This window comes from Harpia harpyja, chromosome 7 (genome assembly GCF_026419915.1).
Source record: "Harpia harpyja isolate bHarHar1 chromosome 7, bHarHar1 primary haplotype, whole genome shotgun sequence".
NCBI classification, from domain to species: domain Eukaryota; kingdom Metazoa; phylum Chordata; class Aves; order Accipitriformes; family Accipitridae; genus Harpia; species Harpia harpyja.
Window position 1 is genome coordinate 1,134,067 of NC_068946.1, and position 70,405 is coordinate 1,204,471.

Below are 70,405 nucleotides of genomic sequence, written 5' to 3' on the forward strand. Positions count from 1 at the left end.
CTCCCCAGCCCCGGCACAACCTGCTGCACCGCACCGCGGGCTTCCAGCTGAAGCTTCTTTTTCTGAAATGAAATGTGTCGTGGGTGCTGGTGGTCCCCAGCCCCTGCCAGGCGGCACCTGGACTTGGGCTGCCGAGAGCCGCTGCTTTAGAGAGCCCTGCTTTGGCCGAGACGCATCCAGCCGGGGTTGTGTTTGGCTGCTGCAGCCGGTTTTCTTTGCAGGGATTGTCTTGCTTCATGGGCCGAACGGTGTTTCAAGTCCCGGTAGCCATGGCAAAGCCCTTCTTGCTAGCGAGCGTGATGGATAGGCTCTCCGTCCAGCCCCGCCGCGGTTTCCACCCCACCGCACGTGGTTGCTCCGTCCAGCTCCCACGGCTGTGCTCAGCCTCTGGCGTGTTACGTGCGTTGCTCCCTTTTCCTCCCACAGCCCGTGTGAGCAGGGGAAAGGGTCTGCAGCAGCTTTCTGTGTTAACATCCACGCTCCATGCGCGCTTGCATTTGACGTGAGAGTGCTGATAGAGGGGATAAGCCCCCGTTAGGCTTTAGGATTTACTCCACGTACACTTCACAGTGGGACGGGGAGCGCTGACACGGAGATCGTGTAACCACGGGGAACCCCCCCCCAAGCAGCGATGGGCTTTCAAACGCTCGCCGAGCCCTCGAGCGCGGGGCACCGAGCGCTCGCTAAGCCCGGGCTGCGTGCTGGCTCCGGGACCCGCTGCCACTGGAAAAGCCCTGGCCTGGAGCGGCTGCACCGCCCCGGTGAAAGTGCTGGTGGGAGAGGGATGCCGGCCACACTAACTGCTTCTGGCAGCGAAAGCGCGGGGCGATGAGCGTGTCCGACTCCACTCCAAATCCTCTTTAGATCAAAGGCATTTGGCTCTGACTAATTTTGAAGAATCTTCCTGCCTCCCTAGCCCTGTCGCTTGGCTTCCCAGACAGAGCCCTAATCCCCGCTGCAGTGCTGAGCGCGGTGCCCGGCCGCGGGTCCCCACCGGCCCCATCTCCTCCGGCAGAGTCGTGGCAAGGGGGGCAGAGTCCAGAGAGCCTCGGGCGGCCAAGGTGGCTCCTGCTGCTTTTTTTGGAAAGGGCTGCAGAAATCAGTTCCCTCAGCTCTCACCACTGCTGCTTTGCCCACACATCTCCAGCCCCTTCTTTGTCTCCGGGTTTTATCCTGCTATCTATAGCACCGATTGGTAACGCTGGGGAGCGGCGGCAGGAACTCGTGACCCCAGGGCAGCCGTGCCTGTCACGCTGCTGCTTCGGGGATTTTGCTCGCCGGGCAGCTGGATACAGAGATGATCTCCCATGGGAGCGTTTTACAGCTCTTCGCCACAAATTATTGGAGGGTGGTTTAAACCCTAGTGCTATCGTGCCATTATCTGTGCCTAATTTTCCATTCCAGCCCCTAACATTTCAATTTACCCCTTCACTGATCTCCTGCTTTAATAGCTCTTCCAAACTTTGCCTAAGTTGAGAAGTGCCCATTTGGTACCATTCCTGCCGCATCCTACCGATGCCTCGCCTCCTTTCTTTCTCCTACTCGTTTCCCTTTTCTCATCTTTTTCTCCTTGAAAACCCAGCCTCTATCTCCTCGCTCCCTTGGGAATCACGGCGCTGGCCCTGCCGCTGCTGGGGATGCTGCATTTTCCCCACTCAGCAGCCTCGCAGGGAGCCTCAGCTGGACTCTGGGAAGGACTTTCATGGAGCTTGTGAACCTTCACTGTTCCTTTTCTTTTCTTTCTTTGCAGCCCTCAAACCTAGCTCTAGCTGACACTCCACTTGTATAGCCCCAGCGTGACTCGAGGGCTGTGCTTGGCCAGAAAACCGTTCCAAATCAATTCAGCGGGTTAGAACCACGCTCGGATGGTCTCCAGCGAGCACTGCATCTTTTGGGCCTCTCATCCCGCCACTTTGCTCATTCAATGTGCCCAGCACTTTTGGCTGGCTGCCACCAGAGAGGCTGCGCTGTCCGGTCTCTTCCCAGCCCCCTGGAGAAAGGATGCTCCTAAAGCTCCGGTGGCCGCTGCTCAGTGTCACTCAGCTGTCACCGGGCTTTGTCCCTGCCAGCACGCCGTCTCCCCAGACGGGTCCGCTCCGAAGGGCTCGCTCGACTTGCTCCCAGTCTCCCTGGCATAAGCGACCCGCAGGCTGGCACCGAGCAGGGACGCGGGCTCAGGAGAGGGTTTTGGGGGCTCTCGGCTGCTTCTTCCCCCATATCCCACCGAGTCGCTCCGAGGGCAGCGGAGACTGTGGGAGGTGTAAGCAGCTCCGTACAGGCGGTCGCTGCTCTGCCCTACCCTCTGCCCAAGAAGAGGCAGCCTCAGCGGCTTTGGGAGTCAATTGTTTGAAGCCAGACAGCGCTAAAACCTGCCAACCCTGAGGGAGAAGGTTTTATTTGCATTTTAAATATTAGCCCTGGCTCCTGTTTTTCAGCCACACGCTCCACCTGACTCGCACGAGACATCGGTGGGATTAGGGTGGCGTGTCTGAGCACGCACAAACCAGCTCCTGCCCCTGCGACGTGCGGCTGCAGAAAAGCCCCAGCGTCCCCATTTCTCTGCCCAGGAGGGCCACATTTGGAGGGCTCCTGCCTTCCCAAACCCTGGGAGAATAACAGTGCAAATATACCAGCCCAAAGCATTAGCGGCGGCGATGGATGTTGCCGGCCACCAGCTGACTCCCAGCTGAGTGGCTCTCTGGGCTGATTGAAAGCAAATTGGTGAACGTGGGCCCTTTCTTTACCAGGGACTGTGCTCACGGCTAATTGTTTTGATGTACAGGTTTATGGACTGTTACATGGATATTGCTCTTCTCCTGGCTTCACAAAACCATTTTATAAATGGTGCTGGCTGTGATCCACTGCTCTGTGTATAGCTGTCGGTCTGGATGTCGGCGCGGAGTCTGAAGCAAGAAGGAAAACACGAATGAGAAATAGATAGGGAAAAATAAATGTCAAGCTGTGCTTTTTATAGACCGAGGGCAAAGTGCCGGCCAGCCTTTTAAAGACGGAGAAGTAGAGAAAGATGTGCTGGTAATTGGAAACACGCGCCCGGGGAGGAGGACAGTCTGGCTCCTGTACCACTGGGCAATCAGGACACCTGGCCGGCCAGCCCCGGACTGGGATGCTGCGCTCCGACTCCCCGCATGGGGCTCCACTCCACTGGACCCATGGGGGCTGTGTCCCTCGCGGCACAGCCCGGGGACGGGGCCGTCCAGATCTGCCCCGGTCGCGGAGCCGGCGAGGTCGGAGAGAGGAGACTCGGAGGAAAGCACTGAGCTGTCACGGAGTGGATCCCACTTCTCAGGCAAAAATGGGATGAGGGTTGGCCTCCCTGTTACCATCATGAACACTGCAGTCTCCTGGGTTAGTGGAAAACTTGGAAATACTCAGTGGCAACCAGAGGCCGAATTAGCGCTGCTTAACGATGGCTTTTTCTGGGAAATTAAAGCCCCAAGGACGTACTTGGGCCACAGGTGTTAGCGTTGCCCCCTGGAAACATCAGGCGATGCTCTCCAGCCAGTGAAACCAGGTGAGAATTTCTAAACACGCTATTGATGGCCAGAGTGAGTATCAGGCAAAGACATCAACTGTTCCCTGATCTAAGCCAAGTGAAATCAATTGCTGCAGGGGGGAGCGCGGTCAGCCATGTCTAAGCCCTTTGACAGGTCAATAAATACCGCTCCCGAGAGGACACGGCTCGCCCACGGAGGCGGACGTGCTTCCCCAGCATCGCTGCTTGAGCGACAGCCTGCTCGGGCAGGCACGAGCTTCACGCACAGCTTTGCACGAGCCTTCGCACGGGGCTGCGCAGAGGGACGGTGCCTCGCCGAGGCCCCGAGGTCCCACCGGGGCTTTTGCTAACGCATCTCCCGCGCTGGTCCTCTGCTGCGGCAGAGGCGAGGAGCGGGCTCCCAGGACGCTCGTCACCGGCTCCTGCCGCCCGTCCTCTGCTCCAGTCACAGCACTTATTCACGTTTGAAAATCTGCAAGGGAAAGATAGTAACAACCCCGAAGAAACTCGGTCCCTGTTTTGGCCTGACAAGGAGCTGAGATAAATGTGAGGTTTCAGTTAATATCACGCTCGGAGGATGAACAAGACATGTCAATCCTGGCAGAGCTGAACAGGTCCTGGAGTCTCGGGGCTCGGGTCGTATCAGCGGCAATAAAACCCGAGGTTAGATCTAACACCAGCCTGGCATTTGAATCCTGCGAATCGCAACTCGTGCTTCCCGAGTCTTCAGGAGAAGATGCTCCCCACCCCAGGTGGGCAGATGGAGAAGACCCACGGGCTGACCCCAACCACAGGCTGACCCCAACCACGGGCTGACCCCAACCACGGGCTGACCCCAACCATGGGCTGACCCCACCGCTGGCCGATCCCACCACGGACCGACCCCGCTGCTTTCCGTGCAGGTATCCTCCGCTGCTGCATCCTTGGGGCTCTCGCCTTCCAACGCCCTCCTGCCATAATTCATCTCTCTGCTGAGAGGCTGTGCTGCTCCAAACTGCTTATTAGCACAAATTGCCTGGCAGTAATAAAATGCTCTCTCAGCGCTCGTCATTTACTTGGGCATGCACATCCGTGGCCAAATGCTGAGATGCAAGCCCCGCCGCCTCGGCAGCACGCCCTGCCACGGGGCCGCTGCCGGGGGCTCGGCGCGAGGCCGGGTGGACGTGACCCGTGGCCTGCTTCAGCGCCTGACAGCAGTAATAAACCCTCCATTTTGCGACGGAACTTTTCGATGACTCGAATAATTCCGAGTTGAAGAAAAGGTTGCGTTCAGCCCAAAGTCCAGGCATGTTTGGGCCACGCCACCCGCCGGGAGCTGGATTTGTGCCGGGGTCTGGTACCCGTCCAGTTAGGGGGAGGCTGTGGGTAGGGATGAGCTGCCGGCCGAGCTCAGCCGGCAGAGTCCCGTCCACCCTGCGTGGAGCCACCCTGCCTCCTGCCGCGGACACCCACGCACGGCCCCATCCCTGTCCCCCAGCCCCACGGGGAACTGATGGCACTTGGAAGGAGTGCGAAGCATGGAGATCTTGGCATTGAGACCCATCAGCTCGGATGATGTACTTAAACTTTTAATAAGAAATAGCACTCAATATAGCACATTTCCAGCATTTATTGAACTGAAGTGCCTTCTACTGCTTCAGTGCTGAGCCCTGAAGCCTGTCCTGGATGATTTAAGAACGATCCATCTGGAAAATGATGCAGACAATTCGTTACATCCAGCCAGAGAGCCATAGAAACCACAATAACAAGCTTAAATGATTTCAGCATCGCTAAATCATCCAGCCCCAGCCAATCTTCCTCAAAGCCACCACCGAGGTGGGGTCATCGCACCACGCATGGCTCCTCTTCCCGAAGCTGGTGCTCCTCCTGCAGCCCAGCCTGGCGCCGGGACCCCGGCTCCTAGCGCACGTCTCGCAGGACACGGGGACACCGGCACGACCGGTTCCCCACGGCGAGGGGACCCCTTTCCGCCTCCCCCCTTCTCATCTCTCCCCCCCCAATCCTTATTTGCAAGTAAGAAAACAGGACCGGCTTAAAAAACCTTCCTTGGTGGGCTCCTCCTTCTGCAGGCAGCATTGTTGCATGTTGATAGTTACTACCTAGCCCTGGAAAAATCAGGGCTTCGTTTTTCAAAATAGCATGTTGATTGATGCTTAAAATATCTGCAGCAATTACTTCGCCCCGGTATAATTATAATAATTAAACTTGGATAATGCTTAGTCCTACTTTTTAACAGAACTGTGTGCTGCGGCATCAGCGCGCTCGTGTTTTTGTTTCCAGCCTCCTTTTCCAGTCTCGCCCCGCTGCCGGGCGGAGGCAGCCCCGAAGGGATGCAGAGATCGCAGCCTCCAGCGCTGGAAAGGGGACGGTGAGCCAGCCACGGCCCCGCCAGCCCCCGGGGACCGCTCGGGGCATCGCTTACCCCGGGGCACGGTGCCCGGTGGCTGCGCCCTGGTCCACGCTGCGCGGCGGGGGCGAGCGGCAGGAGGGGATGCTCCTGGCTCCGTGCCGGCAGCGATCGGCGCTGGAGGGGGCAGGGATGGCCGGCTCTGCGGGGCTGGCTCTGCGGGGATGCCGATTTGGCCGGTACTCCCCTTCGGCTGCAATGCAGAAAGCTGAGCTCGCCGGGCTGGGCAGGAGCTCCTGCAGCAACGGTCTTTCACGGCGCACCAAAGTCACCCAAGGAGCAGAGCGGCGACGAGCTGCCGCCTGCTCCTGCAGCCGCGCCGGCTGCCCGCCGCCGTCGCAATCCGTGCGAGCGAAGCGCACAAATCCGGGCGAGACTGTGCAGCACCCACCCGCCCGAGCCGTTCGGCTCCTCCTCGTCCCCCACGTCCCCTCTCCCACGCTGCACGGCTCAGCGCAATATTTCTCCCCTGCGCTCCCAGCAGCGACGCTTGCAACAATTCAAGCTGGCGAGTACGTTTCCGGCTGTGACAAATAGCAGGGAAAGGAATGAGATCCCAACACTGTATTTCATGCCCTGAAATCCCACTTGTATCTGGAAACAAACAGAGCTCTCCGGCTGATATACGCAGCTTCAGAGCCGCTCGCATCCTGTTAGCTTGTACACATTGTCACGGTGATTTAAGCTGGCAATTTGGCCCTAAAATGAAGAGCGTCTCACTTTCTCCCTCCCTATTTTCCTACATATTTTCCCACAGCAGAGAGGTTTTGGGGAGGATTTGGCCAGGCTGGGGAGGGGCGGCATCTCTGGTCCCCATTTCGGCGTGCCGTCAGGTGGCTGGCCTGGCACGGAGAGCTGCAAAGGGTCCTGGAAACGAAAGCAGCAGGCGGCTGTGCCGAGCTCCGTCTTCTCAGGTCATCCCTCTTCCAAGCCAATGCAGACACTGAAAAAGGCTTTTCCCCCTTTCCAGGTCAGACAGCATTTCGAAGGATCGCAGCCACGCCGTCCCGCGGTGTCCTGGGGAAGGGGAGGAGGCCAGCAAGCAAGCAGGGGGGCTCTGGGAGCTGCCCCCGCTGCCCAGCAAGCTCTGCGAAAGCCCCCTCCGCGCGGCACCCCGCTCCCCACGGCCGTCTGTCTGTCCGGCGAGCTCCCGCCTGGGAGCACGACAGCCTGAGCGTGAACCATCATCACCCATTTCAACCCAAATTTGCGAGCAAGAAATCCCGTTTTAATACGCATCTGCTCAGGGCGGAATTTCTCTTTATGTAAAACATGCATCTAGGTTAAGCAGTTCTGTAACGCCTGCTTACCTCATTGCGTAGCTGTTTATTTAAAACATCGTTAGTGATGTTTAATTCGCCCTCCAACTGTCCTATTAAAGGGCTTCCCTCTTCCAAGCGCTCGGTCCCAACGCGCGTGCGCGGGTCGTCCCCCCCCCGAGCCCTGGGGGACGCTGGGTGAGCCTGGGGACCCGGTGCCCTCCCGCCTCTGCCGCGGGGTCCGGAGGCGGCTGTTGCCGCGGTGGGGACCTCGAGGGGACGCGCGAGACCCTCCTCCCGGGACGAAGGCTGAGCCGTTTCTTGGCCGCTCGCCCGAGGGATGCGCAGCCGGGGAGCCAGGGAGACTTCTCCAGGGAAGACCCCGGGCTCCTTCTTGCGGAGCGGTTGCCCCCCCCCCCCCGGCCCCCGAAACGACCCCGTCCCCTCCCCAGGGTCCACGACCGCCACGCAGAGGAACCCAGTCACCACCCGGCTGCGCGGTTCTCATATCAGTTTTAATAGCAACATCAGAGTACTAAATATACACAGGGAAATCGGTATAGGGTGGCATTTACAGTGCTTCCAAATACACAGCTTCGAAGTACAGAGACAAATTAAAAACCACTCGGGAAGAAAACAGTTCTCGCCTGCCCGGGCCCCCCCCGGGGCAGCCAGCTCCCCGCTGCCATCGCCCCGGCTCGCACCGTGGGTGCGCCGGGGGCGACCGCGATGCCGAAAGGCGACGGCCGCTTCTGCCGGCGACGGCCTCAAGCGCATCGCCCACGTACGGGCGGGATGTCTCGCGGTGCAGGATTTTCCCAGGAAAAGAAAGAAGTACTCAGTGATGTCAAACCGGTTACAAAGTAAAAGCTGTCTCATGTTAGAAAACGGGTTTTGGCAAAATAAAAATAAAGTGTAAACTTCACTGTACATGTCCTATCAAACAAAAAAATAAACCCCTCGGAACCTAAAATAGAAGAATCTGGGTCAGAAATCTGTGCCCTTAGTGTACATTTTTGTGCAACATAGACTTTTTCTCAAAGGAAATATTATCTCCACTCGCGACACTATTAAAAATGTACCTACAAACGCTGAGAATAATTCTTAAAAATGCGTGAGAAGCGTTACATGAGATCGGGAGACCAAACCCACGGACTTCTGAAATGGTGAGGGATTTCTTGCTGGTTTTGAAAAAATCGCTTACAGATTTTAAACCTGGTTGAACCAAAATTCCAACCACATTCATCCTGAAATGGGTGGGCTGAGATAGTATATATATATTTTTGTTCTATTTTTTTTTTTTTTTTTTTTTACAAAATATATAATATGTGTAGAATATCTACTATTTAACTACCATTTGAGCTGAACTACCTTCCTTCACAACAAGCTGCCAATGGAGAAGAGGTAACCTGAAATCCGCCCCCGCGCACTCTCCCCGCGCTGGTTTTGCCATCGCTGCTCCGACCTGCCGGCCGGCGAAGGGCGCGGAGGCTGGAGAGCGCGGCGGAGCGCGCTTCCCGCACAGCCCCTCCACCGCCGCCACGGCGGGCTGCCCTTTATCTCTAGCTGGGAAGACAGAGTGAAGGTAAACGATCAGACGCGGAGAGATGGGCAGCCGCCCGGGACCCGCTCTGCCCCGCGCGCCCGCGGATGCTACGGGACGACGCTGCCCTCGGGACACCCCGGTTTGCAAAAATCAGGGGCTTGGGTACCGAACCCTACCAATCTGCCCGCCGTACCCCGAGGCGCCGCGACACGGTAGCTGGGACCGGTAGCCCCAAACCAGCTGAGTTTGGCGCAGCAAAGAGCCCACCGGCGCCGGCCGCAGCGGGCAGCCCTCGCCCAAGCAGTCGCGCCAACTCCGCGGCTCGGCAGGAGCAGAAAGTCCTGCAGCTCCTGCTCGGCGCCTGCAAGGGACTTTGACGGAGGAAAGGTCCCGCACAGCCCCGGGAGGTCTGGGCTTGCTGCAGAGCCCGAGGGAGAGCCAGCCTCTCCTCTGCCGGGGGGAGCAGAGCAGCCGCCGTCCCGGCACAGGAGCAGCCGGCTTTGCCGGCTCCCTGCAGAGGTTGGCGGTGAGAAGGGCTCGCCCCAAGCCGTTTTCTCTCTAAGACAGAGCCACAACCAACACGCAGACACACCACCACACATCTGGGGGATTTGGCAGCCTTTCGGCAGCCGTGACGCATTTCTTAGTAACTACCAAGGGGCTAAGAAATCCATAAAATGAACCGAAAAGCAACACGAAGCAGCTAGCTGGAAGTTTACGGCAAAGCAAGGAGCAAACCTTTTTTTTTCAAGCTGCCAGATTCACAATGAAACAAAACACCGTAAAAAGCTCTGGTTTTCCAAAGAAAGGGCACACCGGCAACATAGTTTTCCTAGGCGGTGGCGGACGCCCGATGCCGCGTCCGGGCTGCACCCCGCACCCGCTGCGGCTGCTCCCCTGGATTTACTGTCCATCCATCGAGTCCCACCACACGCGTGCCCAGGGCTCCCCAGCACGGCACCGCAGCGAGATGACCTCCCCAGGCACAACGGGGACGTTCACAAGGGACGTTCACCGCCTCGCTGCTCGCAAGCCGTGGCTCAATCCATTGCAATGCAAACGATGCCGTCCAGCGCACAGGGCTGTGTTTCACGGTGGAATTTCATGGTTTCCTGCTACCTGCGCAACGCTATCGGGCTGGAAAACGGGCTCAGCTTCTGAATGAGAACAGAAAAAACCCTAATTCTCCAAACGCGCGCAAGTCCCTTCTGTCCTTGCACAGGAGCAAGACCCCGCTGCTCAGGCGAGCGGCTCCAGCCGATTCAAAGTACCTGGTGGCACGAGCATTAGCAAAACTGCCCCCGTTATTGCTGAATAAGCTTTGGGCTGGCTCAAGCCGATGAACCCTGGCACAATTCCCGCCAGCTGAAGACAAAACTTTGTGTCCGGCAAAGGGCAGCGATGGAAGGAGCCCATCTAGAGCCATTGCCTGTGGCTGCGGCAGCCAAAAGACCTTGGGGCCAGACAATGTCGCCGAAACATGTCACAGGTCATGAAGGAACGTGCCTGTGAACACCCCGCTTGCCTGCTTTTTCCCTGGTGTGAAGGATCTCCTCGACCGGTCTATTCCATGAAAATGTGACTTTCTGTTTTCACTTCTTTCTTTTTTTTTGGCTTTCATCAATAGTAGGGAATGAAATAACCACGGTTCATTTCTCTTGACTACGAAAGACATTGGGATGCTAGGATCCTGCCTCGTAAATCACCGCATTTGCAGCTCCGGCCCTTCCCTTCTTCCTCCCCTCCTTTCCTTCCTCCTGGCAGTTGTCCCTTGTTGGTGTGCTTGGCATGCATAGGGATGGGAGGGTTTCTCTGATAAAGTGCAAGTGCTGTTGGTCCTTATAAATAAGGGAAGATTGTGCATCTACTTTTGTTCCCTGGTTCACCGCTCATCTCTTGGTGACCAGGACGTGTCCTTCTGCAGACTATGTGGAAAGCTCACGCAAGTCCTGCTGTCAGAAACCTGCTCCCGTCACCTGGGGTCAAAGTTATTTGCCTTCGTTCTCTCTCCCTGACACACACACAGACACACACAGACACGCTTCCCCCTCCTTGCCCCCAGCTCCGCAGGGAATTTCCCGGGAGCCAGGTGCCGGGCTCGGGGCAGGGCACCTCTCCATCACCGGCACCGGCGCTGCCCGCGCCGCCCTGCCAAGCCCCCAGCTCCGCCTGACGACTCCCCTTCAGGCAGCAGGTTCCATACACACAGAAATACAGAACGATGCTTCAAACGCTCGGGAACGAGGGAGTTGAGATATATTTTATGATGTCAAATTGCTGTCGAGATTACACTGGAATACCCGCAAGAACTACTGGGTGCAGCCAGCACATACAAATAAATAGGAAGATCAACGGGTGAAGCACAACAGATGTGGCTCCCAAGCTGGAGTGGATTGATGCCAGCAAAGTCAAACAAAGAAGGAGAATTCAAAAACCGTGCCAGCAAGGGTAACTTGCGGGGGCTGCACCGTTTACATCAGTGAAGCACAAAAGCCCCGGTATACCGAGATGACGGATCACCCTGGAGTAGTGGCTCGGAACCCGCGCTCCCCGCATGGGTTTTGGCTGACCCCCGCTGCCACGAAGCCTCACTCCAGTGCAGCCCTGGGGGCGAGCAGCACCCGGGGTGCTCCCCTGCGCGGCCGCTGAGCAGGGGCATCGGTAACCCAAGCGAGGCAACGCTCTGCGCTTCTAATCGCACCCCGCTGCATGCCCAAGCCCCCCTCGGCGTGCACGTGAGACTGTCGGCGACGCGGACAGGACCCCACGCAGCACCGACGTGCCTCCCCGTTTCGGGGCAGACCCCCTGGGACGCCCCGAGGACAAACACTCCCTGCGTTTCTCAGGGAAGGCTAAAGCTTTGGGGGGTCGCTCCTCTAGCGAGACACCGTCGTGTCCCCCCTGCTCCTGGAGGCATCCCGGGGAGGCATCCCACCCAACGGCCCAGAGAGCCGGACATGAGAGCCCCCCAGCAGACCCCCCCTGCCCCGTGCCCAGCCCTATGATGGAAAGGTTCGCTCTCAGGAAACACAAAAAAAAAGAGCAGATCTCCGCTCCGCTGCAGAAGTCTAAGGGGACCCAGCCCTGTCAAATACCCAACACCAAGACCCAGCCCCAGGGACACGCGTGTCTGCTGCCGCCCATGCCCGCCCAGCTCAGCGCTCATGAGAAACCACCTCCGCAGAAGGAACGGGTTCGGTCAAGGACTAAAACCTGGCCAGGAGCAACAGTAACTCCCCCTCCTCCTCTCCAGCTGCCGGTCGGCAGCGACCCCGGTGCAGAATTAGCCCGAGGCGATGCTCGAGGCTCGTCGGAGTCACGGGGAATGTTGCCAACGCAACATTTGGTTGCATTTGGTGCGAGTCCACAGGTAATCGCCAGGTCCGGCAAGGAAGACTTCTTTCTGGGGCAGCTTCCAAAAATTCAGGAAAAATAATCCAGACTGTGCGACTCCATCAGAAAAGGACAGAAAAGGGTACGGAAACAAGAGACCGCACACGTGGCTATGCACAATACCAGAAGTTTCTGAGCTTGTTTTTTTTTTTTAAACTGCACGTTCGTTATAATAAAGAAATGGTGCTGAATAATTAGCGGATGAGTAGAAACGTGTATCTGGACAATTCTAAAAAATAGCTAGTGTTTACGAAGGGCAGTTTACAAAAAGAACTGGAGGACTTTGGTCTGAACTCTGCTGTCGTTCCCACCCACGTAATGTCGAAGCAACCCAACCGAGACCCATCTCGGTGTCTGACGTGAAGCAGACCCTCACACGAATCGTACAGTGCAGTTACCCGGGAGCCCTCTGCAAGCTTTGCCTTGGCACGGTCTATATGGGCAAGCCCAAGCTTGGAGCAGGGCACGTGTTAAAGAGCACAAGCAAACCGTGGCGAGACACCAGGCAGGTTGGGAGACCCCAGCCTGCGGCCGCCATCCCCCCCTCCTGCCTGGCTCTCCCACCCGCACCGGTTTGGAGGGGCACGGCATGGCCGGCCACACCGACGGCAGCACCCGACTCCGTGGAAAGACTTGGACGGGGGGGGCTTGCGGGTAGGCTGGCAAGCTCGTCGGCACCCACCAAAAACACCCATCCCAGCAGGAGGTGGATGGACGGCAGGACGTGTTCCTAGAGCAACACACCAAACCAGAGCCAGCAGAACAGTACTTCACTGGCAAACCATTGGGCAAAATTCCCTTTTTAACGCTATCAAATGATCCCCATGACTGTGGACTGTGCATCTTCTCCTGCCGCAGCAGACCCAGCCAAGACCAGGAGAGAAAAGGAAGAGGCTCCCGGGAGCTCGCTGGTCTTGGGCTGGGTCAGGAGGCAACGGGCTCGCTCCTCTCTCGTTTCTCACAAAGGGCTGAGCAAGCTTTGGTGTCGTGGCCAACGGAGAAGCCGTTTTCCAAAAAAACTCCCACATCCCGCTCCTGAAACTTGTCTTCTGTGCCAAGAGAGGCCCTTCCATTGAAAGCCCATGCCTAAAACCCATCCCCGGCCAGCCTCGAGGCATCACACCGAATACAGCTCCGCGAAACAAAGGGCAGACACAGGCTTTTGGGCTTCTTCCTATCTCCCCTGATGATGTATCGGGCTGCAGAAGTCTGGAAATACCCTTTGCCACCACCTCGAGGTGCTTCAAGCTGCCAGGAGCTGGAGGACCTGCTTGCTGCGAGCTCCCTGCTCGCTCCTGCTCGCCCTGCCCCTGGGAACGCAATGGTGCGGGAGCACCGTCTCGGACACGGGGGTCCGTGGGGAGCGGGAGCAGGATCCGCCCCGTGCAGGTGGCATCCCGCATCGGGGAAAGGGGGCTTGCAACGGCCAAGTGGCCGGGCGAGAGGGGAGCTCCTCTGCTGCCCGCTCCTCTCGCCGCGGCGTCACGCTTCCTCCGGCCTCCGACAGCAGGAATGCACTTTGTGAATTTGGCCCAGAGGCATCCTTCTAGCTAGAACCCCAGCCCGTTCCCATTCTCCTTGCGTTCCAGACCAGCCTCCAGAGCGCTCCGCCATCCCTTCCGGAGCCGGAGGAACCACGGGGCAGTGCAGCCGCGCTCCGGCTGTTTTTTGGGAAGCCTCTCCCCAGCTCCCCGCCGGCAGCCTGCCGTGCCGGCAGCGTGGCCCCGGCCGTCCCCCGCCGCTCGCCGCTGCGGTCACTTCGCCACCACTGGAAAAGCATTTCCAAAAAGAACCAAAACTATATATATCTCTCTCTCTATATGTATACATACATATATATGTTTATACATACACACACATACGTATATATATGTATATATGTCTACCTATATATACACATATAGGTTCGAAAGGCAAGCTGCCAAAGTAGAAAACATCGGTTCACCTAGTTTGTATTATGCGTGTTAAAGAAATGAGACTTTTAGCCCATGACATCTTCTTTAAAAATGAGTATTTAAGATCTCCAAAAATTGCTACAGTACAAAAAGTGTTTGTGTGTGTATATATATATTTTCTCTCTACATATATCGTATGTATGTATGCGTATGGACCGGAATGAATGACCCCACCAGAAGAGACGCCCCACTCGTCCTCCACAACGTTTCTAGGCGTTATCGACTGAGCTTCGGCTTCTCGCGAAGTCTTTGCATCGGTACGTGGCACATAATGGTATTATTGGCACAGGTTCAGAGTCACAGTCCGCGTCCAGGCTCCAGGCGCCCAGTCCTTCCCTCTCAGTCCCTCGCCGGTTCCTCTTCCTCCACAGGATTCTTTGCTCGCACATTTGTCTTTCTCTTCTCCAAAAAACGCGCTCTTTGAAAAACGCAGTTACCTATAGGCGTGTTCATTTTTATAAAAATATATTTGGCCCATAGAACGCTGCTCTTTGAGTCTCCTACTGGTAAACGGAAATGGTAGGTACAGGTAACCCATTATTTTTTTTATATTTTTTACAGGTTCACCAATGGAATCCTGTTAAGGACAAGAAGAAAAACAAAGGTTAAATCACGACAGGGCAACGCACCACGACTCGCATCGCTTCTCCGATGCCCCCCAGGAGCCCGGAGGCTTCCCCCTCCTCCCAGCAGCGGCACCGCGGGGCTCAGGGGAGCAAATGTCGATGGCAGTGGGCGAGCATCCCGGGGGAGCGGGGTACGGAGGAAGCGGGATGTCAGTCACCTCCCCCTGCCGAGTTGCCAGTCTGCATTTGGGACTGGGACCACTACTTCTGCCTCCCTGGAGAAGGCCCAGCCTTGCCCAGCTCGCTCTCCGCCGCGTTTCGCGGGGCGGCCTTCCGAACGGGGATGCGCGCGCTGGGGCAGGGACGCTTTTGGCGAGCAGTGGGAGCGACTAAGAGCCTTCGGTGTGCCCTACTGCGCGCTTCTATCTCCTCGGGGCCTTTTCCAAAGCGTGATTTATTTCTGAGCATCCTTGCATTCTGGAGCTTTTCATGCTCGGGCTAGGAGCGGCGAGTGCTCTGGCAGATGAGAAGATGATGATGAGTACTAACAAGATTTTCTAAAGTTAAATGCCCTAAAGAAATCAATAGAGAATTGGTTAAGCATCAAACCCAGAGATCCTATTGAAGTTCCTCTTATGCTACTTACTTGCCGTCTTCCGAAAGACCTCTCCCTACGTAATCTTTCAACCTCTGTGTGAAGACAATTACTCCCCATCATTAGTGTGCGGCCCCTTGCTTTACCTGTATGCGACTGGCTTTATGTATAGCGATACATGCTGTGCCTGAGACCGAGCTACCCACGTGCGGGCTTTATATGCAGCAGATATATAGTCAGCATATGCAGAAGTGCTGCCCGGAGTGTGCTCATGACATATATGCCCTCATCTACGCTACGGCCTCTGACTAGCTGGCCATTAGCATTTAGAAATGCAATACGCTTTCTGTTCGAGGGTTCTTTCTTCAACGTTATTTTGAAGCAAGATGCCCAATATATACCATCTCCAAGAACAACGCTGAAGTCTTAATTAGCGAGACAGATTTTACAGAGTCCTTAATCTCCTGCACGGGGGCTGTGTTGGGACTGCTGTTATTCCTCTGAAGGCAAGCCGGGCTTTTTTATGATGACTCATTATCTGTTAATGTTAATACAAACCATTTGCTGTTGTTAGGCAGAACGGGGCCATCACAGCAGCTGCTTGCCGTGTTCAAAGCACGGAATTACCATACAATACTGTCAATTTTAACTGCCTTGTGCAAAAGCTAGGGTCAGATCAACGTTACCGTACCACTACGATTTTCAGGTCTCAAATCGCCACTTCCCTAACAGCGATGCCGAACATTTGCATAGTTCTGGATGAATACTATTTAATGCATGCATTGCAGGATGTAAAATTTATATTGTATTCCAAATAGCCTCTTTGTGCAAAGTAGGTCAGTGCTTGATCAACCTTACCGATTTTTGTATAATCTCATTCCATGGGGTTTTTCAGTCAAAGAGAGCGGGATTAAGGACAAGAATAATGCGAAATCTCAAACTTCATTTCAGGAAGCCCCAAAGCCAGTATGAAATCAAACCAAAACAGCCACAGTTTGCTGCGGTGCCCGGCCAAAAGCCACTCAAGTCTTCAGCAAATTTCACCTTGCGGTTTGCAAAACCAGCGGCCGTTCCTGCCTCTGCCTTGGCGCTGCGTCTCCTCTGTCATCTGCCGTGATCGGGGCGCAGATAGTTTCACTTCTTACACCCCCCCGCAGATAGTTCCTCAGTGAGTTGCCTGGCACGAATGCTTTAATTGACCGCTTTACTCTCCACCTAAGCCAGCCTTGGGCCGCGCCGCCGCAGCTGTACGCCGGGCTGCCGCGGAGGGGCCACGTCCTCCTAGGTGCGACATCCATCTACAAGCCGGCGTTCCCGCGGGACCTGACCGCCGGCCGAGGCAATCTGCTGGAAAGCTCCAACAGCTGCTCACCGCGGGCGACATCGCCCGCTCCTGGGAGCGCCAGCGCCCCGGCAGCGACCGTGCCGGCGGCACGGGAACCCGCCCCATCGCTCCTGTTGGCACGGGATGAACATGACCCCGGGAAATAACTTCTGACATCTGCTTGCCATGTAACTCGATGAGTTTCACCGGGTTTCCTCACACCACCTCGGCGCTGCCTGCAGCTCTCCAGGCTGGAGACCGTTCCGCGGCACCGTCCCTTACATCTGCTCCCTGCAGCCGCTCAGCCCAGCCTTTCGTTGCCATCAGCGTCGTCAAATGCCACGCTGCCATTTAGGCAGCACGATGTTCGGTACTCGCACAGTGCTGATGGACTGTCATATGTAAAGTCCCCATTAAACTCCAACCAGCCTCCCAGTGCTCATCTAGTCGAAATGTCTGCACCCCCTCTCCACCCTGCCATCCCTGTCCCCGGCCACATCATCCGTCTTCTGTCTCCAGCTCTGACTCTACACGTTCCGTAGTACTGATTTCCTTGTTAGACAGCTATGAGCTGTGAAGTGCCATCAATTAAAACTTGTAAAGTGCTTTGAGCCTTTCCAAGGAGAGAGGTCTCCGTCGCGGAGACCGGTGCAGCGTCTGACCCCTCCGGGTGCGTGGCTGTGTGGCTGCAGAGTGGGGAGAGCCCCCCACGCCCTGCTCGCCTCGACTGGGGGTTGCTCCTCTCATGCCCCCCTCCATCCTCTGCTCACACTGAGAGAAAGGGGCTGGGAAGGTAAAGCTGCACGTAACCCCTCCAGCCAAGAAGCTCCGCGTGCTCTAGAGCATCCCTCCACCTCTGCCGAGATGCAGCGCATCAACATCGGCTCAGGTCACCTTCAGGCGACGTTGCTGCTACCGTAAAAGCCAGCCAGGAGAACAGCCATCCCTCCAGAAGAGGTGCAGCCCAAAGCAGCTGCGTCTCCTTTTCCACCAGCCTCTCCTCTAGAAACAAGAGCTGGAAAGGCTTCCTCAGTCCCACCGCTCCTCCTGTGCTCAGCAGCATCTGTCCGGTGACAGTACAAGGCAACCGCGACAACAGGGGACAGACTACCAGAGAGCTTATCTCAACACCATCTGCTCTTGGAAGCTTTTACCTTACACAGGGACAGGTGAAACTTGAAATACTCATTTTGTCTGTGGGATGTCCCAGCTGGCACATACGCGTTGATGCAAAATGCTGTTTGCATGGGGTTGCAAAGCATCTTTCGACCGCAGGCTTCTGGGAAGCCACGGGGAGCCGTGCTGACTGCCATGGGCCGCGGGGCAAACACCGGGCTGCAGGAACAGCCGTGCAGCACCGCCACTCGGAAAACATACACGCCGCGACCTTGGCAGGTCCTCGCTCTAACAACCGTGCCCCGGCAGAAGATGTAGGCAACCATGCACGGGAAGTAGCACGGTGCAGAAAAAATATTAAGTGACCTTGTTGAACTTCTAAAGGATTTGGGTTGACCCCATTTTGGGACGAGGGCAATTTCTCCTGTTATCTGTGCCACGGTGACATTCTCGAGGTTACTCCCCACAGACGGTAGGGTTCTATGGCAGTCACCTGGTTTTTACCGTGACATAGCACTTAGGCGTGTGTATGCCAGAAATACCCCGGTGCAAATACACACATGCACGTGTACACATGCAGAGAACAGTTTTTGGATTCATCTCACTTTGTTAACATTAATGAAACCAAACATCAGCTTCCAGAACCGTATAAATAATTGAAAGACTGTTACGGAGCTTATGCTCAAGGTACGACTCGGATAGATTTTTCCAGAGCATGTCAATATGCCTTTTATGGATTCCATGAAAACAGGTCAATGAGAATTTCAAGGATTTAATGAGGCATAATGAACCAGCTTTGAACTATTTAAAGAAATGTATGGAGATGACCAAGGTGCGGTCTTTGGCACAGAGTTTCACAGGACCTTGGGCAGGAGCGGTGGGAATTGCACCGGCTTCCCATAGTGGGCAACAGCCCGGAGCTGCTCATTCTCCTTCCCTCTACGCTTCAGGCACAAGAGCTCCTGATGGCATCCAACTATGACTGGCTTGGGTTTTGCGTTGTTTTTTTTTAAAAATAATTTTAAGCCAACGGACAGACATCACAAACTACAAAGCTCACGGTGGAAGAGGTACAGCAGGTTATTGCTGTTTGCTTTCAGCAGCTAGCGTCCGCACGTGCTGTTGAGGAAGACCCTGCAGAACCTCCCTGTTCATCCTCCCGCTGCCCTTGCTCACTAACGCCAGCTCTCTGGCCAGGTACCTTGGCACTCTATCCCCCCGAGACAGCAGCCGCAACAAAAGTCAGAGTAATAATGGGAGAACACTAATAGATGGGGAGTGAGAGCCTTTTAAATTCCCTAGCAAAGCCCCTCCAGCCAGGAGAGGCTCTCGGGGGGCAGAGCCGCCCCGGCTGAGCAGCGGGGTCACGCCAGCGAGACCCTGCGGGCAAAGACGCCGGTGGGCAGACGGCCGAACCCTCGCTTTCTGCTTTCTGCTTTCTGCCCTCCGCCACGCAGGCAGGCAGGCACACACCTCACCTGGCCTGCCCAGACACAGCCAGCCCCGGGCACAGCCGAGACCATTAACTTTTTATTCCCTTCCATTCTAATCTAATTATATTTCTGTGTTCAATAGCTGAGCATAATGTTAAACAGGCTATTCCGAGCAAGCTGCAGTCAGGGAAGGCTGGAAATTTCATTTACACTGAATATATGATTCATTACAGCAGGGACTTGGGACAGACCAATTAATTCACCTGAGCGCGCGGCTCGAACGGGCACCGCTGCCCCATGGTGAGCTGGCACGCAGTGAACCCTAATTGCTTTTCCTGCCACCGCTATCGGCCGTGCCACCTTCAAAAGCAATACAAGGAGGCGAAAACGGCTCAAGCCAACTCAAAAAAAAAAATCCCCAAACAATGTACTGTTGAAACCAGTACAACATCGTTGTACTCCTTTGGTTGCAGCAGTACCCGAGGCGTGAACCCGGCTGCTGGGGACCGCGCACACAGGCTTGCAGGCTCGGCTTCCCACAGAGCAAGAAGGGGCATGGGAGCAGGAGGAGGAGGAGGAGGAGGAGGAAGAGGAGGACCCCGGCACCCTCGCAGCGGGAGCATGGAAATGTTTATGACAGCAAACATCATCAAATGAGCTTTCGGGTACCAATGGAGAGTGCATGTCGGATGCGTGACTCTTGAATGAGACAGACCGTTCCTCATGCAGCAAGAGGTTAATTACAGATCAGGCCATTTCACAGCCCGGCAATTACGATCGCTTGTCGAGGTTTTAGAGGTGGGCTGGAACCTCAAGATCAGGCTGAAGCTCAAGGCTGCCCCAGGAACCCTTCGCTCGCAAGTCCACATCCATCCCAGTCCCTGCCTTTTAGCTCAGGCCCGTCTGTAATTCACCTCCGTGGAAAAGCCATTTTGGCACCCAACGTCCCGTCCACGGCGGGAGATGTCTCCAGCCATCCCGGCCGGGTGAGCCGCCCTGCTTGAGTCCGACGTCCCAAAAGAAGGGCGAGCGGAGGATGGCACCAGGCAGGGAAGAGAGCGGCTGCTCACGGGCAGGGGACGATGGGCACGGGGGGGACACACGTGATGGACGCGGGGGGGAGCGCGGTACGTACCAGGAAACAGCCCGATGGCGTCTGCCCTGCCCCCAGAAGTCAAACAGGCTTCGGCCAGTCAGCAGGAGATTTCAAACCATTTCTCAGACACAAAGGCCACGGGAATAAGATGCCGGTCAGAAGAAGAGGGTCTGCAGCGAGCAGAAAAAGGGGCTTGCACGTGGCAGTATGTAACACACAAGGAGCAAGCCGAGATGGCCTGCTGCAAAAATCAGCTTTTTTAGAGGGGGGAAAAAAAAAATAATCTCTGAAGTAATGCTTTGAATGGGCTTATTGGCCTCGGAAACCAGGGTGGTGCAAAGCAGAGAGAGAAGAAGAGAAGGACGGACTGCAATATTGAATGTTTTGGCCCCTGTGCACGAGCACCTTTTGACGCAGCCAATTGCTGCAGGGATAGCTGACCCCAAATGGCAGCATCTCCTATCTGCCACCTCCCCATCTCCCGGGTCCCACACGGGTCTGCCGTGCCCATCGCCTGCAGGGGGTCCGCCAGGCTGCCTGGAAACGCACCGAGGCCAACAGGGTCCCAGAAAGCATCACTTGACGGCAGAAAAGCGACGACCCCCTTCCAGCCAGAACAAGGGCACCCCTGGACTGCTTGGCTGGGGTTCGCATCAAAATCAACGCACGTGTACGTTCAACGAAATGGTTTGAAAATCCCTGCCAATTCTCTGCCTTCCAAGATCTGAGGAAACCCTGAAAAACGTGAACTAGCAAAACCCCATGCGCACGCAGAAGATGATGGTTAAGAAGATGCCCATCAAGCTGTTGGCTTCCAGGCTTCTGTCCTTCATGCAGGTAGACGTCAGCTGCGGGTGGCACGCACGCCACGGTCCAGCCAGGCTGCGTGGAGCACCAGTGGCTCGTTTTCTCCCTCAAAACTCCCCTCCTGATTTTCCCTCTAGCTTTGGTGGGGGGCAAGTGTTTATGGCGTGGTGAAACTGCACCAGCACCCAGTGAAAGGGCTCTGGGAGCCAGCCCGGGGCGCGGGGAGAGGTCACTCCTGACCACCTCCCACCCGTGCAGGCAAGGGACACGCAGAGCGAGGGCTCGCATCTTTTATGCCGTGCTGCCAGCCGCTACGAAGCCTCCTCGTTAACGCATCGTTATTTCACATCAGACAAACGGTTCATTTGGCTCTCCCCGCCCGCTCCTCCATTAATCACGCCGCTCATTCGCAACCCAGCAGCTCTTTCGATGCCACTTAGGAGACAGCACGAACGCTGGAAGATGGATCCAGCAGCATTTACGTGCTGGCAGCAGCAGCGGGCGGGAACTGAAAAACGTGCGGTGCCGAACGCTGCCGGGGCTGGCTGAGCCGTGGGGGGGGGGGGGTACGGCCGGCCAACACCGCAAGGATGGGGGCTGCCGAGCCGCCCGCCCACCCTCATCAGTGGGATGAGAAGTCCAGCGGCCGTGCCTACGCTGAGCTACGGGGCAGGCGAGCATCGCGGCTCAGAGAGCCAGAGGAAGGCAGCTCCGCCGCGCGCTCCCGGGGCATCTCCCCGGGGAAGAGAGGGGGCGGCGGACCCCAACCCGCAGGGAAACCGCGCCGGCCGCCTCACCTGTTTCCATTGAAGGTCGTTTTATAATCCCCGGGCGAGCGCAACACCTCCTCCGCGTAGACGGGCACGGGGGTCCGGACGCACTCGTGGGAGCACTGCAGCGTCTCGTTGTAGGCGGTGAAGATGTCGAGGGCGCTGGGCACGCGGGCGGGGGCGAAGTCGGTCAGGTTCTGGCAGCTCTCCTCCTGCTGGTCCAGCTTGCGCTGGTGGCTGTTGCGCCGCGGGCGCCCGCTCTGCGCGCAGCTGGGGCGGCGGGGGAGAGAAGAAGGGACACGACGCACCGCGCGTCGCTGACGCTCGGCAGGGGAACGCGCGCTACCGGCCGTTAATTGTACATCGCTCGATATTAGATTAGAATTCAGGCACGTGGGAAAGATCAGCCGCAATCGAGCAGTCGTTTGGCTCACTTTTTTTTTTTTTTTTTGGAGGATCGAATTTAAATTTTAGATATAAGCTTTTTACCATCAGAGGAATGACTTGACAAGTCATACGTTTATACCTGCAGGGAATGAAAGCCTTTTTTTAAGTGAAAAGACAGGTGAAAACAATGTAAGTGAAACCTTTTCCGCTTGGGAGGCACCAAAAGGGTTTAACTTATGGGGATAAATAAGCTCAGAAACCGGTCTGACATGGCAGACACGCTCCCCCTCGGCCGAGGGACGGCTGGCAGGGCAGCCCTGCTCCCCGGTGACTCCACCGGCTCCGGAGGCTCCAACGGGATCTCGTGGCCGTGCAATGCTTGCGGTTCGGTACGAAGGAAACAAGGGAGAACACCAGCTAGCAGGAACCTGCCCTCGATCAGGCTGGTCCTATTTAAGGGTCTAGACGCTGATTTAAGTGAGATGTCACTTTTTTCTGAACAGGACTGACAGCGCCTATCCTAATACTGGAGTTTCGGAAGACCGCAACTCCGAGGGCTGCGGGAGCTGGGGATGCTGGTGCTGCCTGCCGGGAGCGCAGGGCTCCCCCAGGAGTGGTGCTGGCCACGCTGGCAGCATCTGCCAGCAGCGGGGCACAGCCTGCTCTGCACCGGCTGATGCAGCCGAAAGAGACAGCCACTAAAATAACCATCAGCTCCCCCACGGCACGTTTGCAGAAGGAGTAACGACAAGAAGGACACCAGCGTGGCACGCGGCCATCACTCACCCGTCCTGCCCGAGGGGCACAAGCGCCAGCCTAAGGGACGGGGGTCGGGACCGCATCCCGTTTGGGGCCGGGGACTAAGCGTGTGATTTGGGTCAGCTCTGCCACGGAGCTCGCAGCCAGCACGCGGCCGGCCCTCGCCTGCGCGAGCAGCGCCGGAGGTAGCCTAAAAACCGCGTCAAAACCCAAAGCGGTTTGGCAAATGTTAGAGCTGAGCAAACTCATCAGGGTGCTGCTTTCCCGCCTGGGGCACCTCTGACTGCTGACCGCGCTCGCCTGCAGGTATCCTCTGGGGATTTCCCAACATCACTTACTGTAAACAATTTCTATGCTACAATAATCACTGTATTCATTTTTTTTTCCCTTTTTGGCTTCAGCATTAGGTTACTCGAGCTGTTCTGGCAAGCTGCGGTCGGCCGGATCAATGATATGGACTGCTCATGACCACTACTAGAGAAAAATCCCAGAAGTGTTTTATAAAGTATTTTCCACGCTCTCACTGAAATACTGCTATGATTAGGGAAGTTTGGTAAAGTAACTCCTGCCTGAGATACAAACCGGAGCATCACTGGCTGCACTCCTGATGCCTCCCCGTGGGCCCGCTCCCACCAAAGCAAACTCGTCTGCGGGGTGAGCGACTCGGCGCTTTCGGCCAGCCGCAACGCTTCGCTACAACTCTGCCGAGATGAAAATGCCTCCGGAGCCCTGCAAATAGGTTTTCCTCTAATCCCGGGGAGCGAGCAAGCTTCTTCATCAACCGGGTTTTCTAATTTCCTCCTGCGTGCAGGAATCGATTTGCTGCAGCGCCTTGGGAGAGCTTGGGCGGGCAGAGCGGGCAGGAGCCGGCCGGGCTGGAGGACACTGCCGGAGGAGAGAACCGCCGCCGCCGAGCGCGGCAGCACCGCACGGCAGCTCTCCCACCGGCCCAGAGCTGCAGCCATATCCCTACACCAGCGACGCTGACCTCAAAGTAGGCCAGTTTCCCTGGGAAAATAGGTAAAGCCACGAGCGCCTGAAGCGAAAAGCTAACCTATTTTGCCATACGCCCAGCCGTGCTGAGAGAATAAACGGGAGCAAATTAAGCTGGAGGAGCGCACGAGCGCTCCGGGGGATGGGGCACGCTTCAAACCGGCGGCATCCGAGGGGCTCCGAAGGTGCCCTTCGGTCCCTGGAGTGGGAGGGAAGGTCAGAAAACGCGATTGTTGCTTGCTGAGCCAGGCCGGTGATTTAAGGAGCAGCAGCAAAGCTGCTTAAGCAAGGCGGCAGAGGAGATGCCACCCAGAGCAGCGATGCGCACGCGTCCCGCGTGGGACTCGGCCGCCCGCCCTTGGCCACGTGCCGGTCCCCAAAGCCGCCCACCACGCGGTGAGAGGCGGGGGAGCCGCAGGGGCACGGCGAAGCCAGCTGCTTCGACCTCCTCTGGAGGTTTCGGTATAAAACAACCCGCTCTCTCCCGCGATGCCTTTCGGAAGCCATCCTGGCAGACACCACGAGCTTCGGCGCTCACGGCTGGAAAGGCATCCCCCGTCCCCACCCTGTCCCCGTCCCCGCGCCACCCCCCCACGCCAAACAGACCCAGGAGAGTACCTTACCAATTTTTTAAGACAAGAGTTGTTATCAGGGCAGCTATGACCATGATGAGGGACACGGTAATAGTGATTATCTGATGAACCGCCAGACCTGCAGAGAAAAGAAACGAGAGAGAGTGGGGACAGGAGCCAAGGGGGATCCCGGGCAGCGGCGAGCGAAGCCCCCTGCCGCGCACAGACCCCCCCGCTGCCTCCTCCCGAGCCCTTTCCCAGCGCGGGGCCGTACGCAGCCCCCGGCGGCGGCAACGCAATCCTCTCTCCTGCCTTACATAAAATAATCTTTAAGCCAGGCTTCTCATTTCCTATCCTCTCAAGTATGTTCCTTGTCAGCCCGAATTAGGCACGAAGAACGGAAGAGATGTGAAGACGTATCCCCTCCGGGACGGAAAGGGAAACTTGAGCGCAGCCTTGCAGTGGGTGCAGGATTAACCAGAGATAATAATTACTGCACTAACTGCTGCTCACTTAGAAGGTCGGATGGGCTCATTTTCTCCTAATTCACCTTACACAGGGTATAATTTTGGCTCGTGTATCATTCCTAATGAGCAGTTTGGAAACAAAAGCATCTCAATGTACAGTATGTTTGTGATTTTGTGCTGCTTTACAGTTGCAATTTCGTAATGAAATGATTTTCCTGGCTGCAGCCCAAGGATGTGCTATTTTTCACAAACAGATGTTGCAACTCCTGATGGATGAGATTTTTAATAAATAAGTAAGTGTTAGTATGACAGGAAAACAAGCAGTTATATATATATACATACACACACACACATATATATATACGTGCATCTGTGCAATACATGCGTAGCGCTCCCAGCTCGTGCGCGTGCACGTGGCGAGGAAATCGCTGCTTCTTCCCACACAAGAGCGCACGGGTTCCAGCGCCGGCAGCCGTACGCACGCACATCCCTTCCCCGGCAAAAGCGGCTCAGAAGGCGGAAAACCCTCCCGGGAGAGACAGGTCGGGGGCGGCGTGCCCCCGCTGCATCCCGGAGCGCCGCTCTCCACAGGACCATCCCCCCTGCTCCCACGGGAACGCCGCCCAGGGCTCTCCCGCTCTCCTGAGCAGCGGATTTGGGGCCACGCCGCAGCTCCCCTGCTTTCGGCACAGCGCACCCCGCTCTCGCGGCAGGCTTGTGTGAGACTCCGAGCAGTAGCCCAAACGCCAGGCTGGGTAATTAGGCCAGACGAGATTTATCAGTGGTATTTTAAACCATGGCTCACGCTTGCTGCTCTGCTGCCTTCTCTCGAAGGACAAAAGTTTTGACTCCCTTGAAATTCGTTATCTCGTCTCCCCCTGCTCATCCCCGCACTCCGGGGGTTTCGGGTCCCTGCCCGCGCACCCACGCTGCCGACAGCACTCATCAAGGGCGAAAAGGAAAAGCTGCTTGAGTTTAGCCTGACCCCCAGGGCAAAGCCGCCACCTCCCAAGGCACGCAGGTGTTGGATGCCTCCCCAGCCCACGCACCTCCAAAGAACCGCTAATCGCCCAGGAACACGACGGAAAACGCATCTGGCCTGGGGAAGAGCGGGAGAAAAGCCGTGCAAGGCTGCCGAGACCCACGGTGACGCCCGGGGGGAGATGGAAACTCCTCAGCGTGGGTGCACAAAGAGTTACGCTCACCTTTCGAAGGCCAGCTCCAGCGCGCAGCGCAGCAGCTTCCCAGCTTTCGGGAGCACAAGCGCGCATCACGCCTCGACCTCCCCTGGCTTTCGGTAGCCCTGCCCACGGGCGCACGTGCCTCAGCACCGCACCTCGCCACCTGAGCATCCTTGCTCAGGATCTACCATCATCTCGCCCTTGTTGGTGCTCCTGTGCTGCCCAGGCTGCAGGACCCAGGCTTCACCGCTGGCTGCCTCGGGAAGGAGGCACGGATCCCCGATCGGTATGCGGAGACCCATAAAATCCCCGATTTTGAGCAATGAGGCCAGCCAACGGCGACACCTTTTTAGCGCTGCGGACTTTGCTGCCAGGATGCATCCTGGGCATAAATCAAATGCTCAGAGAAATGTGAGTCTTGACAGTTTAATATAATAAAACCAAGGTCACCTTCGGCGAGTCTGATTCACTACAACACGCCCAGTGCCAAGCACTGGGGTAGCAATCGCTTGCGGGAAAGGCTTCGCTCCCAGCCCCAGAGCTGGCGTGCCGGCAGGGCGGGCAGCAGCCAGCGACCGACGGCAGGCTGCCGGCGAGGGACCTGCTCGGCAAGGACGGTTGCGAAGGGGACGGGCGCGATGGGCTGGCACCCGCCCTGGCGACCACAAAGCTCTGGCATCTGGCAGAGCAAAAGCACGCACCTCCAGAATGAAAGCAGCAGGGTTTCTAGAAGGAAGCACGCACCCGGCACCTTCTAGCGCTTATTCCGCTTTGCCGGCAGATATGCTATGGAGGACATCTGGGAGAAGAGCTGGAGGGAAGAGCAGGGACCCCGACTGGTTTTAAGGACGGGACGTGGTCCGGAGCGGGAGGCGGCAGCGGACGTCAGCCACGCCACGGACATTGCTGGCAAAGGGGTTTTCTTAGAGGCAGGACCAAGGAGAAATGACTTCCCGAAGGCCAACGCTTCCGAATTGCCGGCTCTTTGCATCCTAGCACGGTCCCAGTGACGGACCAGCAGAAGGCAAGAGCCCACCAAAACACAGGGAGGTGCAGAATGCTGCAAACCCCGGGTACTTTGGGGTTCTTCCTCTGCTCCCCAGGGCTCCCCGGGGAGCCATCGGACGGACAGCCGGGACGGCTGCTCGCCAGCCCCTGTGCCCTGGCAAAGCCGAGCGCAGCGGGATGGGATGCGTCAGGGTTATTCTTCTCCTTCGACTCAAGCACCTATTTTGCAAATGACCCATTTCCTTCATTTACTCCCAATTACACTTCAATTGGTTCAAACACGCTGCGACAAGGCTGTGACAAGGCTCCTCCGGAGAACGGCTGGCACGAGCAGCTGCCAGAACAAAGAGCGGGTCAGGGGAAGCAAACGCGAGGGCTGGGGACGGGGAGGGTGGGAGGACGGGGAGGACCCGGCACCCACCTCCTCCGCACCACCTCCAGCTCCGGAGGGGTCTGATGCCAGGGAGCAGCCGTTGGGCTTCGTGCCCTTGAGGCTTCGAGAACCCGTTTGTGGCTCTGCAGGCTTGGGGGGGGGCTCCGGACCGAGAGCCAACACCCAGGGGACAGCCGGGACAGGCAGGATCGCTCAGGAGATGCCAAGCCCGGAGCCGTGTGGGCTGGCGGAGTCATCCTCCCCCCGGCTGGGGAGATCGGCCAACTCCCACGAGCGACCGGGGAGCCAGAGCCATGTTGTTTGCCCCTCGGTTGCTCTACCTCCGGCTTTCATTTCCCGCGGGAATTCAGAGGGAAAACGCCACAGGGCTCCCCCACCTCCCGCCGGCACCCCACCGGCTGAAGGCGAGGCGCAGAGAAAGACTGCCGGCCTCGCGCTTCGGGTTCCTGGAGGATGGTCGCGACGGGAGCCATGTCCCGACGGAACCAAGAAGCGTAGTCGGCAGCTCCCAGCTCACGCCCGCGCGTGCCGGGTCAGGAGCGACACCCGCCCCGGCAGCAGCCCGGCGCAGCCAGCCCGGCCGCATCCTTCACGGCATCCGATCTTGGAGCAGCTCCCAGTGGGACACTGCCGAAAAAGATAAAAGGAACGACTCTAAAAATAAAATAAAAACAGCCCAGTGCCCGATTCCTTTGAAAACAGAAGCGGCGTCGGAAACAAGATCTTCTGCAAAGATGGGAGCCGAGGCAGAGGCGGCAGGGACATGGGAGAACCTAACGATGCAATTAATCCTTGCACTTACGTAATGGGAAAGGCGCAGGCAGAACAGATTGCAGGTGGCTGAGCACTGGGGAGGATGGCGGCTCTTCGGAGCAGGACACATGGATTTTAAGAAGGGCTGGATAATTTTAGACTCCATCACATACATAAGTTGCCATATGTACCAGCATAGAAGAAAGTTCCTTTGCATCGCATATTAATTCTGCACCAGAGCCTGGGGGGATTTCAAGGGGATGGGAGATGTTGTTCCCGGCAGCCTTAACCACGGCAGTGATGGAAAGAGGGAAAGGGACCTGATGGGTACCGGGGATGATTTCCTGGGAAGCCCTACAGCAACACCCGCTGCCATAAGGACTAATAGGTCTTTGTTCTTACTTCACAAATGTATCAAATCCTTTCCTCCGGGCCTTCGAAGAAACGTACGGAACCGTACAGAGCAAAACCGAACAGAAATATCCAATCTACAGGAGAAGGAGTTAACGGATGGGGCATCCTGGGAGAGGGGAACACCCCATCAGGGACACACACCACCCGGGGAGCGAGGCGAGGTGAAAGAGGGATGGCTGCGAAGAGCAAAGCATTATTTTAAACACAGCCCTAGGAAGGGCGGGAGGAAAGGGACCTGGAGGATAAAATCAATAGCTCATAAAGCCAAATTACCCTCCTCCTCCAGTGCGGGAAGCCTCCTGGCACGCGCGTAACTCACAGTGAAAACCTGTGCCCCCAAAACACGGGGCAGGCTGCGGGAAAGAACCTGGAAACAGGAATTACGGTGGCTCGGTTTTGTTTGCCCATCTCCGTGGCCAACATTTCAAATGGCAAAGCTCCGATCCCGGCGAGCTACAGAACCCGCCGGCCACTTAATTACACGGTAATCACCGGCGAAGAAACAAGCTGCAGGAAGGGCAGAGGCTGGCGCGCGGGATCGGGTTGGGATGCCCGGCGAGCTGCCGCCCCGTCCAGCACCGGCCACGGCAGCTGAAAATGCCTCATCTCTGCGAGGGGACTGCGAGAGGCTCCCTCTTACAAGGCTTTTACTAGGCAATTTGACGCAGTGACCATTTAACTCGAGGGTAATTACAGGAGAAGTATTTAATGGAATTGAAAGTGTGTCCAAACCCCTGCGCTTCTGCTAGTGCAGCAGAATTTAATGTGTCGCCTGCCAGGAGGGAAAGCTTTTCAAAGGCGCTCTTTGAACCCTTGGAAATGCTGAAATATTGCTGGGTTTTTCCACTCGCGCGCCGTCCGAGCGCGCTCCGCTCTCACCGGGGACTTCTCGTCCCCTCGGCGGTGGGAGACCCGGTCTCGGCGTCCCCGTGGGCAGCAGCCCCAGCCACGGCCGCTCGGGCAGCAGCCATGCATCAACCTGCAAAATGCAACTCCAAATTCCCCAGGTCCAGGGAAAAACCCAATCTTCTCAAAGCAAGCAAATGCCAGGGCTTTTTTTATATGTTATTTTAAAGACCGTGTATTTGCCACCGAGATGAAAGCGCTGAGTTTTGGCCTTTCTGGCCACCTTTTGAAACGGCTCCCGGACAGCTCTGCATCAACAGAATTAATTCCATGAGAAAATCCATTCGAGACTAATGTCTTGCTACTGCAGAAGTGCGCAATGGCGGCGAACAGGAGATATAAGCTCTTAATTAAAAACAAAGAGAACCTCTATCCCCTAAGGCCTTTATTTCAACAGCTCTGGTTAGGGAGACCATATTCTTCATTCTCCCAATAAAAACAGCTACGAGCCGCAACTCTTTGAAGACCCTCGTCAAGGCCTCTAAGCTGCATAAAATTAAAAAAGGCAAAACCAGCTCCGTTTCATTTTGCAGACCATAATCTTGAGTTACCGTTAGTGGTAGGAAAACAACAGATGCTCCAAATACCTGCTACACCCCAGCCAGGAGGGCTGCAACGAAGCACCTAAGCCCCTTCCCGCACGCGTGCCGCGCGGATTGCTTCCTTGCTCCTTTCTCCCCGCTCTGCCTCAGCCTTCCCGCAGCTCCCAGTGTGAGTTGAAACACCGAAAGAGGGTAAATCTCCTAAATCAGCCAAGGCTGGGTCTGCCGGCATGGGGCGAGAAGCAGGGAGGGCCTGGAGTTGCAGGGATGAGCCGGAGAGGCAAGCGCTTGATTGCAGCAGGATCTGCCTCTCCCTCCCGCTCCTCAATCAAAGCATCGGGTCTGGCAGGGGAGAGGCCATCCCAACGGGCTCCCAGTAACGAGCATTAAAACGGAACTGGCTCCTGGGAGCAGCTGAAGAGCTTGTAGAGAGGGAAACGATGAAAACACAGATGGAATCGGTGCCGTGGCAATCATTCCCGGCCAACATAACCTTCCAAGCAATTTCCACGGTGAGCATCACAGCCCACTCAGAAGCCAACAACCGGCGCTGTCGCCACTGCCGCCGCCCTGCCCCGCGTTCGGCTTGGCTCGGCGCGGCACCTCATTGGGCCGCCGGCCTTTGGACGTGGGGATATCGGTGCTAGGGGCTGCCCGAGGAGGGGCTCTCTCCCGAGCGGGGTCTTCTCACGGGGCTCGGCATCCCGTCCTCATCCCTGCCACGAGACGCCTTCCTCTGTTCTTGCACACCCTGGGTGCCGGGATGCTCCCGAGCATCGCGGAGAGGCTGGGGAAAACTGGCTGGACTCAATAGACAGTACAGCTTCCCCAGCCATCTGATTCCCGAAAGCTTCATCTGGCCCATAAAACCGCTTTTGGACAGAAAAATTCAATCAGGAGCGTTGCGTGGCCGCTCTGCAGCAATCACAGCCACAACCAGCCTTTCCCAGGGGGGATCAGTCAGGCTTTGCAGTTAACGTGAACCCTAGTGCCGTTTAATAGCTTGTAAGGAAAATAATTTACAAAAAACACAAGGGTTAGATACGGAGGAGGAGATAAGGCAGGGGTCGTCTTGGAAAACCTTGTTCCAGTGCAAAACCGGCTCATCTGCTGCCTGACCCACTGCGCTGGGAAACCGCCTTGGGTCTGCTCCTCTTAACACCCCTCTTGCCTTCAAAGCAGAGTTTGGGCAGGCAAAGCCCCCTGGTTTTCCACCTGGCAAATCAGGGCGATCAGCTCCAAAACCCGGCCCAGCGAGCATTAGTCATCCTGAAGTGAAAATGCAGCTCTTCGGCAAAAAAACCCACCAAGGTTCCTGGAAACCTCTTGGTATTTTGGGTTGGACTGATGAAAGGAGGAGAATATCCTCCTGCTGCTGCTGCTGCGAAATATTCTTGCCAAGAACAAAGATCCTAGAGGCTTATGCTAAAGACACTGGGACTTATCTGCTCAGGTGTTACAGCAAATATCACCGAGCAATAAATACTTCTGAGAGCAGCAGAGGAGAGTTTCTGGCTCGTTTAGACACACGTGGGTGAAGGCACACACGCACGCCCGACATCTGCTAATCCCGGGGAGAAAGACAGTCCCTTCTCCCTCGCCAGAGAGAGCTCAGCTTACGGCCACGCTCATTTCTTGCTTCAGCCATCATCCTCCATCCTTAAGGAAAACCACAGCTGATGCACAGCCTTATGAAGGATCCTTCGGGAACCTCCCGGGAAAGGCGACCGGTGGGTGCTGGCCCAGGAGATGCCGTCCAGCCCCCTCGGCTCCCCTCCGGCCCCCGGCTGCGATGGCTCCCCACGCCTGTGCACGGCGGATCAAAGAGGCGGCTGCATCCCCACCGCCCAGGGTCTTCTTTTAAACACATTTTATCTTTAATTAATTCCTTTGAAGCCTTTTGCCTCCGCTATCTCCTTGCATCCAGCGCCCCCTCTCCTGCACCCTCTTTTTGAAGGCAGGGTCATCTCCCAGCAGGGAAGCGAATGTCTTTTTTTATTATTATTATTATTATTATTATTATTATTATTATTATTATTATTATTGTTCATTCCCAATACGCTCCCCGGCCAGCGGCAGGGAGGGAGCGGAGGGCGGGCTGGGGCACGCCATGAGCTCGGCTCCGGCTGCTGGCGCGGCGGGTGCCCACGCCAGCGCCCACGCAGCCCCACGCCTCCACCCGGGAGCACCCCTGGCCGGCAAACCCGTCCCCCACTTCTGGGCCAGCCTTGGGGGGGGGTGCCCCTTAGCACCAGCTCCTTCACCAGCACGCCGCTCGCAGAGCACGATGCCAAACTCGTTGCGTACCAGCAATCAAATCGCCATTAAGAGCGGCAGACGGCACATAAAGTCTTCTGCCTTATAAAGCACTTAAAGGTTTAATTAAAGACGGCTTTATTCTAATAATACTGAAAGGAGAGCCTCAGACAACCCAGCGAGCGCAATTCATGCCTTCACTCTGACAGTCTCTGATTCATTCTTCTCGTTTCTTCTTTTTTTTTTGGCTGAGCCCACAGTACAGGAGGATGCTCTGCCTTGGCAGAGGAGCCCAGCCCGCACGGAGAGCAACCGCGCGGCCGCCCCGGCGAAAGCTCCAAACAGCCCTCGCCTCTCGCAGCACACCGGAATTTTAATTATTTCTCTCTTTCCGTGCTCCACCGTAAAACGATCACGACAGCCCCCGAAAAAGGAAGAGCAATTTTGAGAAGCATAAGCATAAACTACGCCTGGGTGAACATATTGCGTCCCCATCTGACTGCCATCAGCACTCTGCCAGGCGCCGAGCAGGCAGAGGTGGCACCGGGACAAACACACCTGAGCTGTGGGTTGCCCAAAACAGCCCCCCTGCACGGCAGCACCCCCCAAACCAGAGCGGCACGTACCAGCCTCTCCGTTCTTTCCAGACATTGCAAGTAATCGCTCGTCTGCCTTCTCTCCTACCTACAGGCAGAATATTTGCTATTCCAGGGGAATTTTTTTAAGCTTGTTTTTGCTGCTAGTGAGTCACGGAGACGTTGTTGCTGGCTTTTTTCTCCTTTTTTCTCTTTTTCAGCAAGGGGGAGCGGGGCGACAGGAAGACCTAACTGAGCAGGATTGCTTTCATTGTTCGTCTAAGTGAATGCTGCTGCCTTCCCACCCCACGCGTGCCCCAGGGACCCCCCACGGTCCCCCAGCATCACCGGGCGCCCAGTAGCAAGTCCCTTTCCAGCAACACAGAGAGGGAAGCAGGGGCACGGCGCGGGAGGGACACGGTGGGGAACGCAGCACCTTCATTAGCACGACGGCAGCACCCGATCCGACGGCAGCGTGGGTCCCCTCGGCCGCGGGAGCCCTGGGGTGGCTCTGCCGGCTCCCAGGGTGGCCCCAGCTCCCTTGGGTGCTGCAAGCGGGACCACCCCGACCCCCAGGGCTGCTGCCAGAGAGAGCTGAAGGACCACAAGCTGCGGGAGCAGCATCCCTCCCCATCACCCACCCCCCTCGGGCTCCTATCATGACGTGCGGCGCCTTACAGGACGGCAGGATGGGGATTTGCAATGCTCGCTGAGGCAAATAAAAAGTACTGACGAGTTACCTAATCCTAATTTGTAGCCATATGTTTTTCCCAGCAGAGAACAAACACTTCCAGCCGCTAAAGCTTATATAACAAAGAGGAGCAGAGCTCGAAAAATGCACAGCCTTGCACAAACCGGCAACAGCACGGCCGGGGCTCCGAGACGGCGTTGGCCGCTCGCTCCCAAAACGCTGGTCCCGAGGTGCGGCAGGGGCTTGGTGCTCCTCACCGGGGCTCTCCTGGGTGCTCAGCCCCAGCGGTGGAAGGAAAAGCAGATCCGGAGCTCGGGCGCTTTTCAATTTAGGGTGGACAGGCTGAGATCAAGAAGGTCCTTTAGCCCCGGGAAGGAATTTATCGTATTCACCGCTCGGCAAAAAGAAGTTAATTAGCAAAAACTCCGATCCTGGCAAAAGCCCGTAATGAGAGCTAAGAGCCGGCAGATTAAAGCAGCCGGTCCCCCGGGAGGCTGCCGGGGACACGGAGGCTCGGGGCTGCGGTTCTCTGCCAATCTGCCGGCCAGGGAGGGCAGCGGCAGCAGCACCGGCAGGCAGGCGGGCAGCACCGCCGGCTCGTCCTCGCCTAAACGAGGCGGCCAACTCACTCACTAAGTCGGAAAGCACTGGCACGTGCCAGGAGCCATCCTCCCACGTGCTGCAAACGGAGCCGGCGGATGGGCTGCCGCGGCCGGCCGACGACGAGCCCACCGGACGATGCCACCGAGGCCAGAGGCACCGGCTGCGGCAGGTCTGGGCAGATAAGGCTGAAAATCTCATCACGCAGCGAGCAGCTCATGCCAGCAGTCGTTATCGACACTCCCTTGCTAATTTATCCAGCCGATTCCGGCATTTTTTTTAAAAGGCGTGTACGTTGGGAGTTTTTCGCCGCTATAAATAACTCCTCTAAGTCAGGAACACCACTGTGGTTGGCTTGTCTCTTTCTGCCAAGCAGGGCAGGCTAGATAAATAAACTGGGATTGAGATTAGGCCATAAGATTCTGTTTTGATTCGACTAGAAAATCACTCTAGGCTAAAAGCAGTCGATGCACAGTGAATAAATTCTGTAAACTATACAATGGTATCCCACAGTTTAATACTGGCAATAACAAATATAATTTGAAATAAATGGGAAGCAGCTTTCCCATCCATGTCCACACAGCAGACAGCACTGGGGGAACGCGCTGCCGTGCCCGAGCGCCGCGCTGAACACGACTACGGGAGATGGGCTGTGGATGGATACCGCTAATGGGAAAAACACAGCAAGCTGCTGGAAAACGCCTCAGATAAAAGCGATGAATCAGAGCTGCCGCTTCCCTCCCGAGCGCTCCCGTTTAACATCGCACACTTATTTCCATCCCGAGCACCGCTGCCACGGGGAAACTCGTGCTGCAGTGACCCCTCTGCTCCAGGCCCCCCCCCAGCCCTCCCAATTTACCCGCCGCTGCCGGCCCGGCAGACCCTACCTGTGCTGTCTCCCAGCCCGCGGGGCAGGCGAGCATCCTTGCCGCCGCTGCTGCTGTGGCCGGCGGCCGGCTCGGTGGTGCTGGTGCGGCCGGGGCTGCTGCGGGGCGCATCCCCGCCGGGCGCGGGAGCTGGGGTGCTGGGGGGCGCACGGGGCGGTGTGGCGGCGGCGGGTAGCGGTAGCGGCGGCGGTGGTGGCGGCGGTGGTGGCGGCGGCGGTGGCGGCGGCGAAGGCGCCGGGCAGCGTGCTGGTCTCCAGGGAGTCCTCCTCGCCCGTGGGGCCCCAGACGATGACCTCCGGCGGTGCCGTGGTCCGTCCGTCCCGGGGGGCGAAGCCGCGGCCGCGCAGGTGCCGCCGGCCCCTCCGGGAGCGTGGCCGGCGCGGGGGGCGGCCGGCGGGCAGCGGGGCGGCGGGGGGCGGCCGGCGGGAGCGGGGTCTCTGCGGGGGGGTTACGGGGGCGCAGGTCCAGGGGGGGCCGGGACGTCGCAGGTCCTCCCCGCTCCCCGCGCCCCACAGCGAGCCGCGGGACAGTCTGTGCCGGAGCGCCGGCCGTGGCGAAAGCCTCCCGCCGGCACCGCTGGCTGGGGGCTGGCAACTGGCGAGGTCCATGGCTAGGTGGAACATGGCTATTAAAATCCAAGCATGGCTTCCGAGCGGGCAACCTGACCTGTGGACAGACAGCGACAGCGTTAGAAAGGCAAGGGAACGACCGCGCGCTCCCTCCCGGCACGGCGCGCCCCGGCTCCTCGAGCCCAGCCACCCGAAACGGCCCTCGGCATCGCGGGAAGCGGTGCCATCGTCCTCCCGCCGCGCTCCAGCCCGCGTCCCCCAAAACGGCACGGCAGGGCACCCTGCACCCCGCCCCCACCCTCCTCCCACCGCGAAACCCACCACCGCCACCAAGGCAGACCAAGGACCCCCATCCGAAACCGCGACTTTGCTGCTTTTCAGCGGATCTGCGAAGGCTGTGAACGACTCGAGGATGGGTTTTACCACCAAACGCCCCGAGGAAGCGGCCAGCGTCTGCGTTGCCCAAACTCAGCCCTTTTAGGTGAAACACCTAAAGCAGATGGCACAGGCAGAGTGCCAGCAGCGAGAGCCTTCGCTCTGGGGTCTCCGAGTCGCAGGGGTATCGGGGAGCCCGACCCCTGCTCCCCGGCTTTCCAAGCCAAGGTGCAAGGAGCAAGCCCACAGAGGACGGCGGTATTAATCCCTCAACGAGCTGAAGCAGAAGAGTCCGTGGACTCTCGCGTTTGCACGTGTAACCCATCTCCTATTGAGGAGGTCGCAGCAGGAGCGTCCCCTCCTGCGGAGCGTGGTACCCAGTGCCGAATGCGACCCCGCGGCACAGGGACTCGCCGGCCACCGCGCCAGGCGTCTCCTCAGCGGAGCCCCTGACCTAGCAGGGGAGGACGTGCAGCCCCTTTCACTGCCCCCTCTTTCACCGAACAGCTGGAAATCACGCTGAACCGTGGGCGGGCTCGGTATTTAAAATTCAGCTTTGATGTGACGTGCCACCATCACATCGCATCGCGTCACGTCAAAGCCCTCTCCCTTCCTCAGCGGCACCGCACCTTGCGAGGCTCTGCTCCGCTCGCGTCTCCTCCTAAGATGCTACTTCACGTGAAGCACGGCGTTGCGCCTTGAGAAAATACCTGATACACACGTTTTTCTTGTTCTTTTTTTTCTCCCCCCAGAAAAAAAATCATTAGACCGAAGCCCAAAAATCTTTACTCCATTTTATTCAGCTTTTACACAAGAAAGACTTTTGTCGAACTCAGCAGGAGTTAATGAGAGCTTTATATGGCTAAACAGGCTAATCCTCCACAGCACTGCGCCCCATAAAGTCCTTGGTAGCACTACAAAATGTGCATCTGGTTGACAGAAGCATTTGTACACTCCCTCCATGCATGAGCAAATGAAGCTAAAGGAGCTGACCTGGATACTCTCAGGCACAGTCTTTTTCTGCTCACAGGTTCTCTTTTTTTTTTCCTAATTGGGTATTTTTTCAAAACGTAACAGCATTTATTTTGGGGAGGAATAAGGCGACGCAGGGAAAGAGCACAGAAGGAGAAAGGGAAGAGCCAGAAACAGACAACATAAACCAAAATAGTTCAGGCTGGGGGAGGAAGAATTTCAAGGCTTCAAAAAAACCAAACCACCCAAAACACGCTGTTGGTGGGGGTTTTTTTTTAGAGGCCGGCAGAGCGGTGGCAGTGCCGCGGAGGGCAGCACGAAGAGCATCCCCCACTTGCCGTGCATCGGCGGTGCCACAGGCAACACCCCGTCTCCACCGGCGAGGAATCGGGAGCTCAGGCTTCCAGCAAGAGCGTTAAACTCAGATTCACCTTCGCAATGCTCACATTCACTCTGGTGGCACATCAGGCTTGATTTCAGCCTCTCCCTGATTCCCTAGTGCCATCTGAAATGTCTCCTGGCAAGGAAGGAGAGGTGCCAGGCACCTCCCCAGCGCTACGCTCAGCCCAGGTATCACCTCTCGCACCCAAACCTCTTCCCTGCCCTCTGCGAGCAAGCGGCGCGCACGGCGCGCTTTTATTAATAGCCGCTGAACGAGGCGAGGGAAGATGCGCCCAGCCCAAACTTGGTGCTCGCTAAATCCCAGCTGCTGTGTGGAAGCTTCTGAAAGACAAAATGCTAGCCCTCGGTACTCAGGATTGGCAGCTCGCAGGAAAAAACAGATTTTTCCCCTCTTCCCGCTTCCTCCCGCTTGCTCGTGACACACTCAAGCTGCAGCGACGGCAGCCCCGAGCTCGCGGGGGTCTGCTCCTGCGCCGGACCTGCCTGAGCATCGCTGCCTTGCTCCCTGCAGCGCCAGGAGGACGTGTGGGAAAACACGACACGCTTCACCCGGGTCACGCCAGAAACTCGTGCCCGAGCGTGGCCAGGCAGCGCCAGGGGACACCCAAAAGGCAGGAGCGTCCCTCGCTCCTGGCATCGCTCCCCAGGCCACAGCCTCCGGTGACGGAGAGGGACACGGTGGGGGACACCCACGGCTCAGTGGGTCACCCTCCCGCCTGCGTCCCTTCGAGCGCTGTCACCCAAGGAGCATCCTCCCGGCCACCCCGCTGGCTGGCACGGCCCTGGGAGGCGGCTTTCGGGATGGGAGCGGCGAGTCCGGTTACCTCGGAGGAATTTTGCGTGGCGTGCAATCTTTTGAGGGCTTTGCAACAACAGATAAGAGCAAGTGTCCTTCAGAATAAATAGCAGCGTGTAGGAGTTGCCGTCGTCTAGGCAACGCAGCGCGATATGCCCGGCGCGGCGGGGATGCGGCAGGCAGCGCGTGGAGGGGCCGGTGGCAGCCAGGGGCCCCGGGCTTCGCCGCAGGACCACCCTTCCCTCCCCCTGCCACCCCTCCTGCTCCCCCAGCCCCACTCCAGCACCCTGCCAAAGCAAGAGAGACGCGGCCCAAAGGGCAACCCAGGGAGCGGGGACACGTCCCGCCCGGAGGTCCTGCCACCCCCCAAAAAAAAGCCGGGCTGTCCCACCAAAGCCCACCGCTCCCGGGGAGCTCCCACGTCCCCGCATCGCCGCACCGGGCAGGAGAGCATCCGTTCGCCTCTCGGGAGGCGTGAGCACAAAGTCACCGCTGCTCGGAGGCTGGGAGGACGCCTGAGCTTTGCTGAGACATCAAACGGCACAAAACCCTCCTCCAACTGCACGAGCTGCATCCCACCAGCCGGAGAGCAGAGGCAGGAGGAACCTTCGCCACTCTCGGTGTGTGGAATAACTCACCAACTGCACTCAACGAGTTGGGGGGGTTGGTCGTAGGGAAGGGGATAAATCGGTCGGCCGTGCACGTAGCACCCGTCTGCCTCGGTTCGGGGGGCACGGCCCCAGCCCCGGCTGGGGTTATGTGCTGGATTGGAGGGATGCACCAGGCAGGGCTGTGATTATGCTGCTCGCTGAACCCTCTGGAAATCAGGATTTTGATTATTTATAACTGCCCCCATAAGCACACACACAACTTTTTTTCCATCGCAAAGAGAAATGAGAAGGGCAGGCAATTTTCACGTTATTTCTTCTCCCATCTTAGAGGTGAATGGGAACATTATGCCCAAATACTTCTCAGACTCAAGGAAAAATTCAACAAAACTCTGGATTGGGTTAAAAAAAGAAAAAAGCAACAGAGATACTTGAGAAGATGAAATCCCTTCTTTGCCCTCCTCATCCGAAGCCTTTGCTCCCATGAACCACACCGCTCCCACGGCTTAATGGATGAAGAGGCGGCCGTATTCTCACGCAGCAAGGGGAACTGCTACAAATATTTACCTGCACTTCGCGAGAAGTACAAGAGCAGATTTCAAGGAAAGTACTTGGATAATTACTGGGATCATCCACGTTAAGCGCTCCAGGGTTGCTTTGCTGAGCCCAACCGAGCCAATCTCTGTTTTAAAGGTGACGGGAGTTACGGGTGTTGAAAGTGTTTCAATGGAGCCATCTCAGCCTGCCCACCCTACGCGACACGTTTTAGAGTTCTCCCCAGTATGAAAACCCCTTCCAAATCCTTTCAGATGCAGCTGTTTGCTTTGAAGAGGAGGAAAGTCGGCACTTAAGACGGAGATTAATTTCAAGGAGGCAGGAGGACGTGAGCTCGCCGCGCTCTCCGCTGGTCGGGAAGAGGCTGCCGGGGCGCTTTCACGTCCGGAGCCGGCGCGGTGATGCTGCCCGGCTCCTCCGGCCTCACCGCCCTCGTGGGCAGCGGCAACGTGGCTCTTGCCACCAGCCCCACGCGCCTTCAGCTCCTTCCCCACCAGGAAAACCGGGACGCCCGAATCCCCCCCCACCCCGACGGAGCTTCACGTAACAGCCAGAAGCCCCCCGAGCGTTTTGAGGAGCACGTGCACGCAAGCGAAACGCTTTGGTAATTAGTGATCTCGGATTGCGGCAGAGCTGAAAAGGCAAGATTATCTCTGTCCTGGGATCACCTTATAAACACGTGAAGCAGCAGCCTAGGAAAGGCAGCGTCCCCACCGCGAACCCAAACCCGCTGCCCCTCGGGCATCAGCCGGACCCATCGCCCCAGGGCTGCCGCGTCGCAGCCACGGCTCCCGCAGCGCCGCGGCAGCTCGGAAGCACGCGCAAGGGCTACGCAGGCGCAGCGCGCTGGTTGCATCAACTACGCGATGCTTCCGAATCAGTAAGGAGCATCGAGGGTTGCTTAGTGCTTTTGAAACGATGGAGCTGCATGCAACCGGCACAGTAGGCAAGCACGGTGTGGAAGTCGGACAGAAATCCACGGGAAAAGCAAGGCACAGACAAAAGATGAGAGCAGTCAGGACAAATGGAGTAAACCCCCTCTTCTGCTGCCCTCCGCACGCGTTATTTTGCATTTCTATCCACAGAGGCAGCCTGGCGCAGGCACCCCCGGGGCAGAGGCAGCCGCAGGGGCGCAGGGTCCAGCAGCACGACGGCAGCGAGACCTCCCCGAATCCGGGGCTGGCAGCACCCCGGTGCCAGGCTACTTCTCACGCTCGCTCTGCACCATGCCCCGGTGAGAGCCAGAGCTTCCAGAGAAGCGGCCAACTCGCTCTAACGCCCGGGGTTTTAATTCACGCGGCTCCGAAGTCTGCGAAGCCCCAGGGCCGCTTCGGGACGCTGCCTCAGAAATCAGCCGCTGCCGCCTCCACGCACGTGGTGCCGACCCCCACGTGAAGGGAGGGAAAGCAGGAACATCCAGCACGGCCGATGCGCAAGAGGAGGTGCACGGAGCGGGAGGGAATCGCCTCTGCCCCGGGCCCAGGGACCCTCGGAGGACGGTGGCACCGCCGGCGAGCCCCGACGCTGCGGGCAGGACCCGACGCTGCAGGCAGGACGCGGGTTAATCCAGCGGCTGCAAAACCAGGCGACCGCTGTGCGCCCAGAAATCCCCGAGTCTGGTAATCTGTCCGAGCAATTAACTGGGATCATGGCCACCGAGCGGCTCTGACAAACTGCAAAACACAAACCGTCAGCAGCTTGCACGCTGTTCGCACAGAACCCATTTCCCCGAAGCCTCAAAAGGCTCACTCGAGCGTGAATCCCAGGGCAGCGCCGGCGAGAGGTGCCTATTTGCGTCCCTTTCATAAGGTACTTGTTTGCTCTCCAACACCGGCCCCTTTCTCCTCTGGCTGTGGAGACACTTCACATGCAGCGTTAAATGCAGAATAGGCTGATTTTTAATGCAGAATTATACAAATAGAGCCATTCTTCCATTTCATGCCTCCTGTTAGGTAATCTATTGGTATTGCACAGGGAATCAAGGTTATGTCCTTGTTGGGATGATTTACGAACTCCCAGCATTTCCTATCTCCAAACACCCAGCGAGGCAGAGGCAAAAATATTCTGGCGAACGCCTGGAGTGCGAGCGGGAGCCGTGGCCAGAGGGACGGGGCGACGTTCGCTCGTCCCAGGCAGTACACGGCAGGAAAGCGGGCGCCACGCTCTAGGAAAACCATCCTTGGCAGCGCGGCTGCGTGTCCTACAAAGGTGTTCGGAGCATGACACATCGTGAGAGTATTTGCAGGAGTATTTGAGAGTATTTGCCGGCTGGAGAAAGAACGAGGCCGCTGCATCTCAGCGGGTGACTTTCACGCTGGAGCAAGAGGAAGAGGGGAAAGTTTCGGCGGTGGCGGTGGCAGATACTTGGCCCGCAATCGCGTGTCCTCGCCGAGGTGGGGACTGCAGACCCGGCGCGTGCCGCAGCCGCTCTCCTCTCCAGCCCCGCTTTCGTGCATGACGATCCCTGCAGTGCAGCGACTGTCCTTTGTTGTGACACTACCAGCCATCACCATGGAAATAGAGCATCACCGTTTCGCTCCGGGCCCGAACTGGACCCTGGTGCCTGGGCTGGGAGGAAGGAAGCTGCACATTCCGTGCGAGGGCGGCACGGATGGGTGCCAAAAGGCACATGGCAAGTTACACCGTGGGATCACCGGGAGACCGTGGGGACCACCCCGGCGGGGCACCCAGCACAGAACCCACCGCATCCCACCCCGCTCCCCCGGGCGCCGGCAGCGGAGGAGCGGGACCGTGGGCACCGCCGACCCGAGCGCCTCTCTCCTAAGCGATATTTTGCTCCAGGACAAGTCGCTCTGAACCGAGACCCAATGGGACCTGGAAAGTTACTATTCACTGCACCGTCCGCAGCCCTGACTTCTTCCAAGATAATTATAAATTCGCAAAAACATGGCTGCCGAGCTCTTTAAAGCCAGGACTGGGAATTAAGGCACAAAAGCTGACACACAGTAGCACCTAGGTAAATTAAATGTGCCACATCACTACCTATCTATATTACAGAACTGAGCTTCAGGATTACCTACTAATAAAAGTGATATTTAAAACAAGTCCTAAGTTCCTCTGCTCTCCCCCTTCTCCCCACAAGTAATTAAACCGACACCGCTTCCCACGGCGGAGGGGATGGGATTTATCACGGAGGGAAATCAGCAGAGGGTGAAGTAGGCTGAATCCTCACCACCACGCTTCCGTGGCCAGGCAGTCGGCACCCATTTCCCCAGGAAAACGGGGCAGAAAGAGGTGGCCGGGGCTGGGGAGCAGCGGGTCCTCCCCAGGACAGAAATGCCGAGACAGAGGCGGCTGGATCCGTCCCTGCCTGTGCTTGGGGAGCCGCATCCCACGGAGCAGAGGGAGGCAGGAGGGCGGCCGTGGCGGAGGGGAGCTGCTCGCTCTTCTGCCTCTGTCTTGAGCTCACCCAGCTGCAAATAAACAATTTTAACATTTGAATAGCCGCGAGTGCGGAAGGCATAATTAATACCCAGCGGTACCGCCAATATGCTGATGCGGTAGGCGCAGACCCTGCCAAGGCTGTCAGGGAGCAGATCTGGCGCAGCAGTGCTGCGGCCCCGGCTGCTCTCGCCTTCGGGTCCCGTCCTTCGCTGGAGGCAGAGAAAGGGCAAAGCCCCAAGCGCAGCAGCCCGGGGCTGGAGCCCACCGGCGCGGGACCCCTCCGGCACGTCCCGTGCCGTGAGAAGCGGCACGGCCTTGGAGAGCAACGCTGGGAAAGAGAAGAAAGGAGAAAAACGGAGAGAACAGGCGCACGTGGCGTTGCTGCGAAGGCAAAAGCACGTTTGCTCCACGTGCCTGGTCGCTGCCGAAGCCGAGCTAACCTTTAACCCCGGGTTCCAAGTTCAGTTCCCATTGTCAAAGACTTTAGAGGATGCCACCAGGACTAAGGCGTGCTCGGCGCCTGCAGCCGGCCCGAGGAGGAGCGCGAGAGCTCAGCTAACGCGGCGAGCTGGCGAACAACGTCCAAGACTGCCAGCCTAGTTCAACTTGCTCTAAAAAGGGCACAACATCTGCTGTAGAGCTCTTTCCCCGGTCTTGCGGGATTATTTCAGACAGGATCTGAAAAGCGCCGGGGGCGGGAAGCCCAGAAGTCAGCGTGCGCCTTCAGAGAAACGTCTTCAGCAAATTTCTGTGTGAAACCGGCGCTCGGTGATTCACCCGCTGCTGCTCCTGTGGAAGGAGCTCCACGCGTGGTCTAGCTCCTCCGGGAACCCCTGCAGCCCCGGGGTACCACCAGAGCATCCCCCCCCCCCCCGGCGGGCACGGCACGGCTGCCGCTTCCCCCGCCGCCGCTCGGCCAACCCAGCCGGCAAACACTGCGCGCATTTAGCGTGGCAGGGCTGGACAGTGGGGCATTTCATCGAACCGTCGGAAATAACACTCGGCTTTTGTCCCGCCTGGATAAAGGGGGTTTGTGAGCGCTGGCTTTCCAGCCCAAACCTGCACCTGTCACCGACTTATCCCACTCGTCCCCCCCCCGAATTCTGCACCCGCGCCGAGGATCAGGCAGCAGCAAGAGCTTCAGTTCAGACACAACTTGCCGGGAAGTTTCTCTCAGATTTCCAAATCCACCAAAAATCTTGTCAAAGAGTCATAGCCTCGAGCTCCATTCTTGGCGGTATTGAAAAAAATCCCACAAACCTAAGGAAATCAGGGGGGTTTCCCCCTGTTTTAGCTTCTCTCTGAACCTCCTCGTGTATTTCACCACCTCGTGTGCGGCGCAGAATCGCTTCCTAGACTTCGCTCGCTAACGCCTACCCGGGAGGTCCCCGGGCACGTGCGACCGCGCTGCCCTCTCCCATCACCACCACGAGAGCAGAGAACACCTCCCCCTTTTACCAAATACACGTAAAAAACAGTGCCGCCGAAGGGAAGGGACTGCGACATAGGCATGAGCGCGCCGAACCCGGGAGCTTAGAGATCATCCCTAATACTGTACAGAATAAATAAGGGCGGCGGTTCGGTTTAGAGGCTCCCCGATGGGGCCGTGGGCTCACGGAGGAAGGTGCGCTTCCCCCGTAGCCACAAATGAAGGAGCTGCTCGTTTCCCTGCTTTTCTTATGAATTTTCTTCCTTTGCCACACACCTTTCCCCCATATAATCGATTTGTGGACAAAGCCGGTTTTCTGCAGGATGATAGGCCTCCTCCTCTGACAAAACGACCACGTCGGGGCGTACGAGCGGGATGCAAAGCCCGAGCGCTGCGGGACGGGACGGGACGGCAGGAGCGGCGAACGCCAGGATTGTGAAAATCCTGCCCGCTCCCAGGCTGGAGCGGGAGCCTTATGAGGGTTTTTCCTCCTCTGAAGCCCATATCCACGAAGGCAAGGTGATTTCAAGAGACAGCGACTCTTTCAACCCAGCCCTCTGGCTCTGAAGGGACCGACAAGAGGAAGACCCTGGTACAAGCTACTGCTTACACTGCCCTTTAACACCACCGCTTCACTGGTAAATAAACCGCACACTTATCTTGTTTTCTAAATTAATGTGCTCAAGCATGTCATTACAAGGTAGGCAGGAAATGCTTTGATCTAAAAAAATAAGATAAGTTAGCTCAGTACATATAAAGTAGCAGCTTAATGAGCTTCAAAACAAAATAATTAAAATAGGTCCACCGTATTGTTGTAACACAATACAACTGCGCAGGAGTCACACGTCAGAGGCCATCACTCTGCCCGCCGGGATATCCGCATCAATGGGAAATACTACCCCTGTGGAAAATACCCGAGGAGAAAATATCTCCCAATGGGCTTTTTAATGACGATCTCCCAAAGAGCTCCACCTTTCCGGGAGCGAAGACAAGCATTGACCCCGCTGGAAACGCCTGGGCGACCGGCACAGGGCCCAGCCGTCCCCTTCCCGCAGGGAGTGCTGGATGTCTGCACGGGACTGCACGGTGCCTCGGGAAATCCGACCGACTCCGGTCTTTACTCCAGCACCGTGGTCTCCTGACAGAGCTGCTCTCAGTTCACACCGGAGTAACCGAGATCCAAACCTGGCTTTCTCCCGGGAAGTCCCCGGCAGCCCAGGGATGCACAGCCTGCTCCGAAACCTCAGCACGGGAACGAACACAGGGAAAGCATAAAGAGTTTCCAGAGTTCCAGTAACTCTTACAGAAATGGAGAAGATGAGAGAAATAAAGCCTCTAAAAGCAGACAGACAGACAGATGGCTTTTATGGTGCAAGAAATACAATAAAAAAAAAAAAAAGAAAACCAGCAGCAGTGGAGCACTCTCTGAAGGTGTGGAACATCAATAGGAAAGCCTGGAGAAAGCAAAGGCACAAGAGCTGGGGTACAAGGGAGGGGAGCGCAGCGCTGGGCATGGCATCGCCCGGCCGAGGCTCTGGCGTGGTACCGGGGAGCTCCCGGCACCGCCAGCTCCCGAGCCGTGTGCCGGGACCCTGCCCGGCCCCGCAGCAGGCACATCCCGCTGCTGGAGAAGGCTCACAGGCTGACACGCTTCACGGAGGAAAGAGAACGGCCCAAAAAGATGGAGAAAAAGCCAAACCAAAATAGAAAGCGAAGGCAGCGAGAAGGAAATCCGGGGCAAAGACTCTTGATCCTTTCATACAGACGTTTAAATCCCCTTTTAGCACCGAACAATCCCTTTCCCACGAAGAAGAGCAGTTCTCCCTGCCACGGCCACCTCACCACGCGTACAGCATCCGGGCAGCTCGCAGGCTCTCCCGCTCCGGCAGCCGCGGGAGCGAAATCCTGCCAGATCAAGGTGAATGTGAGTCACCAGAGGCACTCTCAGCGCCTAGAAAACACTGCGCTGTTTGTGGGCACACACCCTCCGGAGCCTAATTGCCAGTGAGTCAGATATCGCTGTGCTTTGCATCTCATTAAAAAAAAAAAAAAAAAAAAAAAAATCCCCTTTGCAGGAGAGATTAAACTTTTCAGAGCGTTATCTCCAAAGGAGAGACGGAGGTCTCTGCCAGGCAGATCGGTGGCGACAGGGGACCTTCCGCATCCCGCACTGCTTTTCACAAACCTCTGCAGTTTATCGCGTCTCCCGCGGTATCTCGGCTTCCTGCAAATGGCCCCCATGCCGGGTCCGCGTGCCAGCAGCCTCACACCGCATGGGTCCGGATCTCCGCAAGGACAAAAGGGAAGAATGTGGAATCATACCCCTTGCCACCAGGTGCCCGAGCAGAACGTCCCCAAGGAACTGCCCATAAGAAACATTTCCGTCCTCATCCATCAAAATTAGCAAAACTGATTTTGCCAGAGAATATGGTCACTTGGACAGGAACTTGGAATATGTCCTGAATATTTCACGTCAGAGGATGCTGAAGGGGTAGAGAGCCTCTTATGAAGCCAAGAAACAAGAAGATGAGTAACCCATCCTCATCTTTCCCAGAGAAAACTTAATAAGAAAACCCATGAAATGCAACTACTTGTAGAAAACAGGTTTATTCTACACAGGAGCTCTTTTTAAAATAACGCTTGCCAGCATCTGAGATGGCAACGCTTTGCCTGTGTAATGCCCAGCTGCTGCGGGCTCAGCCCAGCTTCGGCTTCTGCCGGGGAGAGGCAGAGCCCGACCACGCTCCCGGCGGGAAGCGCGGCCACGTGGCCTCAGCTCCCGGCATTAATCACCCACGTTTCGGTGGGTACTTAAGTGGATGTCCTAATCCATGTCAATTAACTGACGCTTCATTACTCGAGTCCTGCAGACGGAGGCAGAGATGCTATCGCAGGCACCGGGAGCAGGGCCGGGGTCACGCACGGGACTCCGGCAATTAGAGGAACGCGTCCCTGAGGAAGCCGCGCGTGCGGCGGGCTCGGCTCGCCGGGCAGGCAAATCCCGGGGGGGGGAAACCCGGGGTCCCCCCCGACCTTGCCACATCTTCAACCTGAACGACACGCAGTCAAGTGGCAACATCAATTAGTGCTGTTTGCTCCTAACGGAGCCTCAAATGCTGTCTGCTGAGCAACGAGCCCTCAGCCCTCCCACACCGAGCCACGGCAGCTTTACGCAGTTACTGAGCCAGCGCTACGCGGCCACGTTTTCTATTCACAGGGCCACCAGCCACGGCTGGAGCGGGTGTCACAAGGAGATTCTCCTGAACACCCCGGGGATGCTGCAGAAAGGGAGCCACGGCCAAAGCCCCTTACGGATGGGAGCAACCGATCCCTGCGGGGTGGTAGCTAAACTCCACCAAACCGCTTTCCTGCGCAGAACGGCGCAGTCCCTTGCACGGTGTGTGCTGCTCCGCCGGTGTCCCGAGGCACACGGTCACGCCCCTCGCCACGGGTCCCTGCGCCAGCATGTCCCCGTCCCCATCCCCATCCCCATCCCTATCCCTATCCCTATTCCCTCGCTTCTCGCGCGTTAGTGCACAAGCACTCTGGCAAGCTCCGGTGTTTCCACCTCAAGGGTCCGGACTTGTATTTCTCCTGCAGGAAGCAGGTCACAGCTCCCAGGCTACGTGTTGCTCTTGAAGGAGCTCTCGCTCAGCCTTTATTTGGAAGCCAAAGCAGTTTGTAACGCTCGCACCCCAGCCAGGCAGAGAAAAGCTTCACCGCTCCCACCTCGCAATGGCCAAGCCTTGTCCCACGGACAGCTTCACCCGGGGCTAAGAGCAGATTCGCTTTTGCTCCCCATAGCACCGTGCAGGATCGGGCAAGCCGGACACTGCTGGAGCGCACCGGCAGCATCGCTCATCGGGACGCACCAGCAGCCACCGGCAGAACGGACACAGCACTGCTGGGGACGCAACAAAGCTTCCAGAAAAGCAGAGCTGCCGAGAAGGACCTTCAGAGCAAAATTAAACAAAAATCATCGCATGTTCAAGTATATCTCCCGCCTACACATCGTTTCCAAGTCACAGTGAGACATTCTGCAGATCAGAGTTGAAAATGAACACTTTATGAATGATGAGCTTTACTTTTTTATACTTTTTTTTTTTGGTTTTTTTTCCAAGTCCATTTAATTTCTCCAGGACAGCCAGCGAAGTTGGAGGGCTGGGGAAGCCTCTGCCGCTGAATTTTGGTGGGGCGCTGGCCCAAAGGCGGCCAGTGGTCTTGGAGAGAAAACCAGAGCCAGGCTCAAAGGCCTCGCTGGGGATGTACAACCCGCTGCTCTGCCGGCAAGGACCTCGGGCGAATCCCCGGCAGGTGCTTCAGCCTCCCGCCCCGGGGCACTCAGCGCTCGCTGACCCCGTCCCTGTGCTTATTTCCACACAACCGCTCATCCATCTCCATGGCAAGCCGTCTTCCTTTTCCTTTTATCGCCGTTGCTTGGTACCAGAGAGGCTGAATCACTCAGCGCTGACGAGAGGACGTATCCTCCCGCGCTTGGGGTTACCGCCGCAGGTCTCCATCTTGCTCCGTGAGCATCGCAGCCAGCAGCCCTGGCCCCGGCCGAGAGCTTCGCCGCGGCATCGCCCGGCCCCGCCACCCGCGCCGTGGGCGCTTCGCCTCCAGCTTGGGCGACCCGCGCAAGAAGCGCCGGAGAGAGACGAAGCCTGGCCAAAAAACCGCCCCTCGGTCCCCGCTGCGTCCCCCGGCGCGGCTCCAGGCAAGGGCATCCGACGCTGCGCTGAAAGGAGGCTTAAGCGCGGCTTCTACTCGCAGAGCCGCTGGGGCCAGAGAAAGGCATTGATAAACCCAGAAAGCAGTAGCAATTCAGTGGCAGGCAAAACCTCATTTCAGGAGGAATCCTCATAAAACCAAATTAATGTTGAAGGATGAAGGCAGGTAAACCTCCCACAGTTAAGTTCAGGCCACAGAGACTCAGTTTAAATCTCCCAGCAGTTCTGATTTAATCAATGCATTTCAAAGTGAAATTAGATGAAGTACATCTCCATCACAGGAAATTATGTAAGCTATCAAAGTCTGTAGGTGCAGGTCCCAGTAAGAAGAGCCACAGGAAATATTCATATCAACTCAAGTTCCATTTTTAAGGAGGCGGTTGAGGTCCAGAGTTTTACGTTATTCCAGTGAAAAAATTCACTCTGATGAAAACCGTGCACCCGAGGCAAAGAAGGGCCAAGCGGCAGCTTCGGGAGCATCCCCCAGGAAACCCGCGGCGGCCGCCGGGTCGCTGGGCTTGGCCAGGGAACCCCCTCCCAGCGGGACCATCCAGGGTGGGAAGGACAGAAGGAAAACCCCTGTGTTTTAAAGGAGGGGGTGAAAGCGCCGACGAGGCCGCTCCACCCTCCCCGCTGATCCCGCCCAACACGCTTGGCTTCCAGGAGCTGTCCCCCTGGAAGAGTTGTGGTCTCAAACCCAAACCCCGTCGGGCCCGAGTTGCTGTAACCCGCTTCATCGTGCCCAGCCCTTAACGAGAATAACGAGGGTACCGCAACCCGGAGCGGAGCGGCTCCCGCTCCTCCGGCTCAGCATATTGATTCCCGTAATCTTTCCTCCCAGTCCTTCTCCTATTAGCTGTATTTAAAGGCTTAAGCATGCCTACATTTCCATAATAAACCTCAGACCTGTCGGAAGTCACATGGATTATTCACACCCTACGGAGCTGTCGTGCGAAGCCGCTCTCAGTGCTCACCGCCGCCCTGCATACATACGTATAGATACAAATGTAAATAAGCCGTGCTGGGAGACCTCGCGGATCGGACTCGGGTGAGGAAAGGTGGGAAGGAGGTTATCGGGCCAGCTGGAGAGCTGGTCTCTCCCTCGCTGTGTTCCCCTTTACAGGCTGGGCTTTGAAGGAAAGCTAGCAACTCCTTATTTTCAGCAGATGACCGTCAGGTAAAGCAAACCCCAACCGCGGCGCTCCGACGCCTGGAGCGGAGGGGCCGGCAGCGCGCACGTCCCGTGTGCCGAAGGCAGGCGGGACGGCCGGCGACGTGGGGCAGCCCCCGCGGCACCCAGGGCGAGCGGCCGCTCCGCGACCGCGGCAGCTCCCATCCGTCACCCCGCCGGAGACGCCACAAAGGCAACGCGGCGGCGATGGCTCCGGCGTTATTACAACAATTATTCATGCTCTGGGGAAGAGGCTGCTGAAGACCAGCGCCGCTCCCTTTGCCTCATCTGTGAAATTGCTGCCGGTTAGGAGGTACGAACCGCTGCATAAAAGTGCAGTTTATTCAAGCATTATTGTGGCTGTTAAGTATCATAGCCGGTGACACTAGATGAATTTCTGTGGCAATCAATTCACCCAGGAGCAGCCAGCTCAGCCCCTGCGTGGATGCGGGATGAGTAAGGACTCCTCAGTGGAGGCCATTAACTCCCACTGCTTACTGCTCTCATTACTTTCCAGACTGCAAGGCTTGCATCTTTGACAAGCGGCTGAATCTACATTTGACAGCGTGAACTTGACGAGTGAAATGCACGGAAAACGTTTGCTTTGGCAGTAACTACAAGGCCCATAAAGTTCCCTCAGTGCCAACGCGCAGGGATGTATGCTTTTAATGAGTTGTTCTATACAAGTGGGAAGAAATTGCAAACAGTGTTTTTACTCAGACTGCAAATCACTCCGGAGCTAAATGCTGTAAAAATCGTGGCATATCGTTTAAAATAGTGTATTTGTAGCTATGGAAGGGAAGTCCTCAGCCAGAGCTAGAAGCCAGGCAGGCGGCACGCTGCAGAAAGCTGTCGTGCCCTTACAGGCAGGCGCAGGCACTGACGCAGACGTATGCACGCACACGTATGTCGGTGCACGCTCAGGAGGCGACGGAGTAGCTGCCGTCCCCCCAAATAACAGACCTTTGCCCTGCAGCACCCACGCCCGCCCCCGCTGCGCTGCGAAGGGCAGAGCGGATCTGGAGCATCCCCGGGACCTCGCAGGGGCTTTAAGGGGCAATGCCGCGCACCCAGCCCCGCTCCTGGCGGCGCTCGGAACCGGGGGAAGCGCAAGCTCCCCTTCGCGAAAGCAAGGGCGGCGTAATTTCGAGCGATGGGGGTTTAGCAGGGCTTGCCCTCCCCAGCTTCAGAGCAAGGCTCGCCCGCAAGGTCACGCCGCTGCCGCGGGGCGAGAGGAATCCAGCTTGAAAGGAGCAATAAGGTACCATCTCCCCGTGGCAGCCGGCAGCTCCAGGCAGAGACCGTGTGGGGCGAAACGGGCGCTGGAAAGGTCTGCTGCTTCTCTTGGAGCTATTTTTCCAGCAGTCTTCAAGAAAATGAGGGGAAACGACATGGGAAATGTCAGAAATAAAGCCAGAAGCAATTAGAGTTAGAGAGAAGCGAGAGCAGCAGGCAAGGTTAGCAGTAAAGTTATCTCTTATTAAAAATAAAACGCGGAGGGACTGGAAGCTGATGAGGTGGTACAGAGGACAGCCTGGCGCTGAGGATCCAGGATACACAGCACAGAGATTCGCGAGGCGAATCGAGGAGAGAAGCGACCGGAAGGCTCCTGTTTTCACTGCTAAACTCTTCGCAAAAATAAAAAAGCAGAGGGCGTCCTCTGTTTCCAAGATTACAGTCTTCTGCCGGCTCCAGCCTCAGAAAAAGAGCCCTCCAGCTCCACCGGGCTTTTCGTCTGCCACACAATACATCCAAAGGCGAGGAGGCACCCCGAAAACCGTCTCGGGCACCTTCCCTAGGAGGAATTCCTACGGTCACTACATCGCCACACACTCCCCGGAGACTCTCTCCTTCCCACCACACGGCAGCGCATCCTCGGCAGACGGACGGACGGACGGACGGCTCCGGCGGCAGCAGGAAGGCGCTCGCGCGGCCGGGCCATCAGGGTGCATCGGCCGGGAGCAGGGGACGAGGCCGGGGGCATCGGGAGCTCGCTTGCCACGTGCCTCCGGACTACGCCGCACGGCACAGGCGAGTGTAAAACAAAAGCCGAGGGCCTCCCCCCAGCTCCGAAAAACCCCTCAGTTCAAGTTTCACCCTCCCGGACTCCATCCAAAGCCCAGGCAGAGGGAGCGAGCCGCCAGCGACCCCAAAGGGTGACGGACGAGGGCCTCTCGCATCACCCGCATCCCGCCCGCGGCCCCTGCGGCGTTCGGGGGGCCCTGCCCGCCTCCGCTCCCGCACCCCCAAAGCAGCAGCCATGTTCTGCCGGAGCGCACGGGCGCGGGGAGCGGAGCGGGCTGATGGGCTCCCCTAGTTGCTGCGCGGGGTAGGGCTGGCGGCGGGGCCGCATCCATCCGCTCGCCCCGCAGCCGTCCGGGGTGCCGAGTCCCGCTCCCTGGGGAGCGGCCGCCAGGCCCGGTGCCATCGACGGGAGCGGGGGCACCTGCCAGGGACCCCTCGCCCGGGGACCCCTCTCTGCGGCGGCCAGACCCTCCGCGCAGCCGGCGAACACGAGGATGCGTTCCGAACCGCTGTCCCGCTCCGCAGCGGGGAAGCGTGGGGCAGGCGGCGGGGTTCGACCCCTGCCCCATAGGTACCGCTGGCCGGCCCGAAGCCAGGACTTTTCAAACACAGCACCGGGTGGGGAGGGGGGGGGGGGGGGGGCAGAGGAACGGATGGCCGGGTCTCAACGGCAGCAGCGTGGTTTTCCTCCCGATCTCACTTGTTTAACGCGCTGCTGCTGCTACCGCTGCTGCTGCTGCAAACAAATGCATTCCACCGAGATAGATAGGCTGGAGAGACCGACCGCCAGGTACTGCTGCCGGGGGCAGGCGGGCAGGGCGCGGGCAGGCGCTGGGTACCCGGGCTTCTCCCACCACCGCACCAGGGAGCCCACAAGATTTCGGCTCGGCTGACTTGGCAGCGGGGATGAAAACGTGTTACGTAACACTTTGCCTCCCTCTCCCCCGCTTTGCGAATCCCGATTAATCTCCCAAACACATCCGGCCGGCCGGCAGCATCCCCCCCCCCCCCCCCCCCAGCCCAACCACCACCACCACCACCAACCACCCACCCCCGGGCCGGCGAAGGCGGGGGGGACCCCTGCCCGGCAGCGGCGAGGGGATCGGCAAGGCGAAGGGACGCGGCGCGCCCGCTTCCCCCGGGCCGGGGCGGACGGGGGGGGGGGGAAGGAGGGAAGGGGAGGGAAGGGAGGGAAGAAGGGAGGGAGCCCGGCCACCTCGCCCGCACCCGGCGCCGGCCGCGGCTCCCCGAGCGCGGACATCCTCCGGGCTGCGCCTCCCCGCTCCCCCAAGTTCCGCCGCCAACTCCTGCTCCCCGAGCGGAGGCGAGACGCGCAGCCGGCTCCCGCTCCGCGGGGCTCCGCGGGGCCGCCGCGCCCCGGCCCTACCTGCTTCCCGAGAGCCGTCGCATCCACATCCTCACGTCTCCCGGCCCGGCCCGGCTCGCTTCGGCCCGGCCCGGCGGGGCTCACCGCCTCAGCTCTCCATCCGGGCGCGCCGCTCCGCGCCCGCGGCGGCGCTCAGCGGCGGGGCAGGTGGCGGCCAGCGGGGCGGGCATCGCCCGGGGGGCGGCGGCGGCGGCGGGCGGTGGTGGTGGTCCGGCTGCCCCGGCCCCTTCAGCGCCGGCGGGGCAGCTGCGCGCCCGCGGAGGCTGCGCGCCCCATGCGCGGCGGGGGAAGGCGCGGCTGGGCTCGGCTCGGCGCGGCTCGGCTGGGCTCGGCGCGCCCGCGTCTGTGCGCGCACCCGCGGGGCGGGGGCAGGCGGGGGGGGGGGGGGGCCGCGGCTCAGGCGAAGTTGCGCGGGGAGGAGGCGGGGGCGGAGCGCGGCCCCTCCGCTCCGCGGCCGCGGCGGGGCGGGCCCCGGGGGCCGGTGGGGCCGCGGCTGGAGCCCACCGCGGTAGGCGGCCCGCCGGGAAGCGGGCTCTTTGCCTGCCCTGGGGGCCGCGTTCGGCCACAACTTCCTTCTCCCCCCCCTCCCGCCCCCCCTCCCGCCGCCGCCGCCGCCGCCGGAGCGCTCTCTCTCTCCCCGAGCCCGGCGGATTACACCGCGCCTGCGGCTGCCGGGGGAGGCGAGCCGGTCGCTCCGCTCCGCTCCGCCCGGTCCGGCGGGCGCGCAGCGGGTCACCGGTTCGGGACCCGGGGGTCACCGGTGCGGGACGCAGGGTTCATCGGTCCGGCACGCAGGGATCACGGGTTCGGGACCCGGAGGTCACCGGTTCGAGACCCACCGGTCACCGGTCCGGGACGCAGGGGTCACCGTGCGGATTCCCCGTCCCCTGCGGAGCCGGCGCGACCCCGTCCCCACGCTGCTGGTGGTTCCCCGAAGAGCCCTGGGGAAGGGGACACCTTTTGAAGCCGGGCTTGGGAAGGCCCAGGCCGCAGGCCCTGCGGGGCGAAGGGCTCCCTCGCACCTCGGCAGCCCAGGGCGGGCGCGGGCTGGCCGGCAGAGCGGTGCCCGACGGCCTCCTGCCCCCCCGGCAGAAAACAGCAGAGTTGCCGTTCCCGTGAAATGTCGAGCAACGAGAGCGCAAATCTTCCACCGGCAAGCAGCGGCTCCCAAACGGCTGCTGCTGCCTCCTCCTCCTCCTCCTCCTCCTCCTCCTCAGGCTCCCGATTGAGAGAGGTTTGCAGCAGCAGCAGCAGCCGCCGCCGCCAAATTCCTCTCAGCTGAAAGTTCGTGCCTTTTTAGCTCTGCGCTCGTTTAAAGACAGCAGAGCACAAAGAGGACAAGCGAACGTGAGGGGAAAGGCTTTGGTTATTCTAGGAGGTGTTGCACCGGAGCCTGATCGGTTTTCCTCTCTTCAGGGGCGCTGCCAGTAAGAAAGCCACATTATTCCTGTCGCTAGTGTATTGAAAGGAAAGTGTCTCTCTTGAAAAGACAAGCTGCTTTGGGCGGTTTGTGTTTGGTCGCTGCAATAAAAGAAATTTTTGTATGAATTTGGGGACAGACTCTCCAAAGCTGCTCCTGGTTACGAGTGAGGAGCGGGACTGCAGTTTGCAGAGTCAGAACCGCCTGGGCGGTCCCCTCGCGGGAACGAACCTCCGACGCGCCTCGGCTCCACGCAGGGCCGGCAAGGAAGGGGCATTTCACCAACCACGGCTCGCTTTGTTCTGAACAATCGCACCAGAAAGCAAGACTGAAGCAGAAACGAGTCTCTGCTGCCTTTCTGAGTCACTGGGTTTCTCTTCTGCCTCCATACAAACTTATTCTAGAAAGAGAAGGAGCCTCCTTTAAGCAAGGCAGCCCGATGAAAGGTCAGCTTTGTCCCTCTGATGCCTGGCAAGTCCCAGCTCCGTATGCACGCTCCTGGCGGATCGGCTCCAGCTGCCACTAGAAGTGCTGTAGTTCAGCATCCGAATCCCCACGCTGTTTGGAGTCAGATTCCTGCTCGGAAGGAACCTATTTTGGGAAGGATGAAATCTCAGGGGCTGGCCTGAAGAACAGCTTATCCTGTGAGATTTCAGCTGCTGGGGAGGCAGACCTCTCCTATCCAAGCCCAAGCAGAAGCAGGGCTACAAAAGTGTCCTAAATAATGGCCAGGCTGATCCTCGTTTTTCCCAAAGCATGCTGCCGACCTGCTGGGGCCGTTTGGGCACGGCTCCCGCAGAGCCACCGACGAAAGCCCAACCTCCAGGCTGGGCAGCGTGTGTTCGGTGACGCTGCAAGGCCGATGGCAGTCCCCTCTCCATCTCCCCGTAACGAGGCCAGTCACAAACTGGACCTCAGCTCTGCCCAGTCAGAGTTCTCGTCCCTCCGCAACCTGGCGGGAGGGAGCCACGAGACCCCGGCACGTTCATTACATGCAAACCCACGATTTCACGCACGGTGTTTGCAGCTGCAGATTGCAACAGCTTCAGCAAAAACAGGTGTCAAAGCACAAGACTCACCTGGACGCAGTCTTTCTGGAGACTGCATGTGTAGCGACGTGAAGGAGAGAGCTCGGCTTTACTGCAAGCCCCATGACTTTATCATCCGCTAAACCTGGCTAACTAACATGAAAGATCTTTAGAGAGACGAAGGGAAGAGCATGCAATCATCAGTCACGTAAGAGGCTGTTCTGGAGCCGGAGTGATACTGGAACGCAGTTAAGTAGAAGACAATCAATTAAGGCTTAAATAAACCCAAACGAGCAAACACTAATGAGAGCTATCTTGTATCTGAAACAAATCCTCCTAACTCATCCCCACTTAAAAAAATATCATTTCCCCATTTGTGCTAAACGAGTGGAGCTGGCGTGGGAATTGTGCGCTGGGGGACGAGGACCGCGTCCGGGGAGCTCTGGGGCCCGGCAGCACAGGTCGAGCTTGAGAGAGGGGGCTGCAAGCCACCAGGAAACTGTGCCTGCATTTATTTGGCTATAACCATCTGTTATACCTCTGTAGATGTTAGCAGGGCAAGTGAACCCCAGTATTGCAAGGCCCCGTGCCCTTGCCGTCAGCTATTCTCTGGCCCTGAGCCTCTTCTAGAGCTTCTGGCCTCTGCCCTGCATTGAAACGTCACCAGCCAGAAGCGCCCAGACTATTGTCGAACCAGAAAACAAGAGGTATCAAAGGAGAGTTGAGGCTTTCAACAGTACCAAAGCAAGCGTGCACACAAAGCTTTTATATATAGGCCATTATTTGGGTTCAGGGTGGGTTTGAGATGCTTGGGGCGTAAATCTCGCGGGGAGGGAGATACTTGGCTGGAGTTTGGGCGTCCGAGCCGCGTCCTCGCTGCCCTCCGGAGAGCCCTGCCCGCCGCCCGCCCGCCGCTGGGCCTCCTTAAAATAGCCAGCGCAGCATTTTTAGCAGCGTTTTAAAAGGCAGATTGATGCCGCTCGGCAATCTTGGCCCCCTTTGTCTGGCTCGTTTACTCAGCGGCGCTGCCAGGGCTGCCTAGCACGGAGCGGGTGGCAGGCGATGGAGCAGCCCGCTGCGGGAGCAGGAACTGTGAATTATCCCACCATTGAAGTAGGAGGGAAGGAAGTCATTAGTGAATTCATTTGTCGAACTTGTTCTTCTCAGAGTCATCTCTCCAAGAAAGTCAAGTTCCTGACGCTGGTGCAGAACTGTAAGCGCTGACTGGAGCTGGCTGCTGCGCTGCAGGTCACAGATGCTCACGCAGACCCGTATTCTGGAAGAAAAGAGGGGCTTTCCCTGTGACCCGAACTGCACTTCCCACGTTTCCCGTAACAGCACCTGTGTTACCACCCACCCACCACGAGCGTTAATAGTTGTGGGCACCCCAAGGGTGCTGCTAACTGTGGCGGGTGAACGTTGCCAGCTGCACTGCACTTCACCCGTCGTGTTCTTGCGGCAAAATCTGTTAATTTGTCTCTGAGTGGAGAGAAAGATGCTGCCCTGGCTACACTTGCCAAGGAGGAGCGAAAATTGTCTCTTCAATAGAAATAGGTTGTCATTACCCATTTTCCTTTCATATGGAAAGAGCAGAAGTGTTATTTAGCGCTTGTGAGGAAGAGAGGAGTATAATGCAATTTCTGCCTCCTTGTAACGTCGTACTTTGGTTTTTCAGACCCGCGCTGACCGGGAACAGGATTCTGGAAAGCACCTAGCGGATTTTATACTCTGAGCAGCTCTTAGGGGCCTCTGAGACTTGTATTCGCTTAAGAAAGCATCCCCCAAGGTCTCAGACTCCTCCTTTGATGGTCTTGATGGGACCGTATAGCAAGGCACAGCTCCAGCTCCAGCTCACCAGATCCCTGGAAGGAAAGAGTCACAAGCCCGGGGAGCTGGAGGGGAGGGCTGAGAAGATGTGAAAAAGCTGGAAAGTATTTCAGGGGGCACATCTGCCTTCTGCCCGTTCTCCAAGCCCGAGAGAGTCACCGCAAGCCCCCGCAGCCTCACGGAGCCTCCCTGCAGCGGGGGCTGCCTGCCCAGGGGACGTTACCCAGCTTTCCAGCCACAGCTCCCTTTTCCAGGGAAGCACGCTCTTTATCCGCTGCCGTCCCCAAAGCCCTTCCCCAGGGAGAGGAGGCAGAGCAGCCTGCCTTCGCTGACTACTGCCGGCCCTGCCGCAGAGCCCGCCTCGCACCCCCAGCTCCGCAGCCCCCCAGCTGCTTCTGTCCGGTGCTGAGAACCAGCAAAGAAGGCTGGGGAGTCACTACCCAGAAGCTAACATCTTGTGTAGCGTTTGCCTGGCTAGGCTGCTCTCATGCAGTTTCTTCTTTTTTGAATCTAAACATTGCTAATCAGTGTCTTCAAGCTCCAACATACGTCCTATAAATATCCCTTGTGGAAGCAAAATCTGTCTCATATGTGTATGCAAGACAAAAGAAAAAATTAGAAAGCGTGAAGCCCTGACTTAGCAGCCCAGCAGCTAAAGCCTTAGAGATAAATGAAAGAAGAAAAAAACGCCTACCTTCTCCATACCCTTCATACAGCCTCAGAGCATGCCAAAGCCCCAGTAGCCTCAGTCCCCGACAGATACAGAGTTTGCCCAGGCTCAGTGCTCGTTGTTACCGCCTGCGGGTCTCATAAGCCACCCACGAGGCGGCTGCCAGCTGTTTGGCTGAGGACCGGACAGGGGACAGAGGTGGGCAGCGCTTCGTTCTTGGAGCTAAGCGGGAAGCTTGGTGCTTCCTCTCCTTCCCAGTATTTAGCGACAGCCCCGAGGTGCTCTTAGAAGTCTTATTTTGCATAAGAAATTTATGGGCCCCTGGTTGAGCTTAGGGTAGGGTGGGATGTCCTGATTCTCAGCTTGCCTCTAAATGGGATAGGACAGGGACAAGCTCCCTGGGCAAGATACCTCCAGGCACCAGGATCCTGAATGCAGCAGCAGTACGGTGTAGATGGAGCTCCTCTGGCTCTGCCTCTGTTCCAGCACGGCTGATAGGAATGAGCTCAGATCAATCATCTTTCTCTAACTGGCTTCCTAGCCTGCATCCCCCAGCCTCCCGGCCGGGCTGCAAAGCCCTGGCTCTGAAGCAGGACCCTGAGGGCAGATGAGTATCTGAGCAGCTTAATTGCCTTCAGCACAGGCGTCAAGAATCCACCCGCTCACCCCGCGCTTACGTGCTCAGGTACCTTTCGTTTTGATGGAGACACGGTCAGCTCTTGGCTGGCTTCATCTCCAGCACGCCGAGCCCTCGCCCTCTCTGCCAGGCGGCTGCCGGCACCTCTGTTACGGAGCCGGTGGGGCAGGTGGGGGCTGGAGACCCCGGGGGGGGGTCACAGGCAAGGGGCTGCAGAGCGCAGGGGCACCAGCTGGGGTCAAAAGCAAACGCCTAAGAAACAGTGCTTGCAGGAGGCTGGAAACTCTGCTTTTAACAGCTCGAGAGGTAACTTGCCTTTGATGACTGCTGAGAAATCCTTGGCACCCTTAGAAAGGTGCCACTGACTTCAGCATTGCCATGGTTTCCCCAGGTTTTCCATCTAGCCGCTGCAAGGTGAAGCAAGGTGGCTCTCCTTCGCAGGGCGGCTGGGAGACATTAACAACCCGGAGACGTGAAACTAAAGCAGAGGTCTCTGCTGCCTTGCAAAGGAGAGGTGCCGTTACAGGGTGCAGTGCTTCGCGCTGTTCCTCACGGGGAAAGAAACGCTAATCTGGTCCTGGTTCGCTAAGTAGGATAAGGTGAACAAATCTGAGGAGAGAAATGCAGCGAGACTGGCGTTCTTTCTGAACCACTGCAGGAGTGGGGGTCCAAGCAGGAGTCTGAGAGCTCTGGGTAAATGAGGTGCAATCAGGGCAAAGCAAAGATGATTTTGATTTCACTAACTTGCAGTTCCCAGTGACCGCACGGCAACTACATTGCGCGGAGCAGCCGCTGATGTAGAACTACGGCCCCTAGCAGAAAGGGACGGCGTTAGCAAACCCAGTGCTTGGCAAAGCTCAAAAGAGCCGGCTACTGGCTGTGATTTCCCCGTGCAGGTTCTTCCACCGCTCTCAAGCATGTGTGCAGCAGGCTGCTTCCTAGGACACCAATTCACGCTGAATTATGGGTTTTTCACCTTGACGGTGGTGCATAGTACGGGTAGGTCCGGCCCTACAGTTCCTTGGGTAAAGAGGTTTTCTTAAGAGCGGAGGCCTGATGCTAAGGCCGGCTTACTTCCAGCTCTGCTGCCAGTGTCCTCCTCTCTCGCGTGTCCCTGATGAACTTTTCTGGCTCTCCATTGCTGGGAGGTGGTACGGAGGATAACGAAATTATAGCGCTTGGCTTCATAAACGGTACGTGCTTCTTAAACCTACAAGCACCTCGAGCAGGGCTGTTATAGATTCTCTTTGCTTTGGCTACCTTTGTCTCATAAATCTCAGTGCTGTTGACAATTGGGCACGGTTTAATTTTGCAAATCTGAGGAATGATCAGGCCAATTTAGTTCACATTTAAAGCATTTGTGTTCACACGCTGGAAAGCCTTTTTTCTTCCTTGCTCCTTGCCTAAGGCCCTTATTATCTGCTGGTGCTATTTATCAAGGCACAGCAGGTATGTTACAGTAAGGTCTCTTTTGTAAAGTGATACGAAATAATCATTCCTGTTCCTCATCTGCTCAGCAAGAAAAGTGAGCCCGACCCTCATGCGTGTCAGTATTCCTGAGCCGCAGCCTTTTTATATTACTGCGGGAGAAGTGATTTAACTCAATCAGCTTGTCTCATAAATGGCAATAGTTTTGGAAAGTGAAAGGAGGCGCGTGTAAATTAACGCAACGTTCCCCTCCAGCTCCGTCGCTTCAAGCCCTGCCCCGGCTGCGGGGGATGCCGAGGGAGCATCGGTTATCCCTCTGCCAGGTCCGAGCTTGCACAGGGGCTGCTTTCCCAGGACTGGGAAGCCTCTCACCAAGCGGGAGATGGTGGGAGCCGCTCGTTTTGGGGCAGATTACTTCCATTTTGGCTCCCGAAGCGCGTGAGAGGAAGGAGCAGTCTTTAATAACGGCTCGTGCCTGGGAAAAAAACACTCCTCCTCCTTCACACGCGCATAACAGCTCCTTACCCCCTCTTCTCAATACAGGTTTGTCTGTGTTTAGGGAAGGAATGCGCGGATCTGGTATGCCACTGAATTGACACCGATGCATGTATTTGTGCCGCGCGCCGTGGCCTGCAGGACGCTGCCGGTTCGCCGCGGCAGCTGAAGCTGTCTGAGCAGGGCGCTTCTTCCTCTGGCATATAATTAAATGCTGGGTGAAGTGTCTTGCGATGTCTGCACGCCTGAAAAGCACTACAGAAAAGTACAGTCAGGGTGTGCGTTTCCCCACCCAGGTTACAGAAGAAGATCGTGCAGACCCAGGAGCTGGTGAGGAGCGAGTCCTGTAGGACCAACAAACGCCAACCTGTGTGACCCGGGCTTCCGAGCCGGGCTGGCTCCTTGGTTCAGGACCCGTGGGAAGCCCTGGCAGAGTCTGGGGCTCCTTCGCGCTGCTCCCGCCCTCGGAGCGATGGCCTCTGCGGAGCAAAGGGGATGATTTACCAGGCTGCCTTTCCCCGAGCGCAGAGAATGTGGGTTTTGTTTGGCTTTCTCCTCCCCCAGGGACTGAGGTTTAATATTACCTTCCCATTAATTTATATGAGAACATTTCCAAATAGTAAACTGCCAATAAATTAGTAATGTTGATCTATAAAAGGGAAAAAATGGTGTGTTGCAAGTTTATAGCCCTGTGGAAAAGCCATTAAACAGAGGCCTCCTTAGCGCAGAGCGCACTGGGGACACCAGGGGAGCTGAACTCCGGGCTGGAGACCAGCCTGAATGCGGCATATCTGCAGGGAACTGGGCTCACCCCCGGCTGCAAGGGCATTCGGCATCCTTTAGCTCTGCCCTGGATAAAACCTGATGCAAGACAGTTTGACGCATCACAGGCCAACGTTGCCTTTACCGCTTAGAAAACTCATACAGAAATAGGTTCGCAGGCAGGTGCTGGGTGACGTGAGGCTGCGGGACTCCCGTCCTCCAGTTAAACTCAGAAACCCTGCGGCTCCTTCCCTGCAACCGGGAGGGCTACAGGAATGAGTTTCTGCATGTGTACAAGCTTTCCCTGTAACAGCCACTTGAAATGTAAGTGGAGTTGATTGATAATTTTCCCACTGAAGAAACCCGAAATGAAATAAATAGGATTTGACACCTGAGGCAGCACCGCTCCCCTGCTGTTCTCCATCACTGCGTGGCACGGGTATGCCTGCTGCGGCTCTCGCCACTCAGGAGCTCTGCTCTCCACCAGTAATACATGGAATGGAAACCTCATTCCTTCCCCATTCTCCTGTGTGTTCGACACATGGCTCAGGACCCGCTCCTTGCCTGGCATCGGCATCACGGGGCGCTTGGCCCTGCCTACTGCCCGCAGAGGCTTCTTCCAGCGCAAACGGCAACTGGCTGCAGAAAAGATATGGAGGCAAACTGGTCGTGAAGTCTTGTCATTTACGTGTTGAGGGAAAACCTCCGCGTGGGTTTCACCACTCAGCTGCGTCCCCTCTTACCCAGCAGCCAGACACGGTTTCCTGCAGCTGCCAGGACGAAGGCAGAATTACCCTTTACGCTTCGTCCCTTCTGTCTTTGTGGCTTCTGTCTCGTGGTCTTTATCACCACGGAAGGACCGGCGGACAGGCAGGTCTCCAGTTTGGGTGCAGGCAGACTGGGATGCTTGAGTGTGCGGCTCCGTGCCACGGGATAACCGTGATGCAGCACGTTCCCTTCTCCAGCTTATCCCTTCGCCAGCCGAGAGGCAAACGTGGACGTTAGCCAGCGCGGGGGGACGTGGGAGGAAACTTGGATCTCTGCTGTCAAGACCCCTCGCGGCATAGAAGAAAAGCAAGCGCTTTCTGGTTGGTTTTTAAACACGCTTCCCCCCAGTATCTCTTTGTCAGAGCCAGACAGGGAAAAAAGCACAAAAAGATTCCCAACGACCAAACCAAAGGCGATGAAAAATGAATGAGAAGACAATTCAGCCTGGAGAGTACAAACAAACTATCTGGAGCAAACGGTTTATTTTAAGATGCTAACAAATTTGCTCCAGAGGCCTGTAGAAAAAAGTCAGGTACCACACAGCCAGCCTTTCCCTTATTTATAGAATAATTACGATGATTTATTAGCCGCGATCAGAAATATATTTATGGTGTGGAAGTTTTCAGCCATATTTCAAGTAATTCACCTCCTCACACAACTCCCCGTCGCTGTCATCCCAGCTCCACTTTTTCTTCCCCTTGAAACCTGCTTGCACCACAATTTATGGCTTTGTTTGCGGGAAAAGCCGGTGTCTTGCTCCAGAGCACAACAGCAAAACAAGTGCTGGAGGGTAAAACCCTCTCGCCAGCAGCCCCCGAGCAGCTCGCCGTGCCGGCACACCGCCGCTCTCCCTGGCACCGTCCTCCGGCAAAGGGAGGTGGCTTTCTCCCCCGGACCCCAGCCACTGGGCATCGGGCAGAGGGTGCCCCGGCAGCGTCACGTACCACCCTGCGAGGCTCCCGGTCTGCTTTCCCCCCGTGCCCGCCGGCAGCCGGCTCGGTAGCGCGGGTGGAGAGGTGACAGCCAGCATCCCCTCCTCCGCAGGTCTGCTCGGAGCCTGGCTCGCTGCCTCCAAAATGAGCAGAAAAAACATCTTCATGTTCTCATGCTAGCCTCTTAATATATCCTTGTCCTCTCTCTACTCCTGCTGCTTGATATATCTCGCTGTTTTCAGCACAGGGAGGAAGTAAACACTCTCAGAAGAATGCCAAATGTAACAAGTTTGGGAGAAACACCTAAATATTTGGCCTCTGCCCCAACCAAAGCGCTAAATATTTTTTTTTTCCACCGCGCCTGCTGTTGTTTTCCAGGCGAGCAACAACGGGGCGAGCGAGGTGCGGCTGGGCTGCAGAGCCGGGAAGAGAGGGCAGGGCTGGGGGCTCGGCGTCCCCCCATGGTTTTCTTCAAAGGGATGCCCGGTTGCCTCTGGAATCAGTGCCGCCCGGCCGGCAGCTGGCAGGAGGGGAAGGCTGAGAGGCGCCGGCAGCCGTGGCCGTGGCCGTGCCGTGGTCTGGCATCACCCCGCTCGGTGCACGGGCGGCTGCTCTCCAGGGAGGGAGGGTCAGCTTTGCAAGTTACTGCGCAAGTCGCTTCTGCGGGACCGGGTGAGTTCACGCGCCACGGAGCGCGTGTGCACGCTTCGCACGAGGGCTCGTGCGCGGACCGAGCGCGTGAGGCTGCAGCCGGGCGGGCAGGCAAGCGAGCAGCCGCAGGATTCGCGCGCCAGCCGTGGAGCTGAGGTGCCTGTCTCTGCAGTTACCTGCTTCAGATATCTCTGCCCCTTTCTGTTACTTCCAGCCCGAGCTGCAGTTTTATCTAAGCTACTTCTCCGCTCTCCCCTTGTCTTCCTTTTTTTATCTCACAGTAAAAGTAAGCTGTTATTTCCAATTTGTTTCCTGCTGCACTCATTCATCCCCCCGGGTACCCACGGGGCTGGCAAGCCGGAGACTGTGCCAGCACTTGAATATTGAGGGGAAAAAAATGGTCTTAAAGTTTGAAGGTCCTTAGGAGTGAATGAAGTTTGATGCTGCTGGAAGCATGAGCTGCTGCAGTCGAGGTCCTGCTGCAAACCAATTGATCCTCATCAACTCTTATTTGCTTGCCTGCACGGTCTTAGGGCTGGCTTATTGCACAAATGTCCCCTCCCGCTGCCTGGCTTCTCCGTGCTTTTCCCCTGTTGAGGCTCTGCTGTAAGCCATCTAGGAAGCCTTAATTCTCTGCTTTTGAAAGGTGATTGCATTTCACCGGCCGAAACGCTGGATTTTATTACAAAGCAGGGACCGCAAACTTCATAAAAGGGGACTACCCCTCCCCTCCTGCTGCCCGCACACTTCCAGTGGCTCCACCAGCTGCTGTTAATGGGCCGCTAAGCCCTGCTCCTGCCCTTTGGAGCCCTGATGTGGGAAACTGCTTCCAAGAGCTTTTACTTTGCACCCTCTTAGAGTAACTGGTAGTTCACACACCCAGGACCAGAAGCAAAGGCTGATGCGAATAGGATTAATGGCCAGAGACCAGAAACAGCTCCATTACAGTTTGGGGATTAGATGTATCTGGGAGCGGCTGGGATATAATTTGGGTCCTTTGTTAAAATAACATCTATAAAAAGAAGTCTAAAGCAAGGCCATTCTTGGGGCCCCAGAAGACCAATAAGAAGGATGGCCCTTGTCCCAGGTGGCATTTGTTTTCATTAGGTGGGTGGGAGAGACCTGATGGCACCAGAGAGCTTGATCGTCCAGTAACCTTGTTGCCTCTGGAACAGTCAGAAGCTTTCAAACTGGAATCAGCAAACCAGCTCAATTAGAAAGAAATAAAAACCAACCTAAAGCTTAAACTTCCACGTCCCTCAGCTTCTCGCCCATGTTGGCGACTCCCCAAACGTCGGCTTTGCACCGAAGCCCACCTGCAGAGGACGTGTCACGTGCGAAATGCCGTCACAAGCCGGGGTGCTCCTGGCAGCCCTCTGCCCGGCTGGAGAACCAGCAGCTGGAGCTTCCTACCTAAAGGGCAACCAACTGAGAGAAATTTTTAGTCCCTCTGGCTTATTTAATTCTCTGAGCTTCATTTTGTGTTTGGTCCCAAGGCGCCAAAATTAAAGGGGTTTGTGCATGAAAACGGTTTGGAAATTTGTGACCTGATGTTCTCCTGGAGCCTTTCCTTGACCTCCGTCTTTCCGTCCGGTTTTCCCAGAAGCAAAACCTCACCAGTCTCTTCCCTGAGTTAAACGCCCTTTCCAGCCCAAATCCAGCTAGAAATGTCTGCTGTGCAGGAGCCTGTCCTGCAAATGGAACTGTCGGATGCTGCTGCTCCTCGGCAGGCTGCCGGTGAATTCTCGGGAGATGCTTCTGATCTGCCGTTAACCTCGTGCCCGTCCCCGGCCGGTGGCAGGGGCACCCCGAGGACTTGGGACCGGGGCCGGCCCTAGAGGAGCGTGCCCTCGTTTCCAGCCCGGCCTCTCTTCTTGCTTGGTCAGCTTTGCTAAAGCTTGTCAGCTCGTCCTCCAAATCTTCTTGGCAACAAAGTCATCCGGGGCAGTTTAATGACTTCTAGAAGCAGGTTAAACAACGCCTGGCCCTTTTGCCTCCTAATTAGAAGTCCTCTTCCCTAATGCTTTCAAGGTCACGGCTCCCCTCGCCATGTCTAATTACGACTCTAGGCTTATATGCTCTGACGAGTCTGGTTTATCCACCCATGCTTGCTTTGCCGCAGCTCCTAATCATTACCTAAAGCAGCTCCTAATCATTACCGCCATCCCTACATGCGTGCCTCGTGTCTGGAGACACCTGGCATACCCCTGCCGTAGGCTGCTGGCAGGAGTTTAATCCGGGTGGGAGGCAGGGAGCGGGGGGAAGCTTTTCTTGCTTGGGCTGAGAGGATGCTGTGCAGTGGGGAGGGGTGAGCGACCACCGAGGCACCTGCGCGCAGGGCACGGGGCGATGGGGGCACGGGCAGCCCGGCCGGACACGGACCCCGCTGCCCGCTCCTCCTGCCCACCCCTCTCCCTGCATCTCCGAGCCATTTCCCCCCTTTTCTCTGCAGGAAAATCACCGAGAACCCTTCCCTTTTCCCCGTTTCTCTGGCTCCAGGCTGCAGCGCTGGCTGTGAGCACCCTGTTAGTGCCCCTGCTCCTTCTGCTCCGGCTCTTGCGGGACCCGTCCCCTTAATCACGGACACCAGCAGTTCGTAAGAGCGGCCCTGTGCCGCTTCAGAGACCTGTCCTTCCCCGCAGCACCGCCCCGGTTACGCACAGCAGAGAGAAAAGGTGCCTCGTCGGCACCTCTGCCATCTCGTCCCTCTGATGCCTGAGATTTTTTTGATAAGCTCCTCGTTTCGCAGGCATAGAGTACAAAACTATTTTTCTTGCACCGAGCAGACAAGATGTTGAAATGTTTTTTCCTGTGATATCTGGAAGTGGAAGAAATCCTGCCTGCGATTCTTGTCAAGTCGAGGATCTCTTTGTAGTTCAGTGAATCATTTCATCCCCAATGTTAATTTAAAAGCAAACAAACAGAGCTGAATGCAGTTGATAGTAGAATTATTTCCAGTACATTTCAGGTTTTGTTGCGCTGCGTTGTAAAACGCCGCTGCGCGGGTGCTCCGTGGCGGAGCTGGGGGGGCTGGCAGCTCGGCCGGGGACGGCCCTGGCCCGGGTGCACCCCACTGCACCCCATCGCACCCCACTGCACCCCATCACGCCCAGGCTGGATCCTGCAGGGCAGCAAAGTCCCGTGCTGGGAGAGCACAGCACGCTGCCGCTCCCAGGGAGCATCCCCGGAGAATCCCCGCGTCTGTGGGCGCAGCGGGAAAGGCTCTCGTTCACCGACGCAGCTACAACAGCAAACCAGGAGTTAAAAACTCCTCTCGAGAAACGGGAGCTGCAAAACATCAGCCTTGTTCCACCTCAAAAGAGCAAGAATGAATCAGAAAAGGGCAAAGTGCGTGAAAAGGCTGAATTGTAATAAAAACGGTGTTTAAATGTGCCACTGAGAATTAATCGCTTTTTCCTTCATAGCTTCCCCTTTGTGGGCTACTCCTGGGAATTAGTGGAAGGAAACCCAAACAACAAATTAGCTTTATTTTGCGTGTAAACTAGATCGGGGGTGTAACTGCTGTGGTTTATAGGCACACAAAAGCCGTTGACCCCACTGGCACGCTGCAAGGTGAGCGGGGGGCAGCCGGGGTGCACAGCCCCACAGCCCCTTGCCCGGGGGGCTCTTGGAGGGGGGAATTTGTCCCGGTGGGCAGTTTTGGCTCTCCTCCAGGCTGGTGGCCCCAGCAGCTCACCGGGTGGCCGACGGAGGCTTTCCCAACCCGTTTCGGTGGCGGCGGAGTCGGGGTGAGAAGTGGCCCGGTGCCGGGAGAGCAGGAGGCAGCCACGGCGTGAGCCCAGCGCCGCGGGAACCGGGCTGCCCTCTGAGCTCGATAGACGCCTGAAATTGGGAGCGCTTATCCCCTTCGAGTCAAGGACTGGAAATAACGCTTCCCAGCGAGAGGCAAAGCGCTCCATCTGCTCGGCGCGTTGGGAAGGAGGCGGGGGGACTCGTCGGCTGCCTGGAAGAGCAGCGGGCACGGAGGGGACCCGCGGAACAAAGCCGGGTCCCAGCCAGCCCAGGTCAGAGGCAGGCAGGGTGGGCAGCGAGGGTGGGCAACAGCAGAGAGCCCAAGGAGCCGACGCTTTCCTCCCACGCATCTCATCCCATCTCTGCCCCTCTCCCTGTTCCCTGCGTTATCCATGACGCCCGCCAGCCGCTCGCTCCCCAGCAGAAGCGAGATGCGCGGTATCAGTGGGGAGGATCAGCACCGAAGGATGCTTTCTCATCAAAACTCCCGCGCGCTGGCAAGCCCAGGGAGTGTCACCTTTTCCGATACACAAAATCAATGCTGTCCTATATTCCAAAACCTTTAAACACCAGACAGGCAATTTGTCTTCCTTTATGGTGGCTGAGAGTCGAAAGGACCCTGGCCAGATTAAATAATCCAGCAATAGCAATTTGAGGTCATTTTCATCACATTACTGATTTTCCTGCCTACAGTAAAAAAAGCGAGCCGAGGAGCTGGGCTTGGACTGGCTCCACATTGGCATCGCTTTTCTGCAGAGAAGCGGTCTTCGATGAACATTGCAACAACGTGGAAGCGATCGGTGAAGAGGCAGCCGTGATCCTGGACGCACACGGCATCTGCTGGGGCCCGGGGGAGCCGCGGTCTGACTCCTGCCTGGCAGACGTCACACGCTGCTTTGCGATGGGGATTTGGCCTCTGTGGACTATTTATCTACTCTGCCAAGGAGACAACGGATGGAGAACTGTTTGAAACTCTGCTTCCCCCCCCCCCCCCAATGAAGTAAATCGAGTTGGAGCTTTATGAATCTGCTTGAATGTTTCAGTGCAAAAATGCAGCTCAATATTTTCAGTGATTTTGGTAAGATCTGTGGATGTGCTGCCATGTGATTATGCATACAGCACACTGCCTTACTCCTCGTTACAAACGCGACTCGTACACTGCAAGCAGCGGGGGGAAAGGAGGGGAGGAGCTGAAAGTCTGAGCATTCCTTAGAAACAGAAAGCAAATTTGAGGTAACCTGAAAAACATCATTTGACATAAGCACTTTCCAGGAATATTTTACGGCTTCAGTTTCATTGGTAAGAATACTTGCAGAAAGCAAATTCTCAGCTCGAATGCTCATGCATTTGGTGCTTGCAAATGTTGCATTCTAGATTCAGTTGAAAAATACACAACTTGCTCGGTGAGATAACTCCCACCAAGAAGCGGAAGAGCCACGTGCGGCTTGTGGGATTCCCCAACGCAGCTGGCTTCGCCAGACCAATAAAGCCCCTGAAATTCACTGCTGGGGGTAGTCTCGGTACTATTGGGTTTGTTTACCAAAGGGATATTTCTGTAGCTCTCCAGAATAGCATTCACACGCAGCAATGGGTAGCACGTAGGTAGATGTTTACCCGGGGAAGGAAGAGGAACTCTTCTGAGTGATACTGACTCAGCGCACACTTTGCAAATTGCAACATTTCCCGGAGAAATTCAGAAATAACCGTGGATCCATCTGAGAACGTCACTGGCTTTTTGCCGGTGATTCGCAAAGACCGAGAGAAACAAAACGTACCAAATGAGTAACTACTTGCAGAGATTTAGTTGAAACCAATTATGCACGGAGGGGGTGGCCAGCGTTGCCATTTGCTGGCATTGCCCAACTCAGGAATTCAGAAAGTAAGTCAGGACGCGGGTCGTCCTCCCGCCCAGCGAGGTTTTGGGGTCCCAGCCCTTCTCCAGCTTCCCGGGCAATTCATCCTCGAGGTTTCTCTGCTTCAGCACATTGCCGAGGGAGACAGTGACAGATAAAGGAGAAGAGCTCCACATAACCTCGATTACCCAAGGATAATGAGGCCCAGTGCACCCTTAAGGTATTGGTAATATTTGTATCTATTCAGCTTTTTCAGCGCTAAAGGTAACCATTTATATCCATTAAAAGCAGACAACTGGATGGCAAGCGGAGCCCCGCGTGCACCTCAGTCCCGGCTGCCTCTTGACGGGCAGCATATATCACGCCGTACGTACTGGGAGATCCTTGTCCGCGGCTCCGCCAGTGTCGTGACACTCTAACGAGCTGCTGCGACGCACCAGCTCTGAGGCTGCCCCGCCGCCCAGCCCGTGCGCCGCGGCGTGTCTCCCCCCACAGATGCTGTGCGGTCCTGGACCTGCTCAGCACCTTTCCAGCTCCTTCGCGTGGTGGTATCCTGACCCATGCAAATCCTGGGGCGATTCTTTCCTTTGC

The 70,405-nt window shown here is 57.2% G+C and overlaps 1 protein-coding gene across 1 annotated transcript; it reads right to left on the reverse strand.

Annotated features, from left to right (window-relative positions):
• Window positions 1-7,677: 7,677 nt before the first annotated feature.
• AJAP1 (adherens junctions associated protein 1) lies at window positions 7,678-53,936 on the reverse strand. Its single transcript, XM_052792685.1, is given in 7 exon segments — window positions 7,678-14,651; window positions 20,244-20,374; window positions 21,809-22,051; window positions 24,544-24,631; window positions 35,167-35,336; window positions 35,338-35,832; window positions 53,591-53,936. Coding segments are annotated over 6 exon segments (1,098 nt in total). The 5' UTR covers window positions 53,620-53,936; the 3' UTR covers window positions 7,678-14,651; window positions 20,244-20,301.
• Between the last annotated feature and the right edge of the window lie 16,469 nt (window positions 53,937-70,405).